Raw genomic sequence first — 67752 nt, forward strand, 5'->3', positions numbered from 1 at the left:
TTTAAAACCAAACTGACTCTGTGGGAGACGCAGATGCGGAAAGAAAATTTGAGCCACTTTCCCAGCTGCCAGACCATGAAAGAGAAGCTCTCTACCAGTGCGTTCCCGAGCACACAGTTGGCTGATAAAATAGGTATGCTTGCCGCTGACTTTCGACGCCGATTTGCTGACTTTGAAGCACAAAAAAGCAGGTTGGAACTGCTCGGTAACCCATTTGCTGTTGACGTGGAAAGCTCACCACCAAACCTCCAAATGGAGTTGATTGACCTCCAATGCAATGATGCACTGAGGGCAAAATATGCGGCAGTGGGTGCTGCGGAGTTCGCCCGTTTCCTCCCCGGCACAATGCCCCAGCTGCGCATCCAGGCTGCTCAAACGTTGTCTATGTTTGGCAGCACATACCTGTGTGAACAACTGTTTTCTTTGATGAACCTGAACAAAACATCACACAGAAGTCGACTTACTGCTGAACACCTCCACTCAATTCTGAGGATTTCTTCAGCTCAGAGCCTTACCCCGAACATTGATGAACTTGTGGAAAAGATGGGACACCACCAAGTATCACCCTCAACCTCAAACAAGTGAACATTACTGTGCAATCACATATTTAGAGTTTTTACTCAGTTCAAGTTTAAAAGTTAAAATTTAATATTTGTTTTCACTGCATGTTACTTCTCCTTAAACAAAGTGTTGTTTTTGATTAATAGATTTTTGCACTTTATTTTTTTGTATTTCAATCCAATTATATTTTAAAAATATTTCAGTTGAGTGGATGATAGAAAATTGCTATTATTGTTTTTTCTTTGAAGTAAATTTAGCCCACTTTTGCTAAAATAGAAAATATAGTCTACTGATGGTGCCTTGAATACCGGTTTCTTTCATTTAATGTTCATGTTATGGGGATATTTATATAAAGGAAATTTGTCTTTTGTGTCTGTTGAAAATTAAAGATTACTGACAGAGCCATAAGAAAATATTGCTTTATTTATCTGATCATATTGTAATATATTTGTTAGGTTTTCAGTAGGTTCAATTAGGTTCACTAGACTATATGCGTCATTTAAAAATTTTTCAATGAACATTCGAACAGTCCGGCCCTCGTCTTGTAGCTGATTTTTTTATTTGGCCCTCCGTCCATTTGACTTTGACACCCCTGTACTAGAGGATGCGTAGAGGATGAGTATTATCTAGGTCTAAGACTATAATTATATATCAGCTAAGACTTGTTCAAATCCCCTAAAGTCAATGTCCGTGCCCCAGCGGAAATCTAATTAGCATAATAATCAATCTCAAACCACTGCATGCGGCTATGTAACACTTTTAACCTTAAACGAGGCAAGTCAGGTGAGAACAAATTCTTATTTCCAATGATGGCCTACACCGGCCAAACTCAGACAACGCTGGGCCAATTGTGCGCCGCCTTACGGGACTCCCAATCACATCCGGTTGTGATACCCTGGTTTGAATCCAGGCAGTATCTGTAGTGACACCATTAGCACCGAAATGCAGTGCCTTAGACCGCTGCGCCACTCGAAAGCCCTTAAAACAATTCCATATAGCTTAGTAGAACCCCCCGGCATAGACAGGGTTGACTGTTTAGTGCATCTCTCAGATGTAGGACTTTTTTTGTGGGGCATATAGTGTTTCCATGTATTGAATCTGTTATTCAGTGCATTTGTATGGGCTAATAGCAGTCAGGCCAAAAATAATTCCTCATCAAATATTATTTTTGATACTTCAAGGGGTCTTAAAAATTAGAACCATCACAAAAAAGTAGTTACCTCCTTAGTTTAGAAATTAATTATTTTGACCGTTTTAACCACGTTAACACTCTGTTTTGAAGTAAGAAATAAAATGTGTTTCATATTTTAAAGGAGAATCGACACAAAAAAAATACTTTTGGGACAAAAGGACCTATAATTATTTGCATTTCAACAGTCACTTCTGACCTCCATTACATTTTCCTTTTAAGTGATTGCCTCCTCTAAACAGCAGGTGGCGATGTTGATCACCATTTCATTACTAAAGCATGATCCCTTCACTTTCCGGTTTCATAACCAATGACTGATGGCTGAGTTTACACAGGCAGACCATTCTGATATTTTTTCCCACTAATTGGGCTTTTGACCAAATCACAGATCTTTTCACATCAGAACTTTTTGGGAACTGATCTCTATTTGTAAAAAAAACAAATGGGGCTGCCTGAGTCACACATTCTTGGTTGTTCAAATGTGTAGTTTATGGAATGCATAATTCTTTTTCACAACTGCACTAGATGTCAATGTCATTTTGGATTTGTGATCAGTGCCTCAGATGAAACAGTCCATTTATCCTGATATATCCTTTGATTAGACAGAAGTTTCTTTATAATAGTTCAATCATCAAAGTAAACAATAATATGAAAAAAACACAAAAATGATAAAACAATATTTTTTTTATTTTGTAATACCATATATAATGCAATTGCATATCTTTGGCGAAAATAAACTTTATAAACATTTTATTAACAGAGGTTAGCATACAAAAACCAAAAGGTGTGTCTGTCTAACAGACATGGCAGACGACTGACTGATACTGGGTTGGCAGCTTTAGTTAGTTCAACACAAAACGCTTTATCAGAATCAATAAATTGCAACTGCATTTTTGAAAAAATAAAAATCACATAATCAATATCCAATAACACATTTTCAAACAATGAAGCAATCCTATGTATGCAGCTTTGAGTCTAACAATGTATCACTGTGTAAAGTGAAAATATAGACCCCTGGGGTACCCCACGGTGTGTCTTAGAGCCCCATGTCATGCAGGTAGTCCTAAAGATCCATCTCAACAACATTCACTTACTAAGAGACTCAGGATAAAGTTCACTTTGAGTCTGATAACATCTTCCTTCTAGCTACAAGCACTACAGCATGAACAAGTTACTGGAAGTTGTCCTCAACTATCTAAGTTTAAACAGAAGTCCACGGGGGTACCAAGACTAACACCAGGGCAACCCTTGGAAACATGTAGATGACTTCTATGGTGGCAGGATCCTAACATGGAGAAGGATGAACTAATATCTATGGTGCGACTACTTCTGGCAGTCAGAATATTATAGAAACTTAAACAATACTAATTCAGATAAAGGCTGTGAAGTTTGATGATTCAAATCAAATTGACAGAGAAGTTCTCAATAGTTAGGGAATATCCATTCATCTGAAACGTCTACGCCAGCTTTCTCTGTACACTGTTGGCAAAAAATGGGTCAGGATCAATTTGCGCAGCAATTTTGTTCTATCCAACAACAAAACAATCGGTACACTTGGCATTCGTGGTTAAATTGAAAAAATCCCTGGTGGAAAGACTAAATACATTGGCAAAATACTTTCTCAGACACATATCTTTATCACTATATCACATAGTGAAAGTATTGGTCTATGGCAGTAAAATGAAATCATTTTCCAGAGGGGAGAGAGGAAGTAACCTTTCCACTCGCTTCAAATGACCATTATTTGATAGACGTTCCATTCAATCGTCCCATTATAAATGAATTATAATAAATACACTGATGATTTAATGGACAACATTAATTTGTTCTTCGTCTATTCACAGACCGTGTATTCTATGTCCATCTTATTTAGGAGAACCGCAGTTTAGTTCTAAGAACAACATTTCCATTCTAGGAACAAAGCGCTTCCCATTCCCGAACAACTAAAAAATAAACTACATGTCAGACTAAAGTCAGTCCACAAGGTCAGAGTCCTCCTACATTTCCTGTTAGTTGGCTTCTAGGGCACCAATGTTACTGTCAGTCACAAAAACTGTGAGAAGAGGAACATGGTCGCAATGGTACAAATGAATGTTTGGCACTGCATGCAATCTATATTTATGGAAGTGAATTCATTTAACATTATACAACAGAAGTGGAAAGTTAAGTGGGTTCCTGACAGAGGGCAGTATACTGTCATACAGTGAACCAACTAAAAGCAATTCTATCATATGGGCATGCTGTGGGCTTTTGGCATTTTGCTTACTAATGCAGGTTAATGCATGCAAGCGCCGAAAGAAAACCAGTCTGGCCTCTTCTCTTCACAAGTTCTGTTGCAACATCCTGTACTTCCCGTCACTGAACTCTATGCAATCAACTGGCAGTAAACACATTACTGTACAGCGGAGCGAAGAGGGTGGTGTGCTTCCTGATTTTGCCCTCCCTCCTCCCGTTGTGTTTTCTTATTGTGGAGCAAGACAAAGCAAAGCCTCTTTCTGGCAACACAGTCTGAACTTTGCCACAGCCAACAACAGGCAGTAAATAGTACAATATTGTCAATCTGACCTCACTACAACGTTATTATAACTAAATCCTTGTCTTAACTTCCCTTTGGCCTGAATACTAAAAGTCAGTAGGTGTGACTAACATTACATGATTGAAAACTGAGCAGCACATCTGCCAGTGAGTGCTCTCATGCAAGCGCATCGTCTTGGGATCACGATGATTACAACCTTAGCTGTGTTTCAGCCAGATACACCTTGCATAGGATAGGATAGGATAGGACAGGGTAGGACAAGAACAGGATAGATCAAGAGGAGAATCACAAATACAGAGTCCTGTATCAAATGTGTCATTTCTCAGTTTACACACTAAACACAAATAATGTATGTATAACAGAATAAGAGGGGCCACAGAGGAAAAGCCATGAAGACGAGTGGGTTCTGATGGTACGACGATGTAATGAGCTTTTCCTCTCAGTGTAGGAAACCAGAGTGGACTCTTCCTCACCGTGCCAATCTTCACACAGTCGGTTATCTTTGTGTCATTCCTTTTCTTAACATGACAGTAGCAGAGTTCCAACATTTCCTTTGTTGCGTTTCCCCAACAGGCCATTACATCCTGACATGGAACCAGTGTTCTGCTCTGGGATCAGATCACTCTAAACAGCCAGTGCCATGAACCTCACTACTTCAATACATTCCCAATAATGTACTGCTTTTAGACACCAGTGTTGTCATCAACCCAAGAAAAAATACCAACATTGAACAAATTAAATAATATAAAGAGCAGTTTAAGGTTACGGATCAATTATTGCATCTCTCTGTTATTTCCAGGCCAAGGTTGTCGCCCATCAAAAAACAGTGGCATGTTTTTATTAGATTTTTGCACGGAGAAGAGAGAAACTGACGAGAAGATGAGAGGTTAGTTGTTTGTTACAGACATGCACTCATTCTCTTATAAATAGGTTCACTTGGAAGAGGATACAGGTTGAGGAGGAAGCATGCAATGCTTTGAGTTTTAAAAACTTTAAGCTTTTTCTGGTCTTGTCTTTTATCCAGAAGAAAATCCTTTGAATTGCGAGGATCTGTGGCGAAGCCATCAGAAACAGGCAGTTCGTTTTGGATAGATGGGTATTGTGATGGTTCTTCACAGTAGTCCCCAAGCACCCCACTTAACCCCACCCACCTGACACGCCCAAGTTACAAAAGTCTCAATATGGCTTTATTCTCCTGTGTGTGAATGATACTATTGCCATTTGTTGTGTTGGGATAGGGAGGGATTTCCCATCCCATCATGGGTCAAACCAAAAAACTGGCTCAAAAATCAGCAATCAGAAAAGCAGGAGGCTGCACAACCTGGACCTATCAGTAGGACACACAATCAGATCAGGTTACAGGGGCGGGAGTCTGAGGGCGAGGCAGTACGACCACCTCATTTCCTGTTCAGTTTTTTGCTCTTGGCACTGCGTTTGTTGAGCTCCATGGAGGTACGGATCCCAGCCAGGTGAAGCAGAGACCCGGCCGCCTCCTTCAGCTCCTCATCCAGCTCCGGCTTGGCTGTCAGCTCCCTACGTGCCCTCTTACCTGCCGGGCACTTCACCGAGGAGGAAGAGGGGGATGGGCGATGAGGAGCAGGCCGGGAGTGGCCGCCCCTCTCGTCCCGGTCCCCAAGGTCGGAGTCCTCCTCTTCACTATGGAAACCCTCGCTGCCGGCGCGGCGTGGGCGCGGCCTGGCGTGGCCTGGGCCTCCTTCATCCAGGGAGGAGAGGGAGGAGGAGGAGGAGCGGGAGGAGCAGCGCTGCAGAGTCATGCTACTGTAGTTGTGGTCCTGCTTAGGATCGCTGCTCACCAGGACCAAGTCTGGCTGGGACAGGTCCAGGGGACTGTCTGGTTCACCTGGGAGAGGGAGGGAAAGAAGAGAGAGATGAGGAAGAGAGATTGAGGAAGAAACCATCTTCACACTAAAGAAATCGTGTTTCTGAATGCAACAGGGCAGTAGGAGTAGCTTATGTGATCAAGAGAGTCAAGTGTTTTTAATCCAATAAGCGGCGGGCTAGGGAGTGTCCAGCAGGCTAGGGAGTGTCCAGCAGGCTAGGGAGTGTCCAGCAGGCTAGGGAGTATCCAGCAGGCTAGGGAGTGTCCAGCAGGCTAGGGAGTGTCCAGCAGGCTAGGGAGTGTCCAGCAGGCTAGGGAGTGTCCAGCAGGCTAGGGAGTGTCCAGCAGGCTAGGGAGTGTCCAGCAGGCTAGGGAGTGTCCAGCAGGCTAGGGAGTGTCCAGCAGGCTAGGGAGTGTCCAGCAGGCTAGGGAGTGTCCAGCAGGCTAGGGAGTGTCCAGCAGGCTAGGGAGTGTCCAGCAGGCTAGGGAGTGTCCAGCAGGCTAGGGAGTGTCCGTGTGTTCAGCAGGCTAGGGAGTATCCGTGTGTTCAGCAGGCTAGGGAGTATCCGTGTGTTCAGCAGATAACAGCAAGTAAGATTCATAACAGCAAGTAAGATTCATAACAGCAAGTAAGATTCATAACAGCAAGTAAGATTTATAACAGCAAGTAAGATTCATAACAGCAAGTAAGATTCATAACAGCAAGTAAGATTTATAACAGCAAGTAAGATTCATAACAGCAGAGGCAGAAGTGTCTTGTGGAATGAACACTTAAAACACATGGGGGAGGCATGAAATACAACACCACTTATTCACAGGAAGATAATTCTATATGCAACCTTGTCTGGCTTGGAACGGGACTATGCAGGACTTCAACTGTGCTGTTGAGTGTACATAGTAAGCAATAGAGAGACACAGGAAGATGTTTTACAAGGGGTGTATAGATGCTGGGCGAGTGATGCTGGGCGAGTGATGCTGGGCGAGTGATGTAAAAGCAATAAAAGAAAGCGTGAAACGGGCAGGTGACAAGAGAGAAAGGGGGGAGAGTAGTAATGAAAAGGTAGTGACAGAGAGAAAGGGGGGAGAGTAGTAATGACAAGGTAGTGACAGAGAGAAAGGGGGGAGAGTAGTAATGACAAGGTAGTGACAGAGAGAAAGGGGGGAGAGTAGTAATGAAAAGGTAGTGACAGAGAGAAAGGGGGGAGAGTAGTAATGAAAAGGTAGTGACAGAGAGAAAGGGGGGAGAGTAGTAATGACAAGGTAGTGACAGAGAGAAAGGGGGGAGAGTAGTAATGAAACGGTAGTGACAGAGAGAAAGGGGGGAGAGTAGTAATGAAAAGGTAGTGACAGAGAGAAAGGGGGGAGAGTAGTAATGAAAAGGTAGAGACAGAGAGAAAGGGGGGAGAGTAGTAATGAAACGGTAGAGACAGAGAGAAAGGGGGGAGAGTAGTAATGAAACGGTAGTGACAGAGAGAAAGGGGGGAGAGTAGTAATGAAACGGTAGTGACAGAGAGAAAGGGGGGAGAGTAGTAATGAAACGGTAGTGACAGAGAGAAAGGGGGGAGAGTAGTAATGAAACGGTAGTGACAGAGAGAAAGGGGGGAGAGTAGTAATGAAACGGTAGTGACAGAGAGAAAGGGGGGAGAGTAGTAATGAAAAGGTAGTGACAGAGAGAAAGGGGGGAGAGTAGTAATGAAAAGGTAGTGACAGAGAGAAAGGGGGGAGAGTAGTAATGAAAAGGTAGTGACAGAGAGAAAGGGGGGAGAGTAGTAATGAAACAGTAGTGACAGAGAGAAAGGGGGGAGAGTAGTAATGAAAAGGTAGTGACAGAGAGAAAGGGGGGAGAGTAGTAATGAAAAGGTAGTGACAGAGAGAAAGGGGGGAGAGTAGTAATGAAAAGGTAGTGACAGAGAGAAAGGGGGGAGAGTAGTAATGAAAAGGTAGTGACAGAGAGAAAGGGGGGAGAGTAGTAATGAAAAGGTAGTGACAGAGAGAAAGGGGGGAGAGTAGTAATGAAACAGTAGTGACAGAGAGAAAGGGGGGAGAGTAGTAATGAAACAGTAGTGACAGAGAGAAAGGGGGGAGAGTAGTAATGAAAAGGTAGTGACAGAGAGAAAGGGGGGAGAGTAGTAATGAAAAGGTAGAGACAGAGAGAAAGGGGGGAGAGTAGTAATGAAGAGGTAGTGACAGAGAGAAAGGGGGGAGAGTAGTAATGAAGAGGTAGTGACAGAGAGAAAGGGGGGAGAGTAGTAATGAAAAGGTAGTGACAGAGAGAAAGGGGGGAGAGTAGTAATGAAACGGTAGTGACAGAGAGAAAGGGGGGAGAGTAGTAATGAAAAGGTAGAGACAGAGAGAAAGGGGGGAGAGTAGTAATGAAAAGGTAGAGACAGAGAGAAACAGAGAAGTGGAAGAGGCATGGTGTGGGGTGGCGTCTCTTACATGGGTTGGCGTGGTGATGACCAGGGGCAGAGTTTAAGAGCATCATGGCAGTGGCAGCATCTATGTCAGACTCTGGAAGAGGAGAGAACATGCATGGTGGTCAGTGGAATAGCCTGAGCGTGTGCGTGTGTGTGTGGCCGACTGGCGAAGGAGGCTGTAGAGGGGTAAAGGAAGAGAGGATTCCTAGCTCTCTCCATACCTCACTTCAGGGGCCCTAAATTATTTATAATCAACTAGAGTGGAGACTGAGTGCTCTGCTCTACACTCTATCAGCATCACCAGGGCCTCTGTAGTCAAGGTTACCAAACAAGAGGGTAGGGGAGAGAGAGAGAGCGTTAAAGTGAGAGACACCGAGACAGAGACACACACACACACAGAGAGACAGAGAGAGAGAGAGAGAGAGAGAGAGAGAGAGAGAGAGAGAGAGAGAGAGAGAGAGAAGTGGAGGATACAGATTAGAAGAATCTACCTTGAGGCATCTACGATTAGAAATCAAATGATGACTAAAATGACAGTTGGAGATGAGGGGAGGGTGATGCTGAATGTTTTACCGGCCAATGTTGCATGACAAAAATGTGTAGAGGCAACAACCATGTGGATTTGAGATCACATGCACTGGATCAAATCTAATACCAATCCTATTTCTAGATCAGGGATGGGCAACAGGCGGCAGGCCCTCTTTTGAAGGCCCTCAAATCAATCCCACCCTCCCCATTTTTTTTTTGTAGAATTGCAACATGAGTTATAAAATTGCTAAATCTTCTCTCAGCCCAATGGCAAAATGTGTAGAATTGCAGCAAACTTGCTATAAAAACAGCAACATTTTCTTTACACCTCTTGGCAAAATGTGTAGCATTGTACAAAATTAACAAAAAAAGTCAGGAATCACCTTTGAGGGAGCAGCCCTGCAGGAAGTGGTGTCTGGGTGGTGAGGAGGCGCTGGGTGGCGAGGCGGGCGGTGTGCAGAAGGTATGTGCTGCAGGGAAGTGCTGCTTCTTCAGGGCCTGGATCAGGTTGGGTCTGTACTCTGGGTCCACACACCACAGAGAACCCTTACCATTCACCTGAAAAAACATCACAAAGCAGTAACACTGACCTGAGAGGTGTTCATTGGGGCACATCGTAACAAAATGTTTCAAAACCGAGCATTTCTTATTGGATAAATTCATATAGAATCTCACGGTAGTATCAAGAGATATCATGACTAGGCTTACTAGATTTTCCACAGCAAACACCTAGAACTTTGTTGCCTGCTTGGCTGACTCTCACGGTAGTCTCCCTGCAGTCTGACTAGTGCTGGGCGATATGGCCAAAACAATATATCATGATATTCTCATTTTTGACGGTATGACGGTATCTGACAGTATTTTATGTTACTGAATAATAAAAAATTCTAAATATGTTATGAGTATTGCATGACCCTAGGATATCAACTCATGAATTCTAAGTAGTTTTAACAGGCTTTCTCCATTCAGATTGTTTTATACTCTGCTAAACTAGGACAAACTCTGATGACTCATAATGCAGTCACCTGAGCATGTGATAAACCATCCAGACCCTGCTGGGTGAACTGCATGATGGGAGGAAAACAGTCGATAAACAATCCACACCGTCCTTAAATGATTTATTACAGGGTTGGACTGAGTTTAGCTTTTTACAGTGCTGTCCATGTAACTTGCCTTTGTAGAACCTCTCACTACAGTAGCCAAAGACATGTGAAGGCATTGTCATATCCTGTATGTAAGTTCATGAACTACCACTGAGACAACACGTCTCCATGGTGTTTTCACAAGAAAAACAAATGTTTACGTGGGTGTGGGGGGGCGGGGGGGGGGGGTGAGAGTGTATAAATGGTTCTCTCATTATGTATCTCTGGGGTTCTGTCCAGGAGGAGGAGGAAGGAGCGAGGGAGGAGGGATATAACCTTGACTCAGATTACCAGCCGGCTCGCAGGCAGGAAGGAGGAAATGTCACCATGGCAACGCAAACCACCAGGCAGCGTGTCATCTGAAACCAGTGCTGCATGCTCTCTCAGCTCAGCAGACGGGTAGGCTCACACTGAGCCCCCAGCACACTGATCTCAGAGAGGCTGTCTACATTGTGATGCACTGGACACCAGTCCTGCTGCCGCTGAGCTCATTTCTACTTCTAACTGGTCTTCAGCCCCTCCTAGCAGACTACATGCTATCTAGCCACTGAGCCCATTGTAACAGTATAGTTATATTCTCTTTGTCCCCGAGCTGAGCTTGAACCAGTGTCCAACACAACTACAGAAACCATGTCTCTTTACTATATATGCTCTACTTTCTCCCTCACTTCGTCCTTTCATTTCCCTTCTCTACCCTTTCTTTCACAGACACTCGTGTCTCTCTCTCTGTGTTTGTGCAGGTCAGGTCTTCAGTCCTGGGCCTGTCTTCTGCTTGGAGCTACAGTTGCAGTGTGTGTGTGTGTGTCCACTGCCTGGTCGTGGCGCTACAGTTGCAGTGTGTGTGTGTGTGTCCACTGCCTGGTCGTGGCACTACAGTTGCAGTGTGTGTGTGTGTCCACTGCCTGGTCGTGGCGCTACAGTTGCAGTGTGTGTGTGTGTGTGTGTGTCCACTGCCTGGTCGTGGCGCTACAGTTGCAGTGTGTGTGTGTGTGTGTGTGTGTGTGTGTGTCCACTGCCTGGTCGTGGCGCTACAGTTGCAGTGTGTGTGTGTGTGTCCACTGCCTGGTCGTGGCGCTACAGTTGCAGTGTGTGTGTGTCCACTGCCTGGTCGTGGCGCTACAGTTGCAGTGTGTGTGTTTCCACTGCCTGGTCGTGGCGTTGCAGTGTGTGTGTCCACTGCCTGGTCGTGGCACTACAGTTGCAGTGTGTGTGTGTGTGTCCACTGCCTGGTCGTGGCGCTACAGTTGCAGTGTGTGTGTGTCCACTGCCTGGTCGTGGCGCTACAGTTGCAGTGTGTGTGTGTGTGTGTGTGTGTGTGTGTGTGTGTGTGTGTGTGTGTGTGTGTGTGTGTCCACTGCCTGGTCGTGGCGCTACAGTTGCAGTGTGTGTGTGTGTGTCCACTGCCTGGTCGTGGCGCTACAGTTGCAGTGTGTGTGTGTCCACTGCCTGGTCGTGGCGCTACAGTTGCAGTGTGTGTGTGTCCACTGCCTGGTCGTGGCGCTACAGTTGCAGTGTGTGTGTGTCCACTGCCTGGTCGTGGCGCTACAGTTGCAGTGTGTGTGTGTCCACTGCTTGGTCGTGGCGCTACAGTTGCAGTGTGTGTGTGTCCACTGCCTGGTCGTGGCGTTGCAGTGTGTGTGTGTCCACTGCCTGGTCGTGGCGTTGCAGTGTGTGTGTCCACTGCCTGGTCGTGGCGCTACAGTTGCAGTGTGTGTGTCCACTGCCTGGTCGTGGCGCTACAGTTGCAGTGTGTGTGCGTGTGCGTCCACTGCCTGGTCGTGGCGCTACAGTTGCAGTGTGTGTGCGTCCACTGCCTGGTCGTGGCGCTACAGTTGCAGTGTGTGTGTGTATGTGTGTGTCCACTGCCTGGTGGTGGCGCTACAGTTGCAGTGTGTGTGTCCACTGCCTGGTCGTGGCTCTACAGTTGCAGTGTGTGTGTCCACTGCCTGATGGTGGCGCTACAGTTGCAGTGTGTGTGTGTCCACTGCCTGGTCGTGGCGCTACAGTTGCAGTGTGGGTGTGTGTGTGTGTCCACTGCCTGGTGGTGGCGCTACAGTTGCAGTGTGTGTGTGTGTCCACTGCCTGGTCGTGGCGCTACAGTTGCAGTGTGTGTGTGTGTCCACTGCCTGGTCGTGGCGCTACAGTTGCAGTGTGTGTGTGTCCACTGGCTGGTGGTGGCGCTACAGTTGCAGTGTGTGTGTGTGTGTGTGTGTCTACTGCCTGGTCGTGGCGCTACAGTTGCAGTGTGGGTGTGTGTGTGTGTCCACTGCCTGGTCGTGGCTCTACAGTTGCAGTGTGTGTGTGTGTGTGTGTGTGTCCACTGCCTGGTCGTGGAGCTACAGTTGCAGTGTATGTGTGTCCACTGCCTGGTCGTGGCTCTACAGTTGCAGTGTGTGTGTGTGTGTATGTCCACTGCCTGGTCGTGGCGTTGCAGTGTGTGTGTCCACTGCCTGGTCGTGGCGCTACAGTTGCAGTGTGTGTGTCCACTGCCTGGTCGTGGCGCTACAGTTGCAGTGTGTGTGCGTGTGCGTCCACTGCCTGGTCGTGGCGCTACAGTTGCAGTGTGTGTGCGTCCACTGCCTGGTCGTGGCGCTACAGTTGCAGTGTGTGTGTGTATGTGTGTGTGTGTCCACTGCCTGGTGGTGGCGCTACAGTTGCAGTGTGTGTGTGTGTGTGTCCACTGCCTGGTCGTGGCGCTACAGTTGCAGTGTGGGTGTGTGTGTGTGTCCACTGCCTGATGGTGGCGCTACAGTTGCAGTGTGTGTGTGTCTACTGCCTGGTCGTGGCGCTACAGTTGCAGTGTGGGTGTGTGTGTGTGTCCACTGCCTGGTCGTGGCTCTACAGTTGCAGTGTGTGTGTCTACTGCCTGGTCGTGGCGCTACAGTTGCAGTGTGTGTGTGTGTCCACTGCCTGGTCGTGGTGCTACAGTTGCAGTGTGTGTGCGTGTGTGTGTGTCCACTGCCTGGTCGTGGCTCTACAGTTGCAGTGTGTGTGTGTATGTCCACTGCCTGGCCATGGCTCTACAGTTGCAGTGTGTGTGTCTACTGCCTGGTCGTGGCGCTACAGTTGCAGTGTGTGTGTGTGTCCACTGCCTGGTCGTGGTGCTACAGTTGCAGTGTGTGTGCGTGTGTGTGTGTCCACTGCCTGGTCGTGGCGCTACAGTTGCAGTGTGTGTGTGTGTGTCCACTGCCTGGTCGTGGCACTACAGTTGCAGTGTGTGTGTGTCCACTGCCTGGTCGTGGCGCTACAGTTGCAGTGTGTGTGTGTCCACTGCCTGGTCGTGGCTCTACAGTTGCAGTGTGTGTGTGTCCACTGCCTGGTCGTGGCTCTACAGTTGCAGTGTGTGTGTGTCCACTGCCTGGTCGTGGCTCTACAGTTGCAGTGTGTGTGTGTCCACTGCCTGGTCGTGGCTCTACAGTTGCAGTGTGTGTGTGTGTGTGTGTGTGTGTGTGTGTGTGTGTGTGTGTGTGTGTGTGTGTGTGTGTGTGTGTCCACTGCCTGGTCATGGCTCTACAGTTGCAGTGTGTGTATGTGTGTGTCCACTGCCTGGTCGTGGCGCTACAGTTGCAGTGTGTGTGTGTCCACTGCCTGGTCGTGGCTCTACAGTTGCAGTGTGTGTGTCTACTGCCTGGTCGTAGCTCTACAGTTGCAGTGTGTGTGTGTTTCCACTGCCTGGTCGTGGCTCTACAGTTGCATTGTGTGTGTGTTTCCACTGCCTGGTGGTGGCGCTACAGTTGCAGTGTGTGTGTGTGTCCACTGCCTGGTCGTGGCGCTACAGTTGCAGTGTGTGTGTGTGTGTCCACTGCCTGGTCGTGGCTCTACAGTTGCAGTGTGTGTGTGTGTCCACTGCCTGGTCGTGGCTCTACAGTTGCAGTGTGTGTGTGTGTCCACTGCCTGGTCGTGGCTCTACAGTTGCAGTGTGTGTGTGTGTCCACTGCCTGGTCGTGGCGCTACAGTTGCAGTGTGTGTGTGTCCACTGCCTGGTTGTGGCGCTACAGTTGCAGTGTGTGTGTGTCCACTGCCTGGTCGTGGCGCTACAGTTGCAGTGTGTGTGTGTCCACTGCCTGGTGGTGGCACTACAGTTGCAGTGTGTGTGTGTCCACTGACTGGTCGTGGCGCTACAGTTGCAGTGTGTGTGTGTCCACTGCCTGGTGGTGGCGCTACAGTTGCAGTGTGTGTGTGTGTGTGTGTGTGTGTGTGTGTGTGTCTACTGCCTGGTCGTGGCGCTACAGTTGCAGTGTGGGTGTGTGTGTGTGTCCACTGCCTGGTCGTGGCTCTACAGTTGCAGTGTGTGTGTATGTGTGTGTGTGTCCACTGCCTGGTCGTGGAGCTACAGTTGCAGTGTATGTGTGTCCACTGCCTGGTCGTGGCTCTACAGTTGCAGTGTGTGTGTGTATGTCCACTGCCTGGCCATGGCTCTACAGTTGCAGTGTGTGTGTGTCCACTGCCTGGTCGTGGCGCTACAGTTGCAGTGTGTGTGTGTCCACTGCCTGGTCGTGGCGCTACAGTTGCAGTGTGGGTGTGTGTGTGTGTCCACTGCCTGATGGTGGCGCTACAGTTGCAGTGTGTGTGTGTCCACTGCCTGGCCATGGCTTTACAGTTGCAGTGTGTGTGTGTGTCCACTGCCTGGTCGTGGCGCTACAGTTGCAGTGTGTGTGTGTCCACTGCCTGGTCGTGGCTCTACAGTTGCAGTGTGTGTGTGTCCACTGCCTGGTCGTGGCTCTACAGTTGCAGTGTGTGTGTGTGTGTGTGTGTGTCCACTGCCTGGTCATGGCTCTACAGTTGCAGTGTGTGTATGTGTGTGTCTACTGCCTAGTCATGGCTCTACAGTTGCAGTGTGTGTGTCTACTGCCTGGTCGTAGCTCTACAGTTGCAGTGTGTGTGTCTACTGCCTGGTCGTAGCTCTACAGTTGCAGTGTGTGTGTGTTTCCACTGCCTGGTCGTGGCTCTACAGTTGCATTGTGTGTGTGTGTCCACTGCCTGGTCGTGGCGCTACAGTTGCAGTGTGTGTGTGTGTCCACTGCCTGGTCGTGGCTCTACAGTTGCAGTGTGTGTGTGTCCACTGCCTGGTCGTGGCTCTACAGTTGCAGTGTGTGTGTGTGTCCACTGCCTGGTCGTGGCTCTACAGTTGCAGTGTGTGTGTGTGTCCACTGCCTGGTCGTGGCGCTACAGTTGCAGTGTGTGTGTGTCCACTGCCTGGTTGTGGCGCTACAGTTGCAGTGTGTGTGTGTCCACTGCCTGGTCGTGGCGCTACAGTTGCAGTGTGTGTGTGTCCACTGCCTGGTGGTGGCACTACAGTTGCAGTGTGTGTGTGTCCACTGACTGGTCGTGGCGCTACAGTTGCAGTGTGTGTGTGTCCACTGCCTGGTGGTGGCGCTACAGTTGCAGTGTGTGTGTGTGTGTGTGTGTGTGTCTACTGCCTGGTCGTGGCGCTACAGTTGCAGTGTGGGTGTGTGTGTGTGTCCACTGCCTGGTCGTGGCTCTACAGTTGCAGTGTGTGTGTGTGTGTGTGTGTCCACTGCCTGGTCGTGGAGCTACAGTTGCAGTGTGTGTGTCTACTGCCTGGTCGTAGCTCTACAGTTGCAGTGTGTGTGTCTACTGCCTGGTCGTAGCTCTACAGTTGCAGTGTGTGTGTGTGTTTCCACTGCCTGGTCGTGGCTCTACAGTTGCATTGTGTGTGTGTTTCCACTGCCTGGTGGTGGCGCTACAGTTGCAGTGTGTGTGTGTCCACTGCCTGGTCGTGGCGCTACAGTTGCAGTGTGTGTGTGTGTCCACTGCCTGGTCGTGGCTCTACAGTTGCAGTGTGTGTGTGTGTCCACTGCCTGGTCGTGGCTCTACAGTTGCAGTGTGTGTGTGTGTCCACTGCCTGGTCGTGGCTCTACAGTTGCAGTGTGTGTGTGTGTCCACTGCCTGGTCGTGGCTCTACAGTTGCAGTGTGTGTGTGTGTCCACTGCCTGGTCGTGGCGCTACAGTTGCAGTGTGTGTGTGTGTGTCCACTGCCTGGTCGTGGCGCTACAGTTGCAGTGTGTGTGTGTCCACTGCCTGGTGGTGGCACTACAGTTGCAGTGTGTGTGTGTCCACTGACTGGTCGTGGCGCTACAGTTGCAGTGTGTGTGTGTCCACTGCCTGGTGGTGGCGCTACAGTTGCAGTGTGTGTGTGTGTGTCCACTGCCTGGTCGTGGCTCTACAGTTGCAGTGTGTGTGTGTGTGTCCACTGCCTGGTGGTGGCGCTACAGTTGCAGTGTGTGTGTGTCCACTGCCTGGTGGTGGCGCTACAGTTGCAGTGTGTGTGTCCACTGCCTGGTCATGGCTCTACAGTTGCAGTGTGTGTGTGTGTGTGTGTGTGTCCACTGCCTGGTCGTGGCACTACAGTTGCAGTGTGTGTGTGTGTGTGTGTGTGTGTGTCCACTGCCTGGTCGTGGCTCTACAGTTGCAGTGTGTGTGTGTGCGTGTGTATGTCCACTGCCTGGCCATGGCTCTACAGTTGCAGTGTGTGTGTGTGTGTGTCCACTGCCTGGTGGTGGCGCTACAGTTGCAGTGTGTGTGTGTGTGTGTGTGTGTGTGTGTGTATCCACTGCCTGGTCGTGGCACTACAGTTGCAGTGTGTGTGTCCACTGCCTGGTGGTGGCGCTACAGTTGCAGTGTGTGTGTGTGTGTGTGTGTGTGTCCACTGCCTGGTTGTGGCTCTACAGTTGCAGTGTGTGTGTGTGTGTGTGTGTGTGTGTGTGTGTGTGTGTGTGTGTGTGTGTGTCCACTGCCTGGTCGTGGCGCTACAGTTGCAGTGTTTGTGTGTCCACTGCCTGGTCGTGGCTCTACAGTTGCAGTGTGTGTGTGTGTGTGTGTGTGTGTGTATGTCCACTGCCTGGCCATGGCTCTACAGTTGCAGTGTGTGTGTCTACTGCCTGGTCGTAGCTCTACAGTTGCAGTGTGTGTGTGTTTCCACTGCCTGGTCGTGGCTCTACAGTTGCAGTGTGTGTGTGTTTCCACTGCCTGGTCGTGGCTCTACAGTTGCAGTGTGTGTGTGTGTGTCCACTGCCTGGTCATGGCTCTACAGTTGCAGTGTGTGTGTCCACTGCCTGGTCATGGCTCTACAGTTGCAGTGTGTGTGTCCACTGCCTGGTCATGGCTCTACAGTTGCAGTGTGTGTGTTCACTGCCTGGTCATGGCTCTACAGTTGCAGTGTGTGTGTTCACTGCCTGGTCATGGCTCTACAGTTGCAGTGTGTGTGTGTGTGTGTGTGTCCACTGCCTGGTCATGGCTCTACAGTTGCAGTGTGTGTGTCCACTGCCTGGTCATGACTCTATAGTTGCAGTGTGTGTGTTCACTGCCTGGTCATGGCTCTATAGTTGCAGTGTGTGTGTTCACTGCCTAGTCATGGCTCTACAGTTGCAGTGTGTGTGTCCACTGCCTGGTCATGGCTTTACAGTTGCAGTGTGTGTGTCCACTGCCTGGTCATGGCTCTACAGTTGCAGTGTGTGTGTCCACTGCCTGGTCATGGCTCTACAGTTGCAGTGTGTGTGTCCACTGCCTGGTCATGGCTCTACAGTTGCAGTGTGTGGGGTGCGTTGGGAGATAGCGCCCCATCTTACTGCTGCGTTTGCATTTCCTCTGAAGGAGAGAGAGGAGGGTCTATGACCTTGACTGGTATACACCGGCTCTCCCAGCCTTATCCACAGCAAGGGGAGGCACCCAGGGGGCCGCAGGCAGGGTGCGGCACTACACTGGCCCTGACACATACACACACGTCAGGGGGCCTCAGGGTGGGTTAAAACCCTGGCCCTGCCCGTCAGCCATACAGAGAGCTGCAAATCCCTATACAGGCACAGGTACACAGAGTGGAGGTGTACAGTTAACACTGTCAGGGCTGATTTCAAGGTTTTACTGCTAACCTACAAAGCATTACATGGGCTTGCTCCTACCTATCTCTCTGATTTGGTCCTGCCGTACATACCTACACGTACGCTACGGTCACAAGACGCAGGCCTCCTTACTGTCCCTAGAATTTCTAAGCAAACAGCTGGAGGCAGGGCTTTCTCCTATAGAGCTCAATTTTTATGGAACGGTCTGCCTACCCATGTCAGAGACGCAAACTCGGTCTCAACCTTTAAGTCTCTACTGAAGACTCATCTCTTCAGTGGGTCATATGATTGAGTGTAGTCTGGCCCAGGAGTGGGAAGGTGAACGGAAAGGCTCTGGAGCAACGAACCGCCCTTGCTGTCTCTGCCTGGCCGGTTCCCCTCTTTCCACTGGGATTCTCTGCCTCTAACCCTATTACAGGGGCTGAGTCACTGGCTTACTGGGGCTCTCTCATGCCGTCCCTGGAGGGGGTGCGTCACCTGAGTGGGTTGATTCAACCCCCCCTTGGGTTGTGCCGTGGCAGAGGTCTTTGTGGGCTATACTCAGCCTTGTCTCAGGATGGTAAGTTGGTGGTTGAAGATATCCCTCTAGTGATGTGGGGGCTGTGCTTTGGCAAAGTGGGTGGGGTTATATCCTTCCTGTTTGGCCCTGTCCGGGGGTGTCCTCGGATGGGGCCACAGTGTCTCCTGACCCCTCCTGTCTCAGCCTCCAGTATTTATGCTGCAGTAGTTTATGTGTCGGGGGGCTAGGGTCAGTTTGTTATATCTGGAGTACTTCTCCTGTCCTATTCGGTGTCCTGTGTGAATCTAAGTGTGCGTTCTCTAATTCTCTCCTTCTCTCTTTCTTTCTCTCTCTCGGAGGACCATGCCCCAGGACTACCTGACATGATGACTCCTTGCTGTCCCCAGTCCACCTGACCGTGCTGCTGCTCCAGTTTCAACTGTTCTGCCTTATTATCATTCGACCATGCTGGTCATTTATGAACATTTGAACATCTTGGCCATGTTCTGTTATAATCTCCACCCGGCACAGCCAGAAGAGGACTGGCCACCATACATAGCCTGGTTCCTCTCTAGGTTTCTTCCTAGGTTTTGGCCTTTCTAGGGAGTTTTTCCTAGCCACCGTGCTTCTACACCTGCATTGCTTGCTGTTTGGGGTTTTAGGCTGGGTTTCTGTACAGCACTTTGAGATATCAGCTGATGTACGAAGGGCTATATAAATAAATTTGATTTGATTCTGATTTAGTCAAACACTTTGAGCACATTGTCAATGTCACACTACTGCCACTACAGAATATCAGTGAAGAACTCTAATGACTATTTGTGGCACCTTTACACAACAAACCATCTCAATGGGGAAGGATACTACTGTAAGCTCATTTCAACCCCATTAGTTACACAAAAAAACATCTCAATGGGGAAGGATACTATGAGCTCATTTCAACCCCATTAGTTACACAAAAAAACATCTCAATGGGGAAGGATACTATGAGCTCATTTCAACCCCATTAGAAGACCACTTCAAACCCACAATGATGTCATAATATCAATCTCACCCTGCAGTGTCAGCATGACAACTTTCAAATGGTTAAATAACGTGTTAGTGTGACCCTTGTGAGAATCAAACCCAGGCACTGCCAGCTCCTTGCAAGGTAAAAAAAAAGTGTGTGTGTGCATGCGCGCATATGACCTTATAGTTCCCTCACCTTTCCCAGGCTCCTCTCCACCTTGCGGAAGCACTTGTTGAGTGACAGGTTGTGTCTGACGCTGTTCTTCCAGCCAGTGGGGGCGGAGGAGAAGTAGGGGAAGTGCTGTAGGATCCAACTATAGATGTCCTTCACCGGCAGCCTCTTACTGGGGCTCTGCTCTATGGCCATGTAGATCAACAGAGAGAATGAGAAGGGAGGCTTGGACTTCAATAAGTCCCTCTGCGACGAGGAGTAAGAGGATGAAGACGATGGGTTCTGAGGAGCCCCGGGGTCACCCTCGATGTCAAAGAGGGGGCTGGCGCTGGGTTGGGCCCCCCCGGCCACACCGGGCCCCCCTAGGGTAAAGTTCTGGAGCAGGTTCTCATGGAGCCAGTTGAGGTTGGTGAGCTCCTCATCCTCGGAGCCACCGGATCCCCGGTCCAGGCTGGTGGCCAATGGGCTGGCTGCGCCGCACTCCGCCTCTGGGAGAGTCCCCGCCCCCCTGCATACGCCCCTAAGCCCCGCCCTCTCCTCCTGCATCCCCGGCGTTTCAGCTTTCTTATCCGGCGACATCCCGATGATTGGACCCATTAAACCAGGTAGGTCTGGAGAGGAGAGAAATGGTTAGAAAACAACTGCAGGATAGGACACACTAGTGGAGGGGGCTACAGTACAGAGACGGTGGCTACACAGAGACGGTGGCTACACAGAGACGGTGGCTACACAGAGACGGTGGCTACACAGGCCAGAACCAGTGGCTTTAAGTGGCTACATAAAAACTGTGGTGGAAACATAGAACTTTCCTTCACACAGCGACACAGTTATGCTGGGGAATGAGGAGGGAGCTGCTTTCCCAACACCACTGCAAACGTGAAATAAATTGATGTGACACATTGAAATGATGTGCTCTTCCAAGCACTCAACGTGTTTGTCTAAGGTTGGCCTGAGGGCAAGAATGGGCAGAGTACACCCCCATCGGTCTGTCCTGCACGTCTCTGTCCCGCTCTCCCCCCACCAAATGGAGAGACTATCCCCTCTCCTCCTCCTTTCTCCCCCCTCTCCCACGCAGGCTGACGGCAGAGAGACTATCCCCTCTCCCACGCCGGCTGACAGACTATCCCCTCTCCCACGCAGGCTGACGGCAGAGAGACTATCCCCTCTCCCACGCAGGCTGACGGCAGAGAGACTATCCCCTCTCCCACGCAGGCTGACGGCAGAGAGACTATCCCCTCTCCCACGCAGGCTGACGGCAGAAAGACTATCCCCTCTCCCACGCAGGCTGACGGCAGAGAGACTATCCCCTCTCCCACGCAGGCTGACGGTAGAGAGACTATCCCCTCTCCCACGCAGGCTGACGGTAGAGAGACTATCCCCTCTCTCACACAGGCTGATGGTAGAGAGACTACCCCCTCTCTCACACAGGCTGATGGTAGAGAGACTATCCCCTCTCTCACACAGGCTGATGGTAGAGAGACTATCCCCTCTCTCACACAGGCTGATGGTGGAGAGACTATCCCCTCTCTCACACAGGCTGATGGTGGAGAGACTATCCCCTCTCTCACACAGGCTGATGGTGGAGAGACTATCCCCTCTCTCACACAGGCTGATGGTGGAGAGACTATCCCCTCTCTCACACAGGCTGATGGTGGAGAGACTATCCCCTCTCTCACACAGGCTGATGGTAGAGAGACTATCCCCTCTCTCACACAGGCTGATGGTAGAGAGACTATCCCCTCTCTCACACAGGCTGATGGTAGAGAGACTATCCCCTCTCTCACACAGGCTGATGGTAGAGAGACTATCCCCTCTCTCACACAGGTTGATGGTAGAGAGACTATCCCCTCTCTCACACAGGCTGATGGTAGAGAGACTATCCCCTCTCTCACACAGGCTGATGGTGGACAGACTATCCCCTCACTCACACAGGCTGATGGTAGAGAGACTATCCCCTCTCCTTCTTTCTGCCCCCTCTCTCACACAGGCTGATGAGGGAGAGACTATCCCCTCTCTCACACAGGCTGATGAGGGAGAGACTATCCCCTCCCCTTTCTGCCCCCTCTCCCACGCAGGCTGATGGTGCGGAGACTATCCTCCCCTCCTCTCTCCCTCTCCAGCTGAGAGCCTTTGAGGAGGACCTCTGAAGTGTGGGAGACGACTCCAGTCTCTCCAGACTGCTCTCCTCTCCGCCCACCTCATCTCAGACCAGACCACCTGCTTGTTAGACGCCAATGAGCATGAAACCATCTGCAAAATCCTGTCCCGGGTAAAGGAGGGAGAGAGAGAGAGGAGGGCATCCTTCCTTCTTACACTGCCTTGAGTGGACAGCTCTCAAATAAAGAGCCACCTGCCCTGCAATCATCTAGGAGTCAAGACCATTACTTAACTCAACCCACCTGATACCAGAGGGATTCAACTGACATACTGCCTGCCCTCCTTCCGCTATTCAAAAGCACTGAGGAATTCAGCCAAGTCAATATGAATATTATTGATTAGCCCGGATAGCGATCATCTGGTCTCCCAAAAAACAGCTTAAAGTCTACGGAAAACAGACAAGTGAAGCTAGGCTACATAATGTTCAGTAGGCCTGAAAGACCCTCTCCACAGGAAATAGTCTCACATACTTTGGGCAGTCCTCCTCTGGAATGTTTGCACACATTCAGTAGCTACTTCTACTTCATAAAACCAGTGAAGAAATATAGGCTATATAGTCCAATTATGTCAATGAAGCTGCAGTGAATACTAACACAGATATGCTAGTGTGTAGAGCATTGCATGATGGTCAATGAGGCCAACCAAGAGCACAGCAGGCAGCCAGCAAGAGACATCACCCCTCTCCTCCCCCCTCCCCCGCTCATCCTCTCCCTGCTCACAACAAGCTTTAATCTATGTCCCCAGTGTCACCATGACAACCCTGCTGCTGTCACTTCAATTAAGAGCAGAAATCCTCCCAACGAGAGAGAGTAAATGGGAAAATAAGTTATCCATCTAGGCTGGCCGCGTCTGTTGACTGTAGCCAACAACCAAATCAGCATTCAGCTTGTGGGAACCTTACAGTCTGTAGGGCACCACCAAATATCCCAGTATAGGCAGGTTGGGGCTTGGGTTGTGCGGAGCTGATGCTGTTTGGGCTTGAGGTGGGGCTGAGGCTGGGAATGGGGTGGGTTGTGACTAGACTGGTGCTGGGCTCAGTGGTCTGGGTTATGTCTGGGCTGAGGTTGAGGGACACTGAGAAACAGAGGGGTGGAGGGCGGCTGGGGCCCATCCTTTCACTGTTGTTGTTAAAGAGGAATTGGGTCACGCTCTACTCTGGACTGAGAGAAAGCAGGAGAAAGAGGGGGAGACGGTAGAGGGAGGGCAGAGAGTGAAAGAAGAGAGGAGGGAGAGCAGCCTCGGAGCGTAGCGATGGAGGGATGATAAGAGCAGAAAAGAGGTCAGGGATGTGATGTGCACCAGAAACCCCCTGCCACTCATCCCACCCCTAGGTCTGGGGTTGGGTAGTCAATGTCAGGGTGTAGAGTAACCCACCCCTAGGAGAAGAAGGGCCTAAGGCCACTGCCATGTTCAAAAAGAACGCACAACACCTGAAGGAGTGGCGAGGGCAAGGATCTACGAGAACAGATAGTAGAGAATGACAGACAGGGCAGAAAGAAGGAGAGAGAGTGTATATAACCTAGCATTAAGAGGGTACTTTTTACAACGATAGAGGCAGAGAGGGGGAAGGAGAAAAGAGAGAGAAGGAGAAAAAGAAAAGAGAGGGAAGGAAGGAGAAAAGAGAGAGAAGGAGAAAAGAGAGGGAAGGAGAAAAGAGAGGGAAGGAAGGAGAAAAGAGAGAGAAGGAGAAAAGAGAGAAAAGAGAGAGAAGGAGAAAAGAGAGAAGGAGAAAAGAGAGAGGGAAGCAAGGAGAAAAGAGAGAGAGGGAAGGAAGGAGAAAAGAGAGAGAGGGAAGGAAGGAGAAAAGAGAGAGAGGGAAGGAAGGAGAAAAGAGAGAGAGGGAAGGAAGGAGAAAAGAGAGGGAAGGAGAAAAGAGAGAGGGGGAAGGAGAAAAGATGGAAGGAAGGAAGGAAGGAGAAGAGAGAGGGGGAAGGAGAAAAGATGGAAGGAAGGAAGGAAGGAGAAGAGAGAGGGGGAAGGAGAAAAGAGAGGGAAGGAAGAGAGGAGAAAAGAGAGGGAAGGAAGGAAGGAGAAGAGAGGGAAGGAAGGAGAAAAAAGAGGGAGGGAAGGAAGGAGAAAAAAGAGGGAGGGAAGGAAGGAGAAAAGAGAGAGAGAGGGAAGGAGAAACGAGAGGGAGGGAAGGAAGGAGAAACGAGAGGGAGGGAAGGAAGGAGAAAAGAGAGGGAGGGAAGGAAGGAGAAAAGAGAGGGAGGGAAGGAAGGAGAAACGAGAGGGAGGGAAGGAAGGAGAAACGAGAGGGAGGGAAGGAAGGAGAAAAGAGAGGGAGGGAGGGAAGGAGAAAAGAGAGGGAGGGAAGGAGAAAAGAGAGGGAGGGAAGGAAGGAGAAGAGAGAGGGAGGGAAGGAAGGAGAAGAGAGAGGGAGGGAAGGAAGGAGAAGAGAGAGGGAGGGAAGGAAGGAGAAGAGAGGGGGAGGGAAGGAAGGAGAAGAGAGGGAGGGAAGGAAGGAGAAAAGAGAGGGAAGGAAGGAGAAAAGAGAGGGAAGGAAGGAGAAAAGAGAGAGGGAAGGAAGGAGAAAAGAGAGAGGGAAGGAAGGAGAAGAGAGAGGGAGGGAAGGAAGGAGAAGAGAGAGAGAGGGAAGGAAGGAGAAGAGAGAGGGAGGGAAGGAAGGAGAAGAGAGAGAGAGGGAAGGAAGGAGAAAAGAGAGAGAGAGGGAAGGAAGGAGAACAGAGAGGGAGGGAAGGAAGGAGAAAAGAGAGGGAGGGAAGGAAGGAGAAAAGAGAGAGAGGGAAGGAAGGAGAAAAGAGAGAGAGGGAAGGAGAAAAGAGAGGGAGGGAAGGAGAAAAGAGAGAGAGGGAAGGAAGGAGAAAAGAGAGAGAGGGAAGGAAGGAGAAAAGAGAGAGAGGGAAGGAAGGAGAAAAGAGAGGGAGGGAAGGAAGGAGAAAAGAGAGGGAGGGAAGGAAGGAGAAAAGAGAGGGAGGGAAGGAAGGAGAAAAGAGAGGGAGGGAAGGAAGGAGAAAAGAGAGGGAGGGAAGGAAGGAGAAACGAGAGGGAGGGAAGGAAGGAGAAAAGAGAGGGAGGGAAGGAGACACGAGAGGGAGGGAAGGAAGGAGAAGAGAGAGGGAGGGAAGGAAGGAGAAGAGAGAGGGAAGGAGAAAAGAGAGAGAGGGAAGGAGAAAAGAGAGAGGGAAGGAGAAAAGAGAGAGGGAAGGAGAAAAGAGAGAGGGAAGGAGAAAAGAGAGAGGGAAGGAGAAAAGAGAGCGAGGGAAGGAGAAAAGAGAGCGAGGGAAGGAGAAAAGAGAGAGAGGGAAGGAGAAAAGAGAGAGAGGGAAGGAGAAAAGAGAGAGAGGGAAGGAGAAAAGAGGGGAAAACAAGCAGCAAAGAGCCATAGAAACAGTAAATAAAAAAATAAGTCAGATCTCCAGTAGCAGGCTAGCTGAGGATGAAGATGAATCATAACTCAGAGTAAAGTAGAGCAATCAGACATGTCAGACAGCGAGAGAACTGCCCGTTTGTTTTAAAGAGAATGAGCTCCACATACAGAACCACAACACAAATACATCCCCCGTATTTCCACATGGGAGGCTGGGTGCAACCCCTGCTCTGTCTGGTCTGAATGAGAGAAAGAATATATAAAACCAGACAGACAGGTCTGTAGCCTCTGGAGTGGTGCCACACCTCTTAAAGTGATGCTCCAAAGCTTTTGTAACATTTTAAATCAGTAGTTTTGAAAGTCGTGCTCACGAGCCAAAACGGGTTCCTGAAAATTTGGTCCCCAATTTCTTCCCCCGACAAATACGGACAATATGTTACAAATGTATAAGTGCTTAAGATACCGGACTGCATCTTTAATACAACAAACATACCTGTAGTAACAGGGAGCACTTTAGAGTAGAGGACAAACTGCTCTAGCCTGTGTTCTGCACAGGGATGGTAGGAACCAATCACAGTTGTCTGCATTTATGCCACTTGTTATATTCGTCGACAACTATCCTATCATTTTGATCCAAGCTCAATAACCACTGTGTAGCTTGTCCCGTTTTTAAGTGTGTATGAGACATTAGCATCACATAATAATGACAATTATTTGGCGGGTGCTTATATTTGTCCTATTTCACACACTTACATGTTTTATTTATTTTACCTTTATTTAACCAGGCAAGGCAGTTAAGAACAAATTCTTATTTTCAATGAGGGCCTAGAAACAGTGGGTTAACTGCCTGTTCAGGGGCAGAATGACAGATTTGTACCTTGTCCGCTCAAGGGTTTGAACTTGCAACCTTTTCGGTTACACAGTATTTTATGTTTTTGAATAATATAAGTTCTCAATATGCTTCATGAGTAGTACATGACCCTCAGGTGGCAACACATACATTACAAATGATTTCAAATGAGTCTTTCTCCATTCTGAATGTTTTACACTATTAAATTCAACCCAAAATAATTCTCTCTATTTTCAGCCATGTCTGCATTTCCTGCACTCATTTGAGGTCATTTCCACACTGCCACATAGGGCTACACGTTATGGGCAAACAGTCTAGGCATTGTTTTCTACCAAATGTTTCAATTGTGATTGACTTGTGATTTAGAGCTAAACACTTTGGTGAACTGTTGGAATCATGGACATAGAATGATTGTGCAGTTATATAATAGCACGTGTGAATTGGATATTTTTTTTGTTGCATATCCCAACTCCCCCTTAGACACCTTCAGAGAGTGGGGTCACGGCCAGGGTCAGGCATGATCCATGGCGACTCCCGAGCAATTACGGTTAACACCTCAAGGGCCTCGTCGGCTCGGGGATCCGAACTAGCAACGTTTCGGTTAATTTTTATTTTACCTTTATTTAACTAGGCAAATCAATTAAGAACAAATTCTTATTTTCAATGACGGCCTAGGAACAGTGGGTTAACTGCCTGTTCAGGGGCAGAACGACAGATTTGTACCTTGTCAGCTAGGTGATATGAACTTGCAACCTTTCGGTTACTAGCCCAACACTCTAACCACTAGGCTACCCTGCCGCCCACTAATGGTCCAACTCCTAACTGCTAGGCTACATTCTGCCCTACATGGGCTTCTTAAAGCACACGCTAAGTGTAGCAAAGAAAGCTTTGTTTGAAGGTTAGTTTGTGTTCAAACAGGTATGGCAGAGAGGTATTGTTTGGTGTAAAAACAGTGTGGGTGTGTCCTAGTGCAGGACACCAGATAGCTTCCTTTCCTTCCCTCTCTGACCAATAAACTTAGCTTATCTATTGCACTTCTTACAGTACACTTATAGCTGGCATAAACGGTGCATTCGGAAATGATTCAGACCCCTTGACTTTTCCACATTTTGTTATTTACACAGCCTTATTCTAAAATTGATTCAATATTTGTTTTGCCTCAATCTACACACAATACCCCATAATAACAAAGCAAAAACAGTTTTTTTTAATATAATTTCTTTGCCATTAAAAATAAAACAGAAATACCTTATTTATATAAGTATTGAGACCCTTTGCTATGAGACTGATATTGAGCTCAGGTGCATCTTGTTTCCACTGATCATCCTTGAGATGTTTCTACAACTTGATTGGAGTCCAGCTGTGGTAAATTCAATTGATTGGACATGATTTGGAAAGACATGCCTGTCTATATAAAGGTCCCACAGTTGAGTGCATGTCAGAGCAAAAACCAAGCCATGAGGTCGAAGGTATTGTCCTTAAAGCCCCAAGACAGGATTGTGTCGAAGCACAGATTTGGGGAAGGGTACCGAAACATTTATGCAGCATTGAAGGTCCCCAAGAATATAGTGACCTCCATCATTCTTAAATGGAAGAAGTTTGGAACCACCAAGACTCTTCCTAGAGCTGGCTGCCTGCCAAACTGAGCAATCGGGGGAGAAGGGCATTGTTCAGGGAGGTGACCACGAACCAGATGGTCACTCTGACAGAGCTCTAGAGTTTCCCTGTGGAGATGGGAGGACATTCCAGAAGAACAACCATCTTTGCAGCACTCCACCAATCAGGCCTTTATGGTAGAGTGGCCAGAAGGAAACCACTCCTCAGTAAAACACACATGGACAGCCTGCTTGGATTTGCCAAAAGGAAACAAAGACTGTCAGACCATGAGAAACAAGATTATCTGGTCTTATGAAACCAATATTGTACTCTTTGGCACAATCCCTACAGTGAAGCATGGTGGTGGCAGCATCATGCTGTGGGGATATTTTCAGCGGCAGGGACTGGGAGACAAGTCAATATCGAGGGAAAGATGAACAGAGCAAAGTAGAGAGAGATCTTTGATGAAAACGGGGCAAAGGTTCACCTTCCAATAGGACAACGACCCTAAGCACACAGCCAAGACAATGCAGGAGTGGCTTCGCAACAAGTGTCTGAATGTTCTTGAGTGGCCCAGCCAGAGCCCGAATTTGAACCCGATCAAACATCTCTGGAGAGACCTGAAAATAGCTGTGCAGCGACACTCCCCATCCAACCTGACAGAGCTTGAGAGGATCTGCAGAGAAGAATGGGAGAAACTCCCCAAATACAGGTGTGCTCTATGGGGTATTTAGTGTAGATTGATGATGGATTTTCTTTTTTTAATCAATTTTAGAATAAGTCTGTAACGTAACAAAATGTCAAGGGGTCTGAATACTTTCTGAATGTACTGTATCTGCAGCTACTATTTAACCATTAATACCATGCTCTGCTCTGTTTTATGATGTGCAGGTCTGGGGCAACAAACATGCTAGTCGAGGTTATCACCAACCGACACTCACAAAGTCTCTCCTTCCCTCCACACCAACCCCCACGCCACCTCTCTGCAGCGCCACCGATCCAGTATCCTTTAGATCACACACTCCTCCACCAGCCACGCACATTTGAATATCAGAGTGTGTGTGTGTGTGTGAGTGTGTAAAAAAAAGCAGAAGAGCATCCATCTGAGGAGCACACAGGAAGTGCTTTTAGGCGATTAGCACGTTGCCGCTGCGCTGGATAGTGAATTATCATCGCTGTTATGATTATCCTCATTATCCTTGCTCTTATCAAAAAGGCATCAAAGCGAGAGGCGGCAAGGCGAGCGAGGGATGTGCTAGCTGGTTAATGGGCCACTTGTGTTTGTGAGTGGAGGGGTGGAGGAGTGGAGAGAGAGCTAATGAGAGAGATTAGCCTGTTGACTGTTAGCGCAATGCTAAGCAACTCGCTACCGGAGCAGCACCAGCCCGGGTGGTGGCCCATCGGCAAGTTAAAACAACCCGCCTCTCCGTCGGGCCAGCCCCTGCCCTCCATTCAAATTCATGACATGATTGGGGTAACAGACAGACAAAAGACGACAGGTGCCGGAGCACATATTAGGCTATTTTCCCTTGCAAACTGATCTCTTTTATCCTTCTAATGCACTGATTTGAAGACACAAAACAACAGAGGCATTAGGTTAGTGGTGAAATAATTAATGACGTCTCTTCGGGCAGTTCTCTATAGATGTGTACAGAAGGATTGCAATAGTGGGTAGAGATGACAGATTACACCAGCTCAGGGTTAAGTTCATTAGGTCAGACAGACAGTAGCAAAATGTTTGAAACTTTTCCCAAAGGAAAAAAAACTAAAAACAAAACAGTTCTTATTGGACAAGTCCATGTAGTCTGTCACTGTTTCAGTGCAACTTCAATGCCTTATTGAAACAGAGCAGGTTATGAAGAACAGAAGAGAGGCCACATACCAGATGCTTATCTCCTGATCTGCAGTGTGGTTGCCGTGGCAGCAGGGCCTAGCTGTAAAGGGAACTGATTGTATTCTAGGTGGTGATGGTGGCAGAGCGAGGCATGAGAAGAGAGGCTGATGTGGAGGGATCAATACACGCTTCGCTTAAAGTGCTGAGGCCAGCAGTCTAGCCCCATTCTCCTCAAACCTCCATCACAAAGAGGTGGCTAGGCTTCAGTGACTGACTGGGAGAGAGAGATCAGCCCAGATGTCATTCTTTGAGAGTGCAGTAAAAGCATGAGACCCTACCTTACGAACAACAATTTAATGGCCCCACACCACAATTCAAATATTGCATTGATATCTAAACATGCCATTTTGAAGTTAAAAGGTGGATAAAGGCACACACACACACACACCATCCCACCCTCCCTCCCTCTTGCACCGAAACCTCTGACTCAAACCTGTAACACCTCTAATAGGTACACAAAGGTGTGTCACGATGCTTACGCATATATAACCACTAAGGTTGGTTAGATTTCAACTGATCATTGTAACAGTGGGGGTTACTTAACAACCTGGTCTGTCTGATATTGGAACAAGGAGTAAGATATGTTTCAACAAGTTGGCGTCTTACTTTATTGGTGAAGCTGGTTTATGTGTGTTTTTATTAAGTATGTGTGGGTGCCTTGTCTGTCTGCCTGCTTGCCTTCCTTTCTGCCTGCCTTTCTGCCTGCCTGCCTGCAGTAAACAGGTATCTCCACTGATTAGAAAGGACAGAGACACTAACCTAATAGGTTAATCATTTTTTCAGAGGTCTCTGATAAACCTTTCAATGTGGTTTTAAACTCCTCTGACACTGAGAAATACACGTGGGTCTAATCTGTGCTAGAGGTCAAAGCAAACAAGGAGAGTTGACCAAAAGACGTTAGATTCGGCTTGGCATTCTCCTCATAAAGGAGCAATTGTTTTTGCTCTGGCGACGTTTGGTAACCACTACAGTATTCTAAACAGAGAACTGAGCAAGGAGGAAACCCTTCAGGCCTGGTGAGGAAGTTGATTTACAGAGACACACCAACTCAGACAGACACCTCTATGGGACTGTGTGCTTGACCAGTGTAAGGAGTGGAGTTCCCTACTTGAGGGAGACTAGCCCTCTCACAGAAGGGTTATCTGGCTGTGTGTGTGGCTGCATGCGTCAGCTGAATGTACTCATTGCCACAACATGCACTGTCAGACAAAACAATGCCCAAATAGCAGGCATATGGGTAAATACAAAACCGTTGAACCCAAACAGAGATGATGAAAACATAAAGATGTTAAAGAACAGCAATGAGTACCACAACACACACTAACCCACATAGCAGCTGCAATGTTTCTTGTTTTCATTTAACTAGGAAAGTCAGTTAAGAACAAATTCTTATTTACAATGACGGCCTACCCCAGCCAAACCCTCCCCTAACCGGGACGACTCTGGGCCAATTGTGCGCCTCCCTATGGGACTCCCGATCAAGGCCGGTTGGAATACAGCCCGGGATCGAACCAGAGTCTTTAGTGATGACTCTAGCACTAAGATGCAGTGCCTTAGACCACTGCCTCACTCGAGAGGCCAAGTCACCTGACTACCAGTCATAGGAGTCAGACAGCTAGTATCAGGTTGTGACGATAAACAGTGTACTTTAGCTCACCGACTTAGACTAGTAGAGGGAGTGACACAGATAGCCTAACATAGGCCTATATAGAGGAAGACCAGGAAAGGAAGGGGGAGAAAATAAAATAAAAATAAAATAAAAATAATAAATAAATAAAAAAAACTTCAATGCTATTTGGCTCTAAACAGACAGTACATGGTGGTAGACTATCTGACCAATGTGACTGATAGAAAACTGAGGAAAACATTGACTAGGTACAAACTCTGAGCACAGTCTGGCTATAGAGACCGGTCGTCACAGACAAACCTGGCTGCCCAGAGAGGACAAGCTGTGCTCACTGCTCCAGGGGAGAGGTAGAGACAGAGCTGCATTTCCTATTACACTGTGACAAATACTCAGACCTAAGATAATATTTCTTTCCCCAAATTATAATTCAATACAAAGAATTTGAAACTTATCTTTCATACCAGGTCATGTGTCTTCTCAGTCATGAGAGTGAGAGACTGTCTTCTCAGTCATGTTGACACTGGTCCACTACCATTGCTTTAATGTATTGTTGTTCTTATTAATATTATTGTTGTTGTTAATGGTAATCCCATGTCCACTACTACTATTAATATTGCTGTTGGTCCCACCATTTATTTATATATAAATATATTTTATATATTTATATTTTTCAATATGTATACTTTGACAATGTAAGTAATAATGAACTTCAAATGTCAAAGTCAATTGAATTGAATAGACACAGAGAGAGAGAGAGCGAGAGAGAGAGAGAGAGAGAGAGACACACAGAGCTGAAACTCAGCTTGGCCCTTAAGACCCTGACACATTTTTACAGATGCACAATTGAGAGCATCCTATCGGGCTGTATCACCACCTGGTACGGCAACTGGACCGCTCACAACTGCAGGGCTCTCCAGAGGGTGGTGCGGTCTGCCCAATGCATTACAGGTAAAAAAGCAGATAACGAAGGAAGATTCAGACAAGTGAGAACATTTCGTCAGTCACCACAAGGAAAAAGGCTATTTTAGGCATAGGGGTTAGGTTTATAATTAGGGGTTAGGTTTATAATTGGGGGTTGGGTTGAAGGTTCTAATTAGGGGTTGGGTTGAAGGTTATAATTAGGGGTTAGGTTTATAATTGGGGGTTGGGTTGAAGGTTATAATTAGGGGTTGGGTTGAAGGTTATAATTAGGGGTTGGGTTGAAGGTTATAATTAGGGGTTGGGTTGAAGGTTATAATTAGGGGTTGGGTTGAAGGTTATAATTAGGGGTTGGGTTGAAGGTTATAATTAGGGGTTAGGTTGAAGGTTATAATTAGGGGTTAGGTTGAAGGTTATAATTAGGGGTTAGGTTGAAGGTTATAATTAGGGGTTAGGTTGAAGGTTATAATTAGGGGTTAGGTTGAAGGTTATAATTAGGGGTTAGGTTGAAGGTTATAATTAGGGGTTAGGTTGAAGGTTATAATTAGGGTTAAAATAAGGGGATAGGGGATGGAATTCTGAATGGAAATACAGGGTTAGGTCCCCACAAGGATAGTAAAACATGTGCTGTGTGTGAGGGGAGGTAGGTGTGAATGCCTTCCATCTATCTCTTAGGGACCATGTGGTTTAGAGTTCCGCCAGCTAACACCGATTCGTGGCAGAGGAGAGATGTTGCAGAATCATGTCAAAAAGAGCAGCACTAAGGCAACTATTGAAACAAATGAAAATGCTTGTGCTCTTTTGAGAAGACGGGAAAAAGTATTTCATTTGTGTGGAGAATGTCAGCAATGATTGATTTGAATAGACAAGTAATTGACAATGACAATACTTTTTCCATAAACGAATAACTATCGTCTCAGCTTTTCTTGACATTACAATGTAATAACTTGACACCAATGCGTTGCTGTGCATTCTTTGAACATAGGACTAAGAGCATTATGAATTCCGTTTTACTGTACCATACAAAAGCCTTTAAAACCACAGTAGCACTGCCCCAGTGGTCACCCCCCTCCGCCCAAACCCTGATCAATGTTCTGCGTCGTCACACTGCGATTTCCTTTAAAACCCAGCCTGTTTATTCAAGCACTCTCTCTCCCACCCTCCAACGGTCACAGTTTAGCATCATTTCAACAGAGCTCGCCAGCTTGTAGTCCTAAAATCCAGAAATAAGGGTACCTCTGGCTCATTACCTCTGGCTCATTCAGCAATCCCTATGGAAAAAATGAATGGTGAAAAACTGGGTTTTTGGAATAAACACCAAAAACATGGTCAGGGGTTAACACAGGCTTAGGAGATCTTATACAGGTTGTTCTATGAGATAATGGCAGTCAGTTAAACATGACCTTTATTATGACAAATGCTTCAAAATTCACAAAAAAAGTGACATTAGCTGATCTCTTAAGCCTGTGTTTACCACAGACCTTATTTTCGGTGTTCATCCAAAAACGCTTTTCCCCATAGGCATTAGTCCAATGAACCATGGCGGAGTTAGTGTCTACAAAAAGACACCATTACTCGCTCTCTCTATGGGGCATAAAGTCCTACACGTCTTCCCCCCTCCGACCTCTCCACTCTCAGAAATCAGACATGCAAAACTACAAACATGCTTAATTAAACACACTCCTAAAGTATGAACACACAGTAAAGTCACACTAGTCTTAATTAAACCGGATCAGGCAGTGACGCTTTCAGAAAAGTGCTTCCCCATTGGGATAGGGGCACCAACTGTTGTTTTGTGATTGGGGCCCTAAAGAGTGGAGGGGCACACTTCTGCCTGAAGAGGAGAGCGATAATACATTTGCAACCCAAATTCAGAGCAGCCACGTTTATTTGATTACTGCACTCTGATGTCATGTAACCAAGACAACGGAAGCGTTGCTCAGGGTGTGTGTGTGGTGGTGGGGGTGTACGGCTACCTCCTCCTGTCTGTCAGGAGATGAAAAATTTGTGCAGCTGCAGTCATTAAAAGCAGTCACCTCCAAACAAAGGCCAGATCATATCAGCAGAGACACGAGCTTTGATGGGTTGATAGGGGGCAGCAACAACAGCCAAGGCGGCTGGTTCAGTTGGAGAAATCAGAAGCCACCAGAGATGGACAGAGGAGACGCAACTTACTAACCCCACAGGGACAATGCACAGAGAGGACAAGGATAGACGGTCATGATGAATATAACTGAATTAAGGCGACGTCAAAAAGAAAGAACCACGGCAAGAAGGCACACGGTTTTTGCTCATATTTCACTCCCTTCAAAATCATACAGCCTGGGTTGAATGACAGGAATTCATGGTTTAACTTTCTAGTGCAACACCATTAGCATAGTTCAAAGTGTTGCTCCTGTCAGTCTGTCCATGAAAACCAGACATCTGTGATTTAATGTGATGGTCTTTGTAATCCTCCTCATCTTTCTCTTCCATTGTGCTATCAACATGGGAAAACAAATGATCCAACCAACCACACGAAGGACAACAGCACATTTAAAGTCATTGTTAAATCACGCAGACCTTTTCTAGACTGACTAATGTCAGGCAGCAACCAGAGGTCACTGGTACTGTACTTTTCAAGAAACTCGTCAGTTTTTGTTCCTACAGGCAAATGGCTTACAATTGGAAAACACCACCTCAATCCCCACACACTTCTCCAGATGGGCCGAGTTGCTGCACACATCGTTAATGTTGGAACACCAAGGGTGTTGACCTCAGCACACTGGAGCCAATAGAAGAATAGGAGTGAGAAAAGTTAGTTTACAGCGTGGTCCTTTATAGCTCAGTTGGTAGAGCATGGCGTTTGTAGCGCTAGGGTGGTGGGTTTGATTCTCAGGACCATCCATTTGTAAAATGTACATATGTACGAGTCATTAAAACTCGTTTTTCAACCACTCCACAAATTTCTTGTTAACAAAATATAGTTTTGGCAAGTCAGTTAGGACATCTACTTTGTGCATGACACAAGTCAGTTAGGACATCTACTTTGTGCATGACACAAGTCAGTTAGGACATCTACTTTGTGCATGACACAAGTCATTCTTCCAACAATTGTTTACCAACGGATTATTTCACTGTATCATAATTCCAGTGGGTCAGAAGTTTACATACACTAAGTTGACTGTGCCTTGAAACAGCTTGGAAAATTCCAGAAAATTATGTCATGGCTTTAGAAGCTTCTGATAGGCTAATTTACATCATTGGAGTCAATTGGGGGTGTACCTGTGGATGCATTTCAAGGCCTACCTTCAAACTCAGTGCCTATTTGCTTGACATCCTGGGAAAAGCAAAAGAAATCAGCCAAGATCTCAGAAAAAAATGTGTAGACCTCCACAAGTCTGGTTCATCCTTGGGAGCAATTTCCAAATGCCTGAAGGTACCACGTTCACCTGTACAAACAATAGTACACAAGTATAAACACGATCGGACATATAAACACGATGTCATACAGCTCAGGAAAGAGACACGCTCTGTCTCCTAGAGATGAACGTACTTGGTGCGAAAAGTACAAATCAATCCCAGAACAACAGCAAAGGACCTTATGAAGATGCTGGAGGAAACAGGTACAAAAGTATCTATATCCACAGTAAAAACGAGTCCTATATCGACATAACCTGAAAGGCCACTCAGCAAGGAATTGGAGTCACTGCTCCAAAGCCGCCATAAAAAAGCCAGACTACGGTTTGCAACTAACTGCACATGGGGACAAAGATCGTACTTTTTGGAGAAATATCCCCTCGTCTGATGAAACAAAAATAGAACTGTTTGGCCATAATGACCATCGTTATGTTTGGAGGAAAAAGAGGGATGCTTGCAAGCCGAAGAACACTATCCCAACCGTGAAGCACGGGGGTGGTAGCATCATGTTGTGAGGGTGCTTTGCTGCAGGAGGGACAGGTGCACTTCACAAAATAGGATGGCATCACGATGGAGGAAAATTATCTGGATATATTGAAGCAACATCTCAAGACATCAGTCACCCAACTTATTGTGGGAAGCTTGTGGAAGGCTACCTGAAACATTTGACCCAAGTTAAACAATTCAAAGGCAATGCTACCAAATACTAATTGAGTGAATGTAAACTTCTGACCCACTGGGAATGTGATGAAAGAAATAAAAGCTGAACTAAATCATTCTCTGCTATTATTCTGACATTTCACATTCTTAAAATAAAGTGGTGATCCTAACTGACCTAAGACAGGGAATTGTTACTAAGATTAAATGTCAGGAATTTGGCTAAGGTGTATGTAAACTTCCAACGTCAACTGTAAGTCAGTTTGGATAAATGGCATTTCGTATTATTATATCAATATTAGTTAACCATTCCCGTCTCTTAATAACAGACATGTCAACTTCTGCTAATCCGAATGGCCTCAATTAGACGGCACCCGATAAGAGACAATGCACACCAATACCACAGTTCTGAAGATGTATATCCTAACCTTTCTTCATTATGGGTCAAAGTCCATCACACTGTGATAAAATGGCACTCTTGTTAAAGGGATACTTCAGGATTTTTACAATGAAACCCTTTATTCAATTCAAATGGGGCATTATTGGTATGGGAAACGTGTTTACAACAAGTTTTTAAAAAAATGTATAATCAATAAAGAGTGAAAAGACAAAACATCAACAAGGAAGATATTTGAATTTTACAGTAAATACTGCACTCAAAAAGGTTTGTACAGTGTTTTAGCAATGTGAATTTGTAGTATGAACAGTAGGGGAAGGAAAATAAATTAATATTGGTGGTATTTACAATGTTTGTACTCCACTGGTTGCCCTTTTCTCATGGCAACAGGTCACAAATCTTGCAGCTGTGAATGCACACTGCGGTATTTCGCCTAACAAATATGGGAGTTTATCAAATGTTTGATTTGTTTTGAAATTCTTTGTGGGTCTGTGGGAAATATATATCTCTAAAGTGGTCATAAATTTGGCAGGAGTTTCGCAAGTGCAGCTAAGTTTGCACCTCATTTTGTGGGCAGCGGGCACATAGCCTGTCTTCTTCCTATGGCGGCCTCTCAATAGCAAGGCTATGCTCACTCAGTCTGTACATAGTCAAGAATTTTCCTAAATTTGGGGTCAGTCACATTGGTCAGGTATTCTGTCACTGTGTACTCTCTGTTTAGGGTCAGATAGTATTCCAATTTGCTCTGTTATTTGATTGATTCTTTCCAGTGTGTCAAATAGTTATGTTTTTGCTTCCTTATAATTTGGTTAGTCCAAATGTGTTTCTGTCCTGAGGCTGTGGGGTCTATTTGCATTTGTGAACAGAGCCCCAAAACCAGCTGGCTGAGGGGACACTTCGACTCATCTCTCTGTAGCTGAGGGCATTATGGTGGAACGTGTGAGCATCGCTTCCTTTTAGGTGGTTGTAGATTTTAACACATATTTTCTGGATTTTGATAACTAGCGGGTATAATCCTAATTATGCTCTGCATGGATTGTTTAGGGTTTTGCGTTGTACACCAAGTATATTTTTTCAAATTGGGTGTTTGTCCCATTTTGTGAATTATTGGTTGGTGAGTGGACCCCAAACCTTAATTTATAGAATCCATTCTATGGTAGTAAGTATTTTTAGCCAGATCCTAATTGGGATGTTGAGTTTTATGTTCCTTTTTGATGGCATAGAAGACCCTTTCCTTGTCTTTTAGATCGTTCACAGCCTTGTGGAAATTAGCTGTGGCGCTGACGTTTAGGCGGAGGTAGGTATAGTTCTTTGTGTGCTCTAGGGCAACAGTGTCTAGATAGATTTTATATTTGTTGTCTGGCTACTGGACTTTTTTTGGAACACCATTATTTTTGTCTTGCTAAGATTCACTGTCAGGGTCATGTCAGACAGAATCTGTGCAGAAGATCTACGTGCTGCTGTAGGCCCTCCTTGGTTGGGGACAGAAGCACCAGGTCATCTGCAACTAGTTGACATTTGATTTCAGCTTATGAAGCCGGGTGCTGCAGACTGTTCTAGTGCCCTCTCCAATGCATTGATATGTTGAAGAGCGTGAGGCTCAAGCTGCATCCCTGTCTCACCCCACGGCCCTGAGGAAAGAAATCTGTTCATAGCCAATTTTAGATGAACACTTGTTTGTGTTCATTGATTTTTTTTAAATGTTGTCCCCCCCCCCCACTCAACACCGCTTTCCATCAATTTGTATAGCCAACCCTAATGCCAAATTGAGCCAAAAGCTTACTTGACTTGAACAAGGCATGAGAAGGCTTTGCTTTTGTTTTATTTGTCTGACAATAAGGGTGTATTTGTGGTCTGTTTGTGCGGAGTCCATTTGACATTTGCTCAGGACATTGTTTTCACTGAGAAAATGTTAGAGTCCGCTGTTGATACAGCAGAGGATTTTTCCAAAATGGCTGTTGACGCAGATTCCACTAATTATTGGATTCAAAAATTTGTCTCCACTTTTGTGGATTGGGGTGATCGGGCCTTGATTCCAAATATTGGGGAAGATGCCAGAGCTGAGGATGTTGTTAAAGAGTTTTAGTATAGCCATTTGGAATTTGTGAGCTGTATTCAGGATACCATCAACACCACCAGCCTTTTTGGGTTGGAGGGATTTATTTTATCCTGTAGTTCATTCAATGTAAATTGGAGAATCCAGTGTGTGCTGATAGTCTTTAATAGATGATTCTAAGATTTGTAGTTTATCATGTATATATGTTTTTGATGTTTGTTCTAGAGCCGAAGGATTTGAGACGTGGTTTATTCATACATCCTCATTTTGGATAGGTAGCTCTTCGTGTTGTTGTTCGTTTACTGTGTTCCAATTTTCCCCACACATGGTTAGATTCTATGGATTCTTCAATGAGAATTCACTGTTTTCTGTCATGCTGTTCCTCCTTTTATCTTAATGTATTTCTGTATTGTTTCACCATAGCGAAGGCTCAAGTTCTGGGTCTCTGTTTTTGGTTGGACATGTTTCTCAATTTATTTTGTAGGGTTTTACATTCTTCATCAAACCATTTGTCATCATTGTAAATTTTAGGTTGTCTGCTTGACATTTTCACATTTGACAGGAAGCTGAAAATTGTGTAATATACTGTTTAGGCTTTTCAGGGAAATGTTTCCTCCAGGAACTTGTCAAAAAGGGATTCAATTTGTTTTTTGGTAGGTTTCAACACTACTCTCCTCCCATCTATAGCGTTTCTTAATAGTATGCAGTTTATTTGGCTTTAATACCTAATGATCGAGTGTTGCTCTGTTCAAGTAGACTGATTTTTGCTGTGATCTGATATCAGATATCAGTGGGCTGACTGAACGCTCAGAGACTCTGGGTTGAGGTGTGTAGTCTACAGTAGAGGTCGACCGATTATGATTTTTCAACGCCGATACCGATTATTGGAGTACCAAAAAAGCCGCTACCGATTAATCGGCCGATTTGTATTATTTATTTGTAGTAATGACAATACTGAATGAATACTGAATGACAACAATACTGAATGAACTTATTTTAACTTAATATAGTACATCAATAAAATCAATTTAGCCTCAAATAAATAATGAAACATGTTCAATTTGGTTTAAATAATGCAAAAACAAAGTGTTTGAGAAGAAAGTAAAAGTGCAATATGTGCCATGTAAGAAAGCTAACGTTCAAGTTCCTTGCTCAGAACATGAGAACAAATGAAAGCTGGTGGTTCCTTTTAACATGAGTCTTCAATATTCCCAGGTAAGACGTTTTAGGTTGTAGTTATTATAGGAATTATAGGACTATTTCTCTCTATACCATTTGTATTTCATATATCTTTGACTATAGGATGTTCTTTATAGGCACTTTAGTATTGCCAGTGTAACAGTATAGTTTCCGTCCCTCTCCTAGCTCCTCCCTGGGCTCGAACCAGGAACACAACGACAACAGCCACCCTCAAAGCAGCGTTACCCATGCAGAGCAAGGGGAACAACCACTAAGTCTCAGAGCGAGTGACGATTGAAACGCTATTAGTGCACACCCCGCTAACTAGATAGCCATTTCACTTCGGTTACATCAGCCTCATCTCGGGAGTTGATAGGCTTGAAGTCATAAACAGCGCAATGCTTGACGCACAACGAAGAGCTGCTGGGAAAACGCAGTAAAGTGCTGTTTGAATGAATGCTTACGAGCCTGCTGCTGCCTAAAACTGCTCAGTCAGACTGCTCTATCAAATGATAGACTTAGTTATAACATAACAACACACAGAAATACGAGCCTTAGGTTATTCATATGGTAGAATCCGGAAACTATCATCTCGAAAACAAGACGTTTATTCTTTCAGTGAAATACGGAACCGTTCCGTATTTTATCTAAGGGGTGGCATCCATTAGTCTAAATATTCCTTTTACATTGCACAACCTTTAATGTTATGTCAAAATTACGTAAAATTCTGGCAAATTAGGCAGCCCAAGCTGTTGCATATACACCAACTCTGCGTGCAATGAACGCAAGAGAAGTGACACAATTTCACCTGGTTAATATTGCCTGCTAACATGGATTTCTTTTAGCCATATGCAGGTTTAAAAATATACGTGTGTATTGATTTTAAGAAAGCCAATGATGTTCATGGTTAGGTACATATTGGAGCAACGATACGCACCGCATCAATAATATGCAATGCAGGACACGCTAGATAAACTAGTAATATCATCAACCATGTGTAGTTAACTGACATTAGTGATTATGATTGATTGATTTTTATAAGATAAGTTTAATGCTAGCTAGCAACTTACCTTGGCTTACTGCATTCGCGTAACAGGCAGTCTCCCCGTGGAGTGCAATGAGAGGCAGGTGGTTTGACTAGTAACTGTAAGGTTGCAAGATTGAATCCCCCAAGCTGACAAGGTGAAAATCTATCGTTCTGTCCCTGAACGAGGCAGTTAACCCACCATTCCTAGGCAGTCAATGAAAATAAGAATGTATTAACTGACTTGCCTAGTTAAAGATTAAATAAAGGTGTAAAAATATATATATATATATATATATTTAGATGTCGATCGAAATGCCCGATTCAATTAGAGCCGATTTCAAGTTTTCATAACAATCGATAATTGGTATTTTTGTATATCGGTAAAATCTGTGTCCCAAAATTTCCGATTGTTATGAAAACTTGAAAATCGGCCCTAATTAAAAATCGGGCATTCCGATTAAAATTCGGTCGACATCTAGCCTGCAGTACCCATTGCCAAGGGATGAGCTGTAGGTGTGTACCTACCATCGGATTCCCCGCAAAGCCTACCATTGGCTACGTACAGACCCAGCATTCGACTGAGCTGCAAGGAGTTGTGACCCATTTTTTGTTGGTTGTTTTGTGGTATGTGTTTAGGGAAGCATATTTGGGAGGGAATGCCTTCACCTCCAGGTAGGCATTTGTCTCCGTGTGCTGAGAATGTCAGGTTCTAGTCCAGTTCAGGCGTTTAGTTCACCAAACTAGTACGTGTCCCTGGGTATGGAAATGGTTGATCTCCCCCTCCAGACTGGATAAACTATGGGAATATAGGTAGCACACAGGAGGCCATTTTTATTTGTTGAGAGAGAATTTCCTTTAGAGTCTAGCAGCAACCAGTGGATCCATCTCCTCTATATCATGTTTCTTGCAGGATGACAATGTCTGCATTTCTGATTTATTTGGTGAAGTCTGGGTTCCTGCTCTTCGGGTCAAAAGCAGAGGACCTCAGACCTGTTGGAAGTGTTTGAAAATCGCATGCACCACCACTGTTCCAACCTTTTGATACAAAATGTATAGAGGCTGTCCCAGTCTCAGGGTCTTCGTTTCCACCCGGGGCCAATACCCTCCCTCTTGACAGAGGGATAGTGTGGTCTTATAGCACTGTGCCGTGCCAGGGGATTGTCTGTGTGGAAAATTAAATGTCCTATGTTCCCAGTCTTGAAACAGTCCGCAAATAGTGTCTTTGGATTGTCCCCGAGGAGCTTCTGTTTGTTGTCTTTTCGTGCGGTGTCATTTTTTATTTCTGAGGGGAACTGTACTATGATAGCCTCTGAACAGGGGTGTAACAAAGACTTGGAGGGGGCTTCAGAGCCCTCTGCATTTGGGATTGGTGAGGTTGTGATTCTCTGTTGCCATTGTTAGGTTCAAGGGCTTTCATACTTCAGCGCTAATTGAAGTTGCAGCTGGGTCTGTTCAGTCCTAGCAAGCTTGGTAGCTCTGTAGCCTTAACTTATCAGTGTTTATAAAGTAAAATATCTAGAGATTGTACCTTTCACGTCTTGGCTTTAGAAGCAGCTTCAGACTGAACAATACTCACTCAGGTCCAGGTTGGATGGTATTTTGATGTTTCTGCTGTTTGTTGGTTTACTAGAAAGTTAACTGGAGAGTCCTTGGAAGTAAGAATCATTCCAAGTAATGTTGCCCAAAATTCAGGCAGTAGGTTTGGAGTTGATTTAAAGTGACGGTTGTGTTGTAGAGGGTAGTATATTTTATAGGTCCTTGTGAAAAAACTCCAAGTTTATCTAACTAAATCTTTTTGCAGAAACGTTCAGGAGCCCATGACCTCTAGTACATACCATAGACTTCCAGTCATTTAGCACCCAGGTATTCATGAGTTCATCTGACACTGGGGAAGTAGATCAAGGTCCTCATTGCCAAAATCCGGAAGTTTCCCTTTAACGTAATAGGGAATGCTTTGTGTGGCCTTACAAACCCTACTATGTGTGCTTTTTTTAAAACCCTAGAAGGCCTTCATAACACTAATGAATGTGACACTATAAAGATCCTATAAAATTATTGAAATTCCATGTGACAACCCCCTCCTGTGATTGGTTATCAAATGATTGAAAACAAAAAGAGCATGCAATCTAACAGTATTTACTTTGGAAAAACATTGGAAAGCAGACTAATTAGCATATTACTGTGTGAAACATACATTTATGACTAAAGTATCACCTATAGGTAAGGCATGATTAATGTATTAAGTGTTTCACCTACAGTGCCTTCAGAAAGGACTCATACCCATCGACTTATTCCACATTTTGTTGTGTTAGATTTTTTTTTCTTACCCATCGACACACAATACCACATAATGATGTATTGTAAATGTATTGAAATTAAATATAATTTACATAAAAATTCACACCCGAGTCAATACATGTTAGAATCACCCTTGGCAGCAATTACAGTTGTGAGTCTATCTAGGTAAGTCTAAGAGCTTTGCACACCTGGATTGTACAGTCGTGGCCAAAAGTTGAGAATGACACAAATATTAATTTCCAAAGTTTGCTGCTTCAGTGTCTTTAGATATTTTTGTCAGATGTTACTATGGAATACTGAAGTATAATTACAAGCATTTCATAAGTGTCAAAGGCTTTTATTGAATATTACATGAAGTTGATGCAAAGAGTCAATATTTGCAGTGTTGACCCTTCTTTTTCAAGATCTCTGCAATCCGCCCTGGCATGCTGTCAATTAACTTCTGGGCCACTGATGGCAGCCCATTCTTGCATAATCAATGCTTGGCGTTTGTCAGAATTTGTGGGGTTTTGTTTGTCCACCCGCCTCTTGAGGATTGACCACAAGTTCTCAATGGGATTAAGGTCTGGGGAGTTTCCTGGCCATGGACCCAAAATATCAATGTTTTGTTCCCCGAGCCACTTAGTTATCACTTTTGCCTTATGGCAAGGTGCTCCATCATGCTGGAAAAGGCATTGTTCGTCACCAAACTGTTCCTGGATGGTTGGGAGAAGTTGCTCTCGGAGGATGTGTTGGTACCATCCTCTATTCATTGCCGTCTTCTTAGGCAAAATTGTGAGTGAGCCCACTCCCTTGGCTGAGAAGCAACCCCACACATGAATGGTCTCAGGATGCTTTACTGTTGGCATGACACAGGACTGATGGTAGCGCTCACCTTGTCTTCTCCGGACAAGCTTTTTTCCCCAGATGGCCCAAACAATCGGAAAGGGGATTCAGAGAAAATAACTTTACCCCAGTCCTCAGCAGTCCAATCCATGTACCTTTTGCAGAATATCGGTCTGTGCCTGATGTTTTTCCTGCAGAGAAGTGGCTTCTCTGTTGCCCTTCTTGACACCAGGCCATCCTACAAAAGTCTTCGCCTCACTGTGTGTGCAGATGCACTCACACCTGCCTGCTGCCATTCCTGAGCAAGCTCTGTACTGGTTGTCCCCCGATCCAGCAGCTGAATCAACTTTAGGAGATGGTTCTGGCGCTTGCTGGACTTTCTTGGGCGCCCTGAAGCCTTCTTCACAACAATTGAACCGCTCTCCTTGAAGTTCTTGATGATCCGATAAATGGTTGATTTCGGTGCAATCTTACTGGCAGCAATATCCTTGCCTATGAAGCCCTTTTTGTGCAAAGCAATGATGACAGCACGTGTTTCCTTGCAGGTGACCATGGTTGACAGAGGAAGAACAATGATTCTAAGCACCACCCTCCTCTTGAAGCTTCCATGTATGTTATTTGAACTCAATCAGCATGACAGAGTGATCTCCAGCCTTGTCCTCGTCAACACTCACACCTGTGTTAACTTCTCTAGGATAGGGGGCAGCATTCGGAATTTGCTATCCTCAGATCCTCAGTGCTATCCTCAGATAATAGCATCGTTTGCTTTCGCCGAAAAGCCTTTTTGAAATCTGACACGTTGGCTGGATTCACGACAAGTGTAGCTTTAATTTGGTATATTGCATGTGTGATTTCATGACAATTTGATTTTTATAGTAATTTATTTGAATTCGGCGCTCTGCATTTTCACTGGCTTTTGGCCAGGTGGGACGCTACTATCCCACATATTCTAGAGAGGTTAACGTGAGCATCACTGACATGATGTCAGCTGGTCCTTTTGTGGCAGGGCTGAAATGAAGTGGAAATGTTTTTGGGGGATTCAGTTAATTTGCATGGCAAATTGCAATTCATCTGATCACTCTTCATAACATTCTGGAGTATATGCATATTAACATCATACAAACTGAGGCAGCAGAATGAAAATTAATATTTGTGTCATTCTCAACTTTTGGCCACGACTGTACAATATCCGCACATTATTCTTTAAAAAAATATTCTAGCTCTGTCAGTTTGGTTGTAGATCATTGCTAGGACAGCCATTAGCAAGTCTTGGCACAGAGTTTCATGCTGATTTAAGTTCAAACTGTAACTAGGCCACTCAGGAACATTCAACGTCATCAAAAAGTATTCACAACATTTTGTTTTGTTACAGCCTGAATTGAAAATAGATTAAATGTATATTTTTTAGTCACTGAAATTCACACAATACCTCAATGTCAAAGTGAAAATATGTTTTACAAATCAAGAAAAATTTAAAAGCTGTGGGCCTCCCGGGTGGCGCATCGCAGTGCTGGCTGTGCCACCAGAGACACTGGGTTCGCGCCCAGGCTCTGTCGCAGCCGGCCACAACCGGGAGGTCCGTGGGGCGTCGCACAATTGGCCTAGCATCGTCTGGGTTAGGGAGGGTTTGGCTGGAAGGGATATCCTTGTCTCATTGCGCACTAGCGACTCCTGTGTCGGGCCAGGTGCACAGTGTTTCCTCCGACACATTGGTGCGGCTGGCTTCCGGGTTGGATGTGCGCTGTGTTAAGAAGCAGTGCGGCTTGGTTGGGTTGTGTTTCGGAGGACGCATGGCTTTCGACCTTCGTCTCTCCCGAGCCCGTACGGGAGTTGTAGCAATGAGACAAGATAGTAACTACTAACAATTGGATACCACGAAATTGGGGAGAATTTTGTTTTTTTAAATAAATACATTTAAAATGAAAAGCTATAATGTTTTGAGTCAGTATTTAACCCCTTTGTTATAGCAAGCCTTAGCTTAACAAATGTAGCTTAACAAGTCACATAACTGTTAAACATGATAGTTGAATGACTACCTCTTCTCTGTACCCCACACAAAATTCTGTAAGGTCACTCAGTCGAGCAGTGAATTTCAAACACAGATTCAATCAAAGACCAGGGAGATTTTCCAATACCTCGCAAAGGGCACCTATTGGTAGATACATTTTTTTTTTTAAAGCAGACCTTGAATGTCCTTTTGAGTATGGTGAATCAATATAAAATGTGGATGTGGTATCAATACACCTAGTCACTACAAAGATACAGGTGTCCTGCCTAACTCAGTTGCAGGAGAAGAAGGAAACTGCTCAGGGATCTTCCCATGAAGCCAATGGGAATTTTGAAACAGTTAGAATATAATGGCTGTGATAGGAGAAAACTGAGGATGGATCAACATTGTAGTTACGCCACAATACTAACCTAATTGACAGAGATGTACAGAATACAAATATTCCAAAACATGCATCCTGTTTGCAATAAGGCACTAAAGCAAAACTGCAAAAATATTTGCCTAGGAAATTAACTTTATGTCCTGAATTCAAAGCGCTTTGTTTGTGGCAAATCCAACACATCACCGAGTACCACTCCTCCTATTTTCAGGTGGCTGCATCATGTTATGGGTAAGCTTGTAATCATTAAGGACTCTGGAGTTTTTCCCCAGTATAAAAAATAAACGTAATGAAGCTAAGCACAGGCACAGTCTGCTTTACACCAGATACTGGGAGATTAATTCACCTTTCAGAAGGACAATAACCTAAAACACAAAGCCAAATCTACATTTGAAGTTGAAGCAACATTGAAGTGGCTTACTAAGACAGGGAATGTTTTTGAGTGGTCGAGTTACAGTTTTTACCTAAATCTAACTGAAAATCTATGTCAAGACCTGAAAATATTTGTCTAGCAAGAATTAACAACCAATTAGACAGAGCTTGAAGAATTTTGAAAATAATAAAAAATGGGCAAATGTTACACAATCCAGGTGTGGAAAGCACTTAAGAGACTTAGCCAGAAAGACTCACAGCTGTAATTGCTGCCAAAGGTGCTTCTACAAAGTATTGGGTGTGTAATGTAAGAGATATTTCTTCATTTTATTTTCAATAAATTTGCAAACATTTCTAGAAACATGTTTTCAGTTTGTCATTATGGGGTAGTGTGTGCAGATGGGTGAGGGAAAAAACGAATAAATGTTGAATTCAGGTTGTAGCACAAAATGTGGAATACGTAAGGGTATGAACACTTTCTGAAGATACTGCATATTTGGCCTTGTGTTTTGGGTTATTGTCCTGCTGAAATGTCAATGTGTCTCCCAGTGTCTGTCGGAAAGCAGACAACCAGGTTTCCTCTAGGACTTTGCCTGTGCTTAGCTCTAATCCACAATTTGATCCTAAAAATAAAATAACAAATAAAATGACTCCCTAGTCCTTGCCAATGACAAGCATACCCATAACATAATGCAGCCACCACCATGCTTGAAAATATGATGAGTTGTACTAATTGATGTGTTGAATTTGGTGCTTTGTATTCAGGACATACGGTTCATTTCTTTGCCATATTTTCTGCAGTTTTACTTTAGTGCCTTACAGGATGCATGTTCTGGAATATTTTTATTCTGTACAGCTTCCTTCTTTTTTTTTTTTTTTAGATTGTTATTGTGGAGTAACTTCACTGAAAAATAATATAAACACAACATGTAGTGTTGGTCCCATGCTTCAGGAGCTAAAAAACAAATCCCTGAAATATTCCATACACACAAGCACATAATCTTATTTTATTTATATAATCCATCTACACAACAACTGTTGTATATGAATAAGCTGATTAAACAGTATGATCATTACACAGGTGCACCTTGTGCTGGGGACAATAAAAGGCCACACAACAATGCCACAGATGTCTCAAGTTGAGGGAGCGTGTTATTGGCATGACTGCAGGAATGTCCACAAGAGCTGTTGCCAGAGAATGTAATGTTTATTTCTCTACCATAAGCTGCTTCCAACATCATTTTAGAGAATTTGGCAGTACTTACAACTGGCCACAAAACTGCAGACCACGTGTAACCATGCCAGCACGGACCTCCACATCCGGCTTCTTCACCTGCTGGATCATCTGTGGGGTGATGAGTATTGCTGCCTGTAAGAAAGCACTTTTATGGGGTAAAACTTATTCTGATTGGACCCCTGTCCAGTCATGTGAAATCCATAGATTAGGGCCTAATTAATTCATTTTAATTGACTGACTTTTATGAACTGTAACTCAATAAAATCTTTGAAATTGTTGCTTGTTGCGTTTGTATTTTTGTTCAGTATACAATGTTGATCCATCATCAGTTTTCTCCTATCACAGCCACTAAACTCTGTTTTACACCATTGGCCTCGGGGTGAAATCCCTGAGCAGTTTTCTTCCTCTCTAGCAACTGAGTTAAGGACACCTATATCTTTCTAGTGACTGGATGTATTGACTCACCATCCAAAGCATAATTAATAACATCACTATGCTCAAAGGGATATTCAATGTCTGTTTTTTTTTACCCATCTACCAATAAATGTACTTTTTTTTAGGCATTGGAAAACCTCCCAGGTCTTTGTGGTTGACCGCGTTTGAAATTCACTGAGGGACTTTATAGATAATTGTATGTGTGGGTTACAGAGATGAGGTAGTGATTCAAAATCATGTTGAACACTATTATTGCACACATGCGACTTGTTTTAAAAAAAATTACTCAACATATTTAGGCTTGCCATAACAAAGGGTTTAAATATGTATTGACTGAGTTTTTCGTTAATTAGTAAACATTTCTAAAAACACAATTCCACTTTGACATTTTGGGGTTGTGTGTGTAGGCCAGTGACACAAAATCTCAATCTAATCCAATTTAAATTCAGGCTGTCTAGGGGTGTGAATACTTTCTGAAGGCACTGAATAGACTCCTACATGTTTCAGAAACATGCATTTCATTCCCTTTGTCTCCAGAGTGAGATGTATAATGTCAGTCAGTCTGGTACACTTTAACATGTCCCAGAGGACAAGGACAGAATATTCACTAAGATTGAACCAGCTGCTCTTTCTATTCCACTTCTTGATTAAATGGCATGGCTCCTTTCACTCTGTGGAATAGGCTGTCTGTGTGTGTGTCTCTCAACTAGTGTTGAGCGCAAATAAATAAATAAAAACGGGGAGGAAATGTAGATTCCAGAATCTCATGCCCGCAATCTAAATAACCTTATTATGACCGACACACAGCACCCCACCCCCTCCACACACACACACTTGTGACAATCGTTCAGCTACATGTGCCTGTGCGGCACTGAGAGAAGGAAGATAGCCATTCCATAGCGAGGTTAGCAGCGGGGTTAGCAGCAGCGTTATTAGGGTTATGGGCAGGGCATATTTATAGTCATGAATGCCATGAAAGAGAGCAGGTCTCAGGCTATTTCAGGCAGCTACTTACCCGTCTGACTGCAGCCCTCCTCTGCAAGTATACATACTTGTACACCAAATGACAATGGTATAAAAAACATATTTACAAAAACACACAGGGTATTAAAAGAGCAAAAAAAACAGCAGATGGTTCCAAGAAAACCAATCATGATGTACACTGTGTTCACACACACACACACACACTACACAAACACACTATTGGCATGAATTCCTGGCAGTAAACAAATGACAGGTTGATCACTTCTGTTCCTCTCCTTTTATCTCAGGCCTGCTTTGTTTTACTGTTTATCTGAGGCACATTAGTCAGCAAACTGTTTGTCAAAAAAAGGAACATTGCCCCTCTCCACCCTCATGTCAAACACACACACCACATACAAACCGCTGCCTGCATAACAAGACAACTACAGTAGGCAACACTTTTCAATCCAAATAATTAATTTAGGATATTTTTTTATTTTTACCACCAGAAATCCCAAATTTGTAACTTTTGTAAGATAAGAGAAAAGGGGTAACATGGTCACACAGACACACGAGAGGGGAAACTATCATTGTATTTTATCACACCAACTGACATACCTCTTTAGAGAAAAATTATTAATTGGCCGCCAACAGTCACTCACTGTTTGGAGATAGCTAGTAATTTGTATCTGGGACAATCCATTACATCATGAACAGCGTAGCAGCCTAGCTGTAGCCTCTGGTACCAATTTCAATGTCCAAAATCACAGGTGCGGTTCTTTAGTTAAATAAGCAATAAACATCCCATAATGGTTAGGGTCATGTCTAAAAATGCTCAGTTGCCCATTATTAGCCTAGTGGTTAAGAGCATTGGCCAAGTAACTGAAAGGTCGCCGGTTTGAATCCCCGAGCCAACTAGGTGACGAATCTGTTGAATGTGCCCTTGAGCAAGGCACTTAACCCAAATTGCTCCTGTAAGTCACTCTGGATAAGAGCGTCTGCTAAATGACTAAAAATGTCAAAGTAAATTATTTTGTCTAGAAGAGATCTCAGTGACTTTGAAAGAGGGGTCTCAAATGAGCATGGGGTTTAAAGGGTGTGCATGTCTCTGTCAGCAGATCTTAACCCAACTTGAAAACTTATGGGAAATTATGGAGCGGCACCTGAGACAGCATTTTCATCCACCATCAACACACCAAATTATGGAATTTCTCGTAGAGGAATGGTGTTGCATCCCTCCAATTATGTTCCAGAAACTTGTAGAATCTATGCCAAGGTGAATTGCAGCTATTCTGGCGGCACGTGGTAGTCCAAAGCCCTTTTAAGACACTGTTGGAGTTTCCTTAAGTTTTGGCAGTTACCTGTAGCTACACCAAAGGCAACTTGACACTAAACTCATTGCATGTCCAGTGATGTGCTGACATGCTCCAATATGTGAATAAGCCTTTCTGAGTTGCTGTTGTGACTTCTATAACAGCGAGCTGTGTCGCTGTCCAATAATGCATTATGACAAAGGCCACGCTTCTGCCTCACTAGCGCCATACATGCGCGTGGATGGGTTTGGAACTGTGTGTGGGACATTTTAACTGACAAAATTGCAACACCGCGACAATCTGGGCATGTGAGTGTTTTTGAGGAATTGACTCAACGTCCATCCAGACATATTGCATTGCGTACAGGCCAACTCATGGGACAGAGGAGCTTTAGCGGAAGAACAGAAATGTTAGCAAGCTGCTAGCAAGCTAGATTTTGCTTGCTCAGCTCTTCGATAACCCCCGGAACACTTTCCACTGGCAATGTCACTAAACGAGGAATCAATAACAGTAAAATAACTCAATGACTGATATCATTTCCAAGAAATGAATCACAGAGGACACACGGCAAATGAGCTACATAATCACAAACACGTTAACCTCCCCCCTTGCTACTTTCGCCCAATAAAGTTACACACACACACAGATGTATATATATATATATTTTTTTTTTAAACAATACAAATAAATATAGAGTCCTTGTATGGACGGCTCACCGAAAAACGTTTGAAATTTGATTCAAGATGACTCATATCAAACTGTTAAAATGGTCCACGCTCCAAATTACACCAAATTGCCACGACCTCGGTGCTCAATATGAAATCAGTTCAAGCAGCTATCGATATGGTGTCTGACAGAAATAGTCGAACTCACTGCCAGACTCGTGACATGGCAATCGAATGTCAACTAAAACGGGCAGCAAGCCAACACCTTACAGAATCTAGAACGATACATTTTCATCGTATGACTGCATGCGCAAACGAGCCATTTATTATCTGACCAATTCAAATTGGTGGAAAAGCGGCGAAGCTATCCAAGCTGGATACAAAATATCCATCGTCGGTACACATTGTTGCAATTGATATTTAAGTTAAGTGTTTCATGCAAGTTCAAATGAAAATGAAAACACATTGGACGGTCAAATTACTCGTTGTTGGCTAACTACTTACTACTCGACCGTAAAATAAGTTTGCTACATCTAGCCAACTCGATAGCTAAAGAGCCACATGGAAGACAAGAGACGCCAAAAACAACGTATTAGCACAACTGGAAAAAATTAAACAAAGTCTAAAGAATTGAAAAGTTTCGATATAGCATTGTTTCTATTATAGCTTACCATTCCATAACGCAACGCTAGAACTCAGAGAACAAATGGGGGAAGTACAGTACATGTTGTTCGCTATTGAACTGCCATGCTGGCTGCTCGAGCTATCAGTCACTTCTCCCATTTATTTTGCGCTACCTTTCACCGTTCACAAAAACACATTAAAGCATTCCGTAATATCACACCAGTAAATAAATTAAAGACGCCTTTTCAAGTACTTACATTCATGCAAGCGTTGCCTGCAAAGAAGCAGTATGGCAGGAATTGTGTGTTCAGATGTCTGTCTCAGTGTCAGAGATCACATCGGCAGCTGCTTCCTCCATCCACGCAACGCGCAGATCACGCCGCACAGCAACGCTACCGAACCCCTCGCCGTCGCCAAGGCAACAAACCCACTTCAACCAATCATAACCCCTCCCATTCCATATCCCCTGGCAACTGCCGCAGCGCAGAAGCACATGGTTATTCTGTGGCGCTGCCGACGCGGACGCCACTCCATTTTCTTTTTTACTTTTTTTCTTATGAGTTCATTGTGTAGCCTACATAGAATATGGCATATTGTAAACTTAATTAAAATACAGAAAAAAACGCACAGTACATTTTTTGGGGTGTCTCCAAATAACACAGTTTATTTCAGCGGTTAGAATAAACTACACAGCATGTGGTGATGAAAGTGGGGATTAAAGTAATAGAAGGCACCTGCGTCATTTTGGCGGGGGACTAGAAGGCATCTACGTCATTTTGGCGGGGGACTCCAGCCAGTGAGCGGTCATGATGATGGTACAATGTAGCCTACTTTATCTGGACTAAGCAGTCTCTTCCGCTAGCAGATTAATTTGTAGTATATCTCTCCCTAAGCGCTGCAAACGGGTCATCATTAAAGGGACATGTTAAGCTTTGTAATGCCTTAATATGCAGCCAACACTAAAGAGACCCCTGATTTCAGTACATATGTGACTGATAGGCACAGCATTAGTCATGTAGACCTACAGTATAATGGAAAGGGCTGCATTATTTGTATTCTGGAGTCGACCCTATTACTCATTTGGTATGGGCCACTGTGCAACTCTCTTAGTATCAGTGAGTTTACACCAAACTGTAACTCTCACATCAATGTGATACCTGACCCCTTTTAGAGCTCCTCCTTCCGCCCCTCTGTTCTCCTTTATTCATTTTTTATTTCACCTTTATTTAACCAGGTAGGCCAGTTGAGAACAAGTTTTCATTTACAACTGCGACCTGGCCAAGATCAAGCAAAGCAGTGCGACAAAAACAACAACATAGAGTTACACATGGGATAAACAAACATACAGTCAATAACACAATAGAAAAAGTGTATGTACAGTGTGTGCATATGTAGTAAGATTAGGGAGGTAAGGCAATAAATAGGCCATAGAGGCAAAATAATTACAATGTAGCATTAACACTGGACTAATATATGTGCAGATGATGATGTGCAAGTAGAGATACTGGGGTGCAAAAGAGCTTCAACAACAAAAAATAACATTATGGGGATGAGGTAGTTGGGTGTGCTATTTACAGATGGGCTGTGTACAGGTACAGTGATCGGTAAGCTGCTCTGACAGCTGATGCTTAAAGTTAGAGAGGGAGATATAAGTCTCCAGCTTCAGTGATTTTTGCAATTCGTTACAGTCATTGGCAGCAGAGAACTGGAAGGAAAGACGGCCAAAGGAGGTGTTGGCTTTGGGGATCACCAGTGAAATATACCTTCTGGAGCATGTGCTACGGGTGGGTGTTGCTATAGTAACCAATGAGCTGAGATAAGGCGGGGCTTTACCTCATCCTCTGTCCACTTCGATCCTGTTTTTAGAACCTCTCTCAGAGAGATAACTCTGAAAGCTACCAAAGTAGCCTGCCCCATTAGATTTGATTTTCCTGCCAAAGTTCTTCTTTCAATGTGTCGAGTTCAAGGCTTATAATTTCTCTATTACCTTGTAATTAATTACCTACCTTTTTATTCACTTTGAAATGTCTTCCTACGCCATTGTTCTGTTTGGGATGTTGTAGTATTTACAATGCTTTTGCATCCTTCTAGTGGAAACACAGAAACACACCCTGTTTCACTTCATGCCCTTCAGTTAGTTCAACTGGACAAACAGGATCTTCTGTGAATCATAGGGTGGTGGTATGCTACAGCCACACTGGATTCAAGTAAACCAGCCATTAGAGGGTTGAACAGGACCTGTAGTGTTTGTTTACCCAGGTGCAGTGTTGTTCTAACCCATATAGCTCCTTTTCATGTTGATGGTTTCTTTTCTTTTCTGGGTTTTGAGGCTTGAAAGAAATAATATAATCCCACATGTGGTGCTCTATCAAGTCTTTGATTTGAAGTCTCAGTTTTGAGTTGTCCTCATTCACTCGTTTTCTTTCTGAAGTTGCTGTTTCTGTTTTTTTCCCCAGCACATTTCACCATGGCTACTGTTGGTGACTGGATCACATGGCCTATCTCGTGCTTGGAGAAGAGGAAAGGATGGACAAATGATGAAGGAAGCCGTCTGTCTGTTTCTGGTTTACTGGTTAAAAGTCCCTTGTGGGAGTGGAATGAATCATCCCCCAAAAATGCCCCTTTGAATAATCAAACCCTTTAAGGTCATGTATTTGACCTATATGCCACATTTAGAGATATATTTGGATAGCTAAGGACCATTATAATTCTCTTGAATAAATCCTTTGTGTGTATGTAGCTTGTGTAGCCACCGACGTAGCTCTGACGGTCATGATTTACATTCATTATTCACATGTTACATTGTTCATGTAATCCTCTCTGAATGTACAGGTATGTTTCGGTTTGTGAGTGTATGTACGTGGTGTTTGTCTACTCTCACACAGACCTAGCTGAGATAAAGAGGAATAACAATACATTTAGAATGGTATTCATGGTGTCTTCCATAGCCAATCTCCCTGCTATTCAGATATAGCAGATAGATGAGCCATACTCTACGAGAGTGTATGAGAAGGAAAGCGAAAGGATTTATGACCAAAGTCAAAATAGAATCCTTGAGTTCATCCTCTTCCTTCACTTACTGTACTGTCTGTACTTTGCTTTTGCTCAGGTTGCCGTGTCATCATTTCCATACTGTACAAGCTATTCATAGGGCCATACAGCCAGCAGCAGCGTACAGCCTATAGCACAGAATCACTCTGCCTCATTTTTATTCTCCTCCCTTCCCTGTATCACTCCTTCCTCTCTTTCCCTAGCTGGATGATGAAGTTGCAAAGACAGCAAATGGGAGAGGAGAACAAGATATAGCAATCACCAGGGCAACGGAGCTGATTGAGGATGCCTTGAAAAGACAGAGCCATTAGTCTGTGCGCCTGGAACTGTGCTAATCTGATTTTAAATCTGTTACTACAATCTAAAGCATTATGCCCAAGAGACCATTGACAGGGATAGGTCCAGATACCTGATTCAGGGAGGAGGGAATGGCACAGACCAGATCACTGACAAACAGTCTGCCTTGGATTTCATTTAGGAGGATATTTATGAAAAATAGAGAGGCAATAGTAAAGCATTAGGTAATGTAGTTAGATGGGATGCATAGGTAAGAGGAGGTTATGTGTTGATGGTTGGGTTATGGTGGCTAAATTGAAGGAAGGGGATACATAAAGTAGATGGAAGGAAGAGTGTGAGAAGATTGAGGAGAGATGGAGGAAGAAATTAAATGTGGAGAGGTACCTATGAGAAGGAGGAGCTAATTTATGTTTTATGGTTACATACACCAGATAGGTGCAGTGAAATGTGATGTTTTACAGGGTCAGACATAGTAGTACAGCACCCCTGGAGTAAATTAGTGTTAAGTGCCTTACTCAACGGCACATCGACAGATTCAAACCAGCAACCTTTCAGTTACTGGCACAACGCTCTAAACGCTAGTCTACCTGCCTAGCCGTTGAACTGAGTGTGTGAGATGAACTATGTATGTGAGGTGGTAGTCGAGGGATGAAACATGAGGATGGATGCAATCTGTAGATACTGTGTATTTTCTGTGTGTGAGAGTGTGTCAGAGAGTGTGTGTGTGTGTGTGTGTGTGTGTGTGTGTGTGTGTGTGTGTGTGTGTGTGTGTGTGAGAGAGAGAGAGAGATCATGTGTGTGTGTGTGTGTGTGTGTGTGTATGAGAGTGTGCAGTATATCAGGACTGGTGTCTAAGAGTGTGTGCCTGCTTGCATTTTGTTTATGCTCTCGGGCATGCTTGCGACTATGTGTGTGTATATTTCAATGTGTGTGTGTGTGTGTGTGTGTGTGTAGTGTGTCAGATTAACAGGCTGCATTGTGTTAGTAGTGGTGGTGGCGTTGTGGTCAGGAGGAACAGGAGTCCTGCTGCTTTAATGGTCTATAAATCTGTGCGGCCTGGCTAGCCTGACACTGCCCCACTGAGACCCACTCATGCGGAAATGAATCAAGCCCTTTTTACGGACCGCAAGTGTCCAAGCTCCCACACACACACTCATACGCACACACACAAGCACGCATGCACACACACACACACACACACACACACACACACACACACACACACACACACACACACACACACACACACACACACACACTCCCCTGCCAGGCGGCTAGCCGATAAGAAAGGCTGCACACACACACACATGCACGCACAGACACACAGACATAAACAAACTAACACAGACACGCCCCTGCCGGCCGCTATCCGATAAGAGAGGCTGCACATGCACGCACACACACGCACACGCACACGCACACACATACATACACAGCAATACTCCATTCCAACCCTGTTGGAGCTCCTAAAACACTCCATTAATGACAAGTCCTCTTCATTCTGACTCTCTTCTGATTTCCCTGGCTTGCTATTTCTCCTCCCTGATACTCTCTTCACACCGTAGTTAGCTTTCCAGAGGGTGAGCAACCACACACACACACACACACGCGCACACATGCACACACGCACACACACACGCACACACAAACACACACACGCACGCACACACACACACACACACACACACACACACACACACACACACACACACACACACACACACACACACACACACACACACACACACACACATACAAACACACACACTACACAGTCATATTTGTTCCACTTTTGGCTTATGAGGATCTGTGATTGTGGTAACACTCAACATCAAATCAAATCTAATTTTATTGGTCACATACACATGGTTAGCAGATGTTATTGCGAGTGTAGCGAAATTCTTGTGCTTCTAATTCTGCAAATGCAGCAATATCTAACAAGTAATCTAACAATTCCCCAACAACTACCTAATACACACAAATCTAAGTGAAGGAATGGAATAAGAATATATACATACATATATGGATGAGCGATGACTGAGCGGCATAGGCAAGATGCAATAGACGGTATAAAATACAGTATAAACATATGAGATGAGTAATTCAAGATATGTAAACATCATTATTAAAGTGGCAAATTCAAAAATTCAATAACAACTCTCAGTCACTGTGCTGGAGTTGTTATTGAATTTAAGCAGCTCTTAACATAGACGTGTCTGTAATGCATCTCTACAGAAGATTAGGTTATTGCTGCTACAAGCCTGGTAATGTCATTTTAATATACACATGCACACACGCAAGCACGCACCCACATGCTCCCGACTGGGCACAGACGTCAGTTTAACGTCTAGTTTTGATTTACATTTTGTTGAACTACACACACCCATACGCATGCATGCACGCCTGAACACACATCTATGTAGGCAGGCTTGCACACACAAACACGTGCATATGCACGCATGCAGGGGGGCATGCATGCACACACACACAATCAGACACACATGAAAGGTGTTTAACCTGTGGCCCGCTGGAGGAAACAGGAAGCCAGTCAGTGGTGCTCTCATCACTCTGTGCCTTCGGCAGTGGCGATATGGATCTAATTATTTTGTTGAATTAAATTAATTGGGATTCCACCAGGGTGTGTTTCTGAAAGATAATGTGTAGTTGCATTGCAAGGTGGGAGGCCATATTTGTCTTGTGTGACTGGTCTCTGATGAGGGTTCCATTGGGGACACGGGTCATACGGTGGAACTGCCTTCTTCTGTCACCTGTTCTTTATTTTATGGCTACCGTCAAATCATATTCTTACAGGGAGTAGAGGCCGATGACAGCACTGGTGAGAACGAGGCTGAATCATCATGCTATAGACACACTGATTGGGATCACCATATGGGCCAAAGCCTAAGTCATCGGCCTCCACTCCCTGTGCAATGTTTTCCTTTGCAGAATGAGTGTGATATGAGACACACCACTCACGCAAAACATTCAAACGTTCCCCTACGCTCAGGCCAACTTGTGCTAATTAGTTGAAACTGAAGTTGTTAAACAGTATAAAACTCATGAGCACACTAACTACTCTGCTATATTTCCATAGATAAGGATCTCAAGGCCAGCGGACAGGGTAAACAGGCAGTATTTGCATTCACCCAAGGGCAGGTACTGCCTGTCTGTCTGTGGAGTCCTCACTGCACACATCACCTGAGTAATGACTAGGCAAGTCAGTTAAGAACAAATTCTTATTTTCAATGACAGCCTAGTGGGTTGTGCTGTTCAGGGGCAGAATGACAGATTTGTACCTTGTCAGCTCGGGGATTTGAACTTGCAACCTTTCGGTTACTAGTCCAACGCTCTAACCACTAGGATACCCTGCCGCCCCAATGCAGTAAGTACGTGTTACTTACTGCATTTCATTACAGGTGACGTGTGCAGTGACGGCTCCACAGACAGACAGGCAGTACCTGCCCTTGGGCGAATGCAAATACTGCTTGTTTACCCTGTCAATGAGCCCAGCCCTAACTCAAGCTTATTACTCCATTACATGACGATCAAAGTTCACTATAAAAGTGTGGGGGAGGCAATCAAAAACAAAATGGGTTGACAGAACACAAGAAACCTTTGGACATCCTGATTTTCAAGGAAAACCCCTTTACCTTTGCTGAGCTACACCTGTAGATAAAAAATAAACGAATACAAAATAATAATAACATATACCGTATTCATTTTATTAAGTATTTTGTATGTTTATTGGTGGAGAGAGATAGAGGTGAAAGGTAGAAGATAGGGCGCTGATAGAGCAGATTCAAACCCATGCCGGCAGCGATGCACTGTCCTCCAGAGGCAGCGGCTTAGACCGAAGACCTGAAAACCTGCCTAAGAACCAGGTGCGGTTAACAGGTTTCTTTTAACTTATCTGTTCTTCAGGTTTTGTTCCCTAGGTCTTTCCCTCTCCTCCCATTCCTGTCCTCCCGCTCCTCCCTTGTCCTATCTTCCCTAGCCTACAGTAATAATCCTAAATGCAGTACTGGAGACTGTTTGTTTACAGAAGCCCTGTGTTTGACAGGCCTTTGTGCTAACCAGGCCTTATGAATTATGTCAACAGGCGCTGGCTGTCTCTTATCTATAGCTTGATAAAGGCCTCCTTCAATAATGGGGCAATAAAATAACTCAATAGACAGGCAGGTAGGAACATTCTTTTAAAAATTGTATTATTATTATTATTTACCTTTATTTAACTAGGCAAGTCAGTTAAGAACAAATTCTTATTTGCAATGACGGCCTGTCTAGGAATCACTCTCTGCTCTTGAGTGGCTATCCAGAAAGAAAAAGGGAACACACATTCAGAAAGACTAAAGCCAAACAATTAGCCAGTAATTATCTATTGATTCAGCCTATTTATTCAGATTGGAAATGTAAATAGTCATTGTTTTTGATGAGGTGTTGAACTGTTGATTCACTTCAGGGCAGGATGAGCACCCAGGCCCTGGCTACATCCCAAATGGCACCCTATTCTTCATATAAGGCATGTGTCCTGGTCAAAAGTAGTGCACTGTAAAGGGAATAGGGTGCCATTTGGTACACAAACACTATAACGCGAACAAACAACAATCAGCAATGTTTTAACTGATAAAAAAGGACTTAAGAGACTTCTATGCAGGAATGTTGAAGCAGCTGCTTAGTAAATCCTGTTTTTTAAACCAAGTCCTGCTGCGGGCTAAGTTTACTGATAGATGAATGACAGCGTCTACATTTTGTGTTTAATGAACCATGGAAAAAGAGTTTCTGCCTTTAATAAGTATTTCTTTAACTTCTTTGAAACAGTTTAAAAATCAGTAAGAAAGTTTTAATGTACACCATTATAACTAAGCAGAAAGAGAAGCAGGAAGAAAGAAAGGCAGGGATTAGGAGAGGAAGTGTGGCCAGAATTAAATTATTATTATCTCACATGAATCCCAACAGTCTAAACAGCATTGGCCATGGGGCTTTATCTGTATAGAGCAGTCAGTGGTTGAAAAGGAATCCCTCTCTGCTCTTGAGTGGCTATCCTTTTTACAGGTCAGGATGAGAGCTGCAATAGTGTGAGGCACCAAGATCAAAATCAATAGACCCTAGGCTAGGCCTATTCAGCTAGAGGGTGAGAAGGGACCTCGATTGAGTGGGGGGTTGGACATTCCATAAAAGAGGATGACATCACAATAGGGAGTTGGGATTTGCTGGTTGGAGCACTGACCATGAAAAATATGCCTCTCTCTGATCACGGGATCTACCCACTTCCTAGAGAAAACCTAACCACTCCAGTTCCTGGGATTGATCAAGAGGAGTGGGATTCCACAGCTCTACCCCTGCCTCCATTTCCATATCCACAGTCTGAGGAAGACTGGTTGGTCGAAACATGTTGCTCAGCTATGTAATTCTGCTCCTACCTCTGTTTACACAGTATCTACATTAAGTATCTTCTCTGTATTATACAGGCTTCCTTTTTTGTATTTTGTTTTGGCATATCCTCAACTTTTCCTGACTACCGAGCATGGAGATATACTGTAGCACCAACACAAATACAATCACCGCCCACAAAGCAGTGTCCCTGGGCCTGGCTTGGCCTGGGCTTTGTTGTAAAGCCTGGTACTAAAGTAATCCAGGACCTGGATTTACAACCGCAATTGGTCACAGCTTCTCCTGGAAGGACCAAAGGGACAACTGGAGAGTACAGCGGTGCAAAGTTTAACTCCAACCCGATGAGTTAGACTGCCAATAGAGTGCTGACAGCTAGGGAAATGGCATTGTCCAAGCTGTCAAGGAAGGCTTAGATATATGGTATGTGACATACCCTGTTTTTATCACGTTTACAACCTGCAATGTCCATTGAAACAGCAACTCCTGAAGTTCAGTTTAGCAATATAACAGCATAGCACTGAACTTTGCCTGCTTTTATGTCATTGTAGCAACCAATTCAGTGCTGGTAGTAACTACAGTTGGACAGAGTTTCTTATTGAGCAATAACAACCGTTTCTCTTAAGCCTGGTCCCAGATCTGTTTGTACTGTCGCTATGACAACAACAAGTAGATTAGACAGCACAAACAGATCTGAGACCAGGCTAGTTTCTATTCTTTGTTGTAATTGTGGTTCACGGTTTATAGCCCCAGTAAAACTGCATGGGAGGATAATTCCTCTCTATAAAAACTCCTGCAAATAACCCTGCAATACAATCAACCACATGCAGGGGCAATTAAATTAGCCTATTGATCCTGGACTGTTCTATTACCCTGCTAAATTATGTTTTCTACTGGTAATGACTGCCTCATGCTGGCAAATGAACACCTCGGCAAGTCTATTAACTGACAAGGGAAAGAGGATGAAAAGACAGACGCGTGGCAGACAGACAGACAGACAGGCAGACAGACAGACAGACAAACAGACAGACGCGTGGCAGACAGACAGACAGACAGACAAGCCACTCTGACATGTTGTTTTATGTTCAGTATAGTTCATTACAATGTTGAAATGATCCAAAATTGTAAATGTATTCATCCTCACTCATCAGTTGTTTGTTGTCGTTGTTGTTGTTTACAGTGAAAGGGGGTTCAGCGTAAGTCTTCCTCAACATCTTCAGTGTAACCAGTGAAGGCTTGCCAGAGGTAACAACACTGAGTACTTTGGGCTCTATGCTCTTAGAAAAAAAGGTGCTGTATAGAACCTTAAAGGCTTTTTTGGCTGACCCCATAGTAGAACCATTTGAAGAACCGTTCTTGGTTCCAGGTAGAACCCTTTTGGGTTCCATGTAGAGACTTTTCTATAGAGGGTTCTACATGGAACTCAAAAGGATTCTGCCTGGAACCAAAAATGGTTCTCCTATAGGGACAGTGGAAGTACCCTTTTGGAACCTTTTTATCTAAGAGTGTACCAGTCCCACTGCCACCACATTGATTTACACAGCATCCCATCCACCCCATTCTGCCTGGGGCACAAGTACACTTTGTGTTGGGGGGACAATTGTGGTGTTTGTGCCCTGCCAATGTTGTCTGGCACCATCAGCTCCATAGTAGGCTGCCGTGGAGCTAGCTATTGTTCCCTGAGCAGCATGTGTGTGTGTTTTGTTAATGAAGTTCATGTGTGTGTGTACAATTACTGTGCAGTGACTGTCAAGGATATGCATCACAAAAACTTGGGATACAGTCTATACACTATGGGGGTTGAGTGTCTATTAGCGTCTGTTAGTGTTACATAAGTATATGTCCTAATTAGTTTGAATAGAGTTAGTGTGTACAGAGTGTTGGAAATGTAAAGCACTAAAGAGCAAGTGTTAGCATGCTAAAATGTTAATTGTGGAACTATAATGGTGTGGACATTGTTATTGTGTAGACGTGAGTGTACAGTGGGGTGTAGGGCTGTGAGTGAGTGTGACCCGTTGCCTAGGGGCGTGGGGCTGTATAAAGAACTCTAGGTCTATGGGGAGCCTGCCTGGCTGGCTGGCTGTGGCTGTGGGCAACACGGCTGCAGACAGTGTGTGTGTGGATAGAAAGAAGCGTGTGCTGCCTCTCTCTGCCTCACTGAGCACAGGGTAATGAAGCATGGCAGAGGAGAGGAGGGGAGGAGAGTAGGGGAGGGGGAGAGGGGAGTGGATGAGAGTAGGGGAGGAGGGCAGGGGGGAGAGGGGAGGAGAGGAGAATGTGGCTGCAGGGTAGGTAGGGTGCCGAAAACCAGGATCAATGTTGGGGAGGTGAGACAGCACAGCAAATCAAAATCAAATCAAATCAATAAGACTTAGACTTCTCCTTGAAATGCTTCCCAACGATGCAGAGCAAAATTGTTTTGGGAACAATTAAAATAGTAACACAAATGGAATAAATAACACAAGACTGAAGCTATATGCAGGAAGTACCAGTACCATATCACTGTGCAGGGGGCTGCCTGCCGGCCTGGCTCTGTTTTGCTCTCCGGTCATGCTACTGCTGCCTGCCCTGCCACACTCTTGGTTGCGTCACAATAATCTCTCCTTTCTCCCAAAGCGTACACTTGTACACTTCCTTTCATGGATTTAAAAGAAAATGACCGGTATATGGGAACTCCCTCTAGCCCATGCCTGCACCAATCTAATACTTCAACATTTGTGCGGAGTAGTGAACGAGTGCAGACTTCAGCGAGATGAACTGTCCACTCATGTCCCTCGCTCTTGTTTTTTCTCGTGCCATCTCTCTTTTCATTACTCATCAAAAACCTCTCTATTTACATCTCAAACAAAAGACAAGCCTTATTACATGTTCATATATAATAGCTGCAGGTACATATTCTGTTTTTTTTGTGATGAAAGTTTATGAAAGTGAAGGAAAATCCTTTTTTAACTCAATAATTTTTGTTCACATTGTCCCCGCTATATTAATTCTTCATGAGTTCTCTATTCCTCTTTCTCTCCTTCCTTGTGTTCTTCTGCTCTTCTCTTCCTCTTTACCTTTGCCCTATTGACCTATGAGATCTAGCCTGAGCAGATGTGATATTGCGTCTCCAGTGTTGTGTTGTCTTGAATGGCATTCCACAGACAGGGAAAATTACCCCTGTCTGGTCCTCTATCTTATCTGCACTGGGATCCAGGGGCCTTGAAACGTGAGTCTCCTGAGTGATTGTCTTTTAGGGTGAGAGAAGATATGTCTATTTGTACATTTAAAAACATTTCTAAATCAATGCATGTATTCAGGGCCTAGTTGACTGTTAGGAGTCAATGATCCAAGGAGACGTGAAATTTATGCAAATAAACTTTTATATAAGTTTGAGTTTGTATGTCATATGTATTTGTAAGATGTAAGATGTATGACAGAGCACCTTTCAGAGTAGATGAGCCATCAACCGTTCAACAACACACTACAATGAAACATTTATGGATTTTTGGTTGATATACCAACATGGTGTGAGTCAGCAAGTGTGGTGCTATTCATAGTCTGCAACCCAGGCCCTAACACTTCTCTCTTCCGGCACCCTGCTCCTAGAGGGCCGGAGAGGAGAAGGTGTGAGCTCCCTCTGCCAGGTACCACTGTGCTGGCCACACACACACACACACACACACACACACACACACACACACACACACACACACACACACACACACACACACACACACACGCACACACACACACACACACACACACAAACCAGGTTCCACTGTGCTGGCTCAGCCCTCAGCCTGGCTCCAGTTGTAGCAATGGTAGGGCCCATCGGCCATCTGTCCCTGACCAGCAGAGAGAGAGAGAGGCAGCCACTGTCCCCGGAGCAGAGAGCACACACACACACACACACACACACACACACACACACACACACACACACACACACACACACACACACACACACACACACACACACACACACACACACACACACACACACACACACACACACACGCTGTCCCCAAAGCAGGGGGTGAGGGGGCGTGAGCTGGGATGAGGTCGAATGGGAGGGTAGGGGGAGTCATAGAGTCAGGCAGTCAGCATTGTGTTTCTACCTCACCTAGCAACGGCCTCCTATTTCCTGTGTTTTTGGGCGGCAGGCATCATGGTCCCCTTGGATGGTGTGGGGGTGGTGGCCCCTCTCCCTCACACTCTTTCTGTCTCTAGCTGTCCTATTTATGGTAATGAGCCATCTGCCCTCTCTGAACACAGCGGCCCAAACAAGGGAGGGGGCTGGGGGAGCGGGCTGTAGGGGGGCTAGGGAGTGTGGAGTAGGGGGGCTGGGGAGCGGGGAGTAGGAGTGCTGGGGGGACAGGCTCTGACAGCCTACTGGCGGGACACAGAGACAAAGACTCCTCCTCTGCTTGTTGTGTCTGTCCCTATAGATCAGGACTGTCCAACCATTCAGGAGCCTGTAAGTAAGCATTTCGCTGGACGATGTATGTATCGCATACATGCGACTAATAAAACTTGAAACTTTTTCTTGGTGAGCTACTGTCCTGTAGGTTTTCACTTCAACCCTAATCTAGCGCACCTGATTCTAACAAATAGCTGGTTAATAAACTGAATCAGGTTAGTTACAACTGTGAGAAATCCTACAGCAGGGTAGCTCTCCAGGAACTGTCCAGGGTTGAAGAGCTCTGCTATAGATACAGTACCTTCAGACCTTCAGACCTCATTCAGTATTTCTCTGGAAGAGACAGAGGATGAGAGTGAGAATGAAAGACAAGCTAAGGATCTTAACACCATGAGACAAACATCATGGCTTCACTCTCACTTTGCACATTGGGAAAAATGTTGCTGAGCGTTGTCAGCGGTAACCAAACCCCAAACAGGTCTTGTTGTGATCGCTAAAGGTGACATCAGTGCCAGATAGTGATGTAGCCTATTACCAGGTGTGACTAAATACAGGCTCAGTTCTGTGTAGACAATGGCTGGTGAACTGCAATGACAACTGTTGGTGAATTTGTGCTTGCATGCGTCTGTGCATGCACGCGTGAGTGTGTGTTGTTTGGTTGTGTGTGTGTTTTCACATGACTTCTTAGTACTGACTGCTGACAGCTGCTTTATTGAGGAAATTACTATTATAGCCACTTACTATGACTGTGATATGTGGTTGTCTCACCTAGTTATCTTAAGATGAATGCACTGACTGTAAGTCTCTCTGGATAAGAGCGTGTGCTAAATGACTCAAATGTGTGTGTGTGTGATTAAAGGGTAGCTGTGTTCACCTGCCACCTGCAGATTTCTGTTTATAAGTCGTTTTTTACAAAGAACTGTTGTAAAATCAGCTGCTACAGGTGCTGATAGACGGACAGCTAACTAAACACACATGCTGATGCAATTATCTCTCTCTCTCTCTCTCTCTCTCTCTCTCTCTCTGTCTCTCTCTCTCTCTCTCTCTCTCTCTTTGACGTAGTACTGACAACTGGTATACCTGTAAGGCAAGATGGCGCCGACAGACATGGCAACTCTACTTCCAGCTCCTAAGCAACATAACATGTGTAAATAGCAGGTAATACCTTGGTTCTAGTGACACTTAAGCAGGACCTCATTTTCTTTTGAGGACAAAGCTAAAAGGCAAGTTAACTAGTTGATGGTTTTCTTGTAGTTGCTGGTGTCTATGTTGTGATCGCTAAACGTTACATCAGTGTCTGATAGTGATGAAGCCTATTACTAGGTGTGACTAAATACAGGCTCAGTGTTGTTTATACAATGACTGGTGAACTGTAATAACCCCATTTAGTAATCAATGCCTGTTATGTGAATACTCTTCATAGGGACTGTCTCTGTGACACAGGCGTGTGGTGGGCACAGAGCAGCCAATACAGAGCCATCGCTGGCTGCTCAATAGACCTCTGTTGCCACTGGATACTAGGTTGGTTACCAAGCCAACACATATGCCTCTCTCACCACACCAACATCTGAATGTAAAACACTCACACACATGCATGCACATACGCTGGAACGCACACACACACACACACACACACACACACACACACACACACACACACACACACACACACACACACACACACACACAGTGTTTTATATTTTGATAGACATCACAAGTTTGTTGACACTAAAACAGTACAAAGTCAACCTGATGGGGGATAAAAGCAGTTACTCACTTACAGCTTTACAGGATAAAGTATGGTGCTGTTTCCATGCAAACGAGACAGAGAGGGAGAGAGAGAAACTGGCACAACTGGTGAAATTAGACATTAAAGACAAGTTTAGGGATGGTCCATGAGCATTATCATGTTAATGCACATCACATACGCTCGCTCACATGTACGCACACGTCATATACATAATTATAGTGCATTTGCATGGGGGGCGGGGGGTTAACGAACTTCAACTGAAACTGAAAGTGTATGTGTGAGTGTGGCTTTATGTGCTTGGAGTGAAGTGTCTGTTTTGTGTTTAGTGTGCATCAACAGGACAGGCCACATGACATGGTTGTCATGGTAGCAGCCTGGGGTTATGAGTCATGACTGTGTTGGTGGACAGGCAGGAGGAAGAACAAGGACAGTTATAACAAGATATTACGGTGTACTTGTTAACTTTCTACTCTTAGTTTTACCGTATATTTGGAGATAGGAGGGTGGGAAAAGGGTAGGCTACAAGGAGGTTCACTGTCAAATTAAGTTATGAAGATTTCAAGAAATATACCAAGGAATTGTGATATAGTGTGTCAAAAGAGTTTGCCAAAATTGAATGAGTTTAAAATGATATTGAGGTTGAGTTTCTGTTCTTCTTTTGTCAGCTGGGAAAATATAAGTACTTGAACTTTTTGCCACATCCTGCCATCATGAGTACACACACACACACACACACAAACACACACACACACACACACACACACACACACACGCACGCACACACACGCACACACACACACACACACACACACGCACACACACTCACACGCACACACGCACACACACACTCTCACACGTACACACACACACACACACACACACACACACATACACCAGCCCAGCCCA

The 67752-nt window shown here is 45.1% G+C and overlaps 1 protein-coding gene across 3 annotated transcripts; it reads right to left on the reverse strand.

The window, feature by feature from the left end:
- Positions 1-2419: 2419 nt before the first annotated feature.
- foxn2a (forkhead box N2a) lies at positions 2420-52388 on the reverse strand. Of its 3 annotated transcripts, none has more exons than XM_036956150.1 (5): positions 52216-52386; positions 19776-20362; positions 9455-9629; positions 8566-8637; positions 2420-6147 (listed from the first exon to the last, which is right to left on the reverse strand). In XM_036956150.1, the coding sequence occupies exons 2-5, from the start codon at positions 20346-20348 to the stop codon at positions 5684-5686; spliced, it is 1284 nt and encodes a 427-aa protein (XP_036812045.1). In that variant the 5' UTR covers positions 20349-20362; positions 52216-52386; the 3' UTR covers positions 2420-5683. The 3 variants fall into 3 exon arrangements, with proteins under 3 accessions (XP_036812045.1, XP_036812046.1, XP_036812047.1); XM_036956151.1 differs by lacking the exon at positions 52216-52386 and adding an exon at positions 51386-51568; XM_036956152.1 differs by lacking the exon at positions 2420-6147 and adding an exon at positions 6154-6681 and having other exon boundaries at positions 52216-52388.
- Positions 52389-67752: the final 15364 nt, after the last annotated feature.

Source organism: Oncorhynchus mykiss, chromosome 20 (assembly GCF_013265735.2).
Source record: "Oncorhynchus mykiss isolate Arlee chromosome 20, USDA_OmykA_1.1, whole genome shotgun sequence".
Classification (NCBI taxonomy): Eukaryota; Metazoa; Chordata; class Actinopteri; order Salmoniformes; family Salmonidae; genus Oncorhynchus; species Oncorhynchus mykiss.

Coding starts and splice junctions, on each gene's coding strand:
- foxn2a (XM_036956150.1), bottom strand. CDS start 20,348: ATGGGTCCAATCATCGGGATGTCGCCGGATAAGAAAGCTGAAACGCCG. Junction 9,630..19,775: donor TGGAGAGGAGCCTGGGAAAG/GTGAGGGAACTA, acceptor ATGTTTTTTCAG/GTGAATGGTAAGGGTTCTCT. Junction 8,638..9,454: donor GCAGGGCTGCTCCCTCAAAG/GTGATTCCTGAC, acceptor CTCCTCTTCCAG/AGTCTGACATAGATGCTGCC.